Source organism: Amblyomma americanum, chromosome 8, assembly GCF_052857255.1.
Source record: "Amblyomma americanum isolate KBUSLIRL-KWMA chromosome 8, ASM5285725v1, whole genome shotgun sequence".
Lineage (NCBI taxonomy): Eukaryota > Metazoa > Arthropoda > Arachnida > Ixodida > Ixodidae > Amblyomma > Amblyomma americanum.
The window spans coordinates 17,914,653-17,976,947 of record NC_135504.1 but is presented as its reverse complement, the minus strand read 5'-3'; the positions used below and the strand labels follow the sequence as shown (position 1 = coordinate 17,976,947).

Genomic DNA, 62,295 nt, shown 5'->3' with positions numbered 1-62,295 from the left:
CAGCCGCCGCGGTCGGGTTCGAACCCGGGAACTCCGGATCAGTAGCCGAGCGCCCTAACCACTGAGCCACCGCGGCGGGGCATTCTCTATCAGCCAAACAGCGCGCAGATGAAGTTGTAATGTAAAAGCGCGAAACTAAGGGAAGAAAGATGAAGACGATGAAATGGGGCTGCAGCACAAGAGGCAATAAGTTCGAATAAACAACTTCCGGCATGTTAGACTTCGGTGATATATAGCCGGGTGTTTTAAGGCATCCGGAAACAAATACGGGGCCGTATTCTTTAACTAGCCTTTCCGCTTTCGATTTCGGTTGGTCGTGACGTCAATGTGACGAAAGCGAGAGCAGATGGGAAAGCAAACAGCCAATTAAAGACAGTGCCGGGCAGATTGTGGTGCCGCGGCTGGCTAGCCAGTTCTTCGCACAAATGACACAAAATTGATTTGGCGCGGTAGATTAGGAGTAGATTAGATAACTATGTCATCATGTGTCGTCATTAATGATTTGGCCCCTACAAAAAATTTCTTTAGACAGTCTATAGACTTGTAATAAGGGAGCAATTACCCACTGGCATCCACCCAAACGCAGCCATACGGCTACAAAGAAAAGCTACACAGCTTTTTCAGAAACTTCGTAGTCAAAGAAAAATTAGTCCTGGTCCGGGGTCCAGGACGAATTTTTTCTTTAACTATGAAATTTCTGAGAAAACTGTGTAGCTATCCTTTGTAGCCGTATGGCTGCGTATGGGTGGATGCCAATGAGTAATTTACTCCCTTATTACAAATCTACTCCACCTTGGGAGATTCCCCTAAACATTTGACCAAAGTCTATAGACTATCCACAGACTTCTGTCTATAAAGTCTCTAGATACTCTATAAAAACACTAGAGAACAGTCTACAGGCAATACGAATCCCATAGGCAGTGTATAGACGATCCATAGATTTATGGCCATAGAATTTTAGTAGACCTTTGTGTACACACAGTCTATAGACTGTGAATAGACAAAAAGAAATATGTATAGGAAGGCAACAGAGTCTATAAGAAGTCTATAGACAGTCTATAGAACATTTTTATAAGGGGGATCCAGCCCGCCAGTCCAACATGGTCTAAAGACGCGTTTATGCATGTAAGTCACCATGGGTATTTCCCATCGCGACCAGCGTGACGTCTTCTTTGACGCCTTATGTCAATGAGAGCAGCGACTAATGGCAGAGGCCAGCAAGAATGCCCTACTATACCAAATAGAATTGAAAGGAAATGGAACGCTGGTAAAATTGGTTGTTGAGGAAAGAAACTGGCGCAATATCTGTCTTACATCTCGGCGGACACCTGAACCGCGCCGTAAGGGAAGGGATAAAGGAGGAACGAAAGAAAGAACGAGGTGCCGTAGTGGAGGGCTCCGAAAAATTTTGACCACCTAAGGTCTTTAACTTGCACTGACATCGCACAGTAGACGGGACTTCAGCATTACGCCTGCACGGAAATGTGACCGCGGCGGCCAGGATCGAAGTCGCATCTTTGGGAGTCAGCAGCCGAACACCGAAACCACTGAGCCACCACGGCGGTGAATGCACGCCAAGCCGAGGCATGCATATAAGCTGACAAACTTAACTGCATGCATGAGTGGAACTCACCGACTTCCTCGTCATTTCCAAGCGACCAAAGCGACTAGACCTTCTGCACAAAAGACAAAGATTCTGGAGGTAGGTCTTTCGGACGAGGCCCATAATGCAGTAGGTGCAGTGCGGCGTGGGTGGAATGGGAATGCCTCAGGGTGCTAGTACCCTGAGGATTTCCCTTCTCTTGTTCACGTTGTGTGTGTCAGGGTAGTAGTAGTAATATAAGGTATTCGTCCAGCCAAGAATGACACGCCGAACATATAGACCGCCTGGGAAACCAGTGGCAGCTGTCATCTTACCCTTCAGTGTCACGCCTTGTGATGGTGGAAAGAGAAGGGGGTGGTAGGAACCTGATTGCTGAGCAGGTGGGCAGTGGAATAGCCAATGGGATAGATCCGCATAGGTAAAGGGGCAGTTTGGACAAGAGGGGTCGGATCGACAGCCATAAAGTGGCAGGTGGCAGTAATGAGTGCATTCATTTGGATGCACTGTAGAAGGCGAGCATCCGGCGCGCTGAGTGATGGATGAGGGCTAGGGCAGAGAAGTTTGTCGAAACGCAACTGGAGGCAGACTTCCTTGATAGTGCGGCGTAAAGAATGTATCCCACCGCCCTTGGAGGGCTTGGGCTAGGGGATCAACAGTGCCCGGGGAAGAGTGTCGCGGGCGAGCTAATGGGCCAGCTCATTGCCGTGAATCCCTGGACGTCCAGGTACCCAGCGAAGAAAATGGAAGGCTGCAGAGCGGAGACCGCTCGTTCGACCTCCTGTTGGGGTGAAGGAGGTAGGGTGCGGTTATGTATGTGGTGAGTAGCGGCTTGGGAGTCGGTTTATATCGTGTACTCTGGGAGAGAGGGAAGGAGTCCAAATGACTGGAGGGAATGCACAATGGTGAGGACCTCGAGATGCAATGCATCTAGGCTCGAATAACTGTCGCTTTCCGCGAGTGGTAACGGCAGACACAGCGGCTCCTGAAATTTTCGAGGCTGTAATGGGGGCCCAGTGAAGTCGGAACATGGTTGGTGAAGCGAGTCTGCGTGACTTTAACTTTTTCACGTCTTCCCGGGATTATTGCCGCAATGAGAATGCAATTCTGAATCAGTGGAGGACAGCTCATTTTTAAGACATATGGAGCTACGTCTCCCCTAAATGAAGACGATATGCGTAGAACGCACTTTTTATTTTTTATTTGTGACTGGGGATGGGGCGGTAAGAAGAATGTAAACTCATATCGCAAATCATATGCTCTTTGAAGCTTTTAATCGGCTGGAAATTGAGAATGTTTATTACTGTAATGGATGAAAAGGAAGTTCCGGGCGATAACAGAAAACTGCCATGCCATATATTTTGGGCTGTTTAATACCAAGAACTAAGATAAAAATTCTCAACAACTGCAAAAAAAAAAAACGCTAGTGCGGCTGCGAACTTCAGTGGGGGGCATTAAGGTGTCGAAAATGACTTTTTCTCATTGTACGCTTCGTTCACGGTTCAGGAATCGGAAGTTTATTTTCTTGAGCAATGACAACAGGTTGGATAGCTGTTGTGCGCTTACCACTTGACAAAAAATATAGATAGATACCAATCTCAATCCCAGCGTCATACAGCGATAGCGTTATCAGTTCTTAACCCCACTTCCATAAAGAAATCATGCCTATGGGTATAAATCAAACGGCAGGCTACTAGGGGCCAAAAATGAGGGTTTGAGATTCCACATGGGTGACGAAAACAATTAGAAAGCCAAGGAGGTGGAGAAATGGAGATAGGAAGACACTCAGAGTAGGTCGAACTGATAAAATCTATTCGCCATTACAACGTGGGTAACGTTGCTTGTCGTTGCTAATCAAACGATTACGGAATCAACGAAACCATTAGTAAGATAGAGACAGCCTTTCTGCACCCTGTTTTTATGTATCCTTAGCAATCTGCTCCCATAGAGATTAGAAATGTGAAACCATGTAATTGAATTGCCGCTCTTGGATCTGATAAAGAAGTCCTCAGTGTCAAGGCGGCAGTAATGCTGACAGTGGTCCTCATCTGGAATGTGTCCGCACCAGCCTGTATCACGCATATGAATAAGCTTCCGGCGTTAAGGAATCTCCAGCCAATGAGAGGGCTAACTATAAAGAAAAAGCAACAATTTATGAAGAGGGAGAAACGAACTGAGCGGGAGAATATTCTATGCTAGCAGTCTCCGCGTGTCTGGGAGTCTGCTATGCCCTACGTGTTTTTGAGGCGTAGCAGAACGGAGCGAACTTTAGAGACTACTGAAGTTTCGGTGAGTCTTCTCCAGAAAAACTTTCTCCTGTACTTTCTATGCTACCTATAAAATGTTTCTGCACCCATTTTTTTATTCCTTTCTTCGGTGCTTATGCGGTCTTCCTTAACTACACTTTATAAACTGCTTCTTGGGATTTTTGAACTGAGCTGAATTCTTCCGTCGCAGCAAGCGAAAATAAAAGCCTAATATTAGTCAGTAACGTTTAGGTCAATATGCCTAACCCCTGCAGCTAGACGGCGTGCTGTTCATGAGACGTAAAAATGAAGAAAAAATTAATGTTAACTTAATCAAACGTTTATCTGGTCGGCGCTGGTATTGCAGTGACCGAGAATAAGTTGCCCGTATTGGAATATATACTGCAAATATATTGGAGCATGCGTTTTTTTTTACATTTATTTCTAGTTTATTAGGTGTAATGAATTTATTAAGTGTATTGCGAACACCTGAACCGCGCCGTAAGGAAAGGGATAAGGGAGGGACTAAGAGAAGAAAGAAAGAAAGAAATAAAGAAAGAAAGAAAGAAAGAAAGAAAGAAAGAAAGAAAGAAAGAAAGAAAGAAAGAAAGAAAGAAAGAAAGAAAGAAAGAAAGAAAGAAAGAAAGAAAGAAAGAAAGAAAGAGGTGCCGTAGTGGAGGGCTCCGGATTAATTTCGACCACCTGGGGATCTTTAACGTGCACTGACATCGCACAGCACACGGGATGGATGGAAAACTTTATTAAGCAAGCGAGTTTGGACCGTGCAAGGTCTCAGGGCCACCGCACAGCCCTCACATTACGCGCATGTGTCCAGGCCACGTAGGGCCATGGCACTGGCACCCCGGTGCACACAGCGGGCGCCTTAGTGTTTTGCCGCCATAAAGACGCAGCCGCCGCGGTCGGGTTCGAACCCGGGAACTCCGGATCAGTAGCCGAACGCACTAACCACTGAGCTACCGCGGCGGGTCTCATCAGCTCGCTAAATGAACGACGCATCCCAGTTCAAGACGGAGGCAATGCTCCTACTGTAAGCAAGAACGCGCTTTCCAGTCCGGAAGACGCGCTTAGCGATTGAACCCGCTTCGATGTAAGCGGAGAGGGGAGGGAAGGAGGGTGGTGAGGGTCGGCTGTGGTCACTCTGGGTGCGTCACGGCCCATCCACGTGCCTCATTGGAATTCTCGCCCGTCCAGCAGGAGGAGGTACCCCAAGGACGAACAGTGCCCTTCCTCAGTAACACAAGCTGCACTGAACTGGAATAGACGTCACGTTGCCCGGCGGAGCGCTACCACCAGAGCACGTGGACCATGCGACTCCGCAAGTTCGCCGCCCTCTTCTTCGTGGCGACCTGTCTCGTCCTACTGCTGCAGTGTGAGTGGCCGCTGCACTGCGCTCCCCCCCCCCCCCCACCTTTTTTTTTTCTAGGCGCCGGGTTTTGCTTTCGTGGTCAGAATAGGTTTAGTGCTTCCTGAATGAAATAACAAGTCCCGTTTTTTAATGGATATTCGTTCCTCCTATTACTTCTTGCCCTCTATACTTTCGCTGTGCTTACGAACATGTTTGACATCCACAGCGTGCTCAGTAATAGTATGTCGTTCTTAACCTCGGAGTTTTTGTTTCGCTTTGTTGTGAGCATCGCGATGCTTTTGCTTTTTTTTTTTTTACAACTCGGCTGATTTCAGTAAAGAGGCGCGTAAACGTCCCTTTTTGCCGTTTGGTGTTCATAAAGATTTGCAGCTTTGTGGCACCAAAGTTTTATTTATACTGAGGCATTTCTAGCCGCGATGAATTTTTCGGTGCTGCTCTCTTCTGTTTTATTCACTCATATTTTGTCGACGGTGTGTTTTTATTACTAATTACTTTGCTGTTAATTTTATGGTACCCCAAGAAGTCTTTACTTACACCAACTTATTTTAATTAATTTCTCTAACTAGACTTGATTCTTTTCAGCGTGTTCAAGCACATTAAATTGACCAACTTTAACTTACCGGACAAGGTAGTAAAATACAAGTTAAAAATTAGTGCATTAAATGAAGCCTGGATTCAGCCGATAGCAGCTTCTTGCAAGCGCGATTCTTCTGTCTGAAAACAAAGGTAGCAAACTCCAATATTTAAGTATTTAAGCGCTTTGTAAAACTTGGACAATTCTTTAGGGGAACATAAAATGCTTTTTTTGATCGTAAGCAGAGGAATGAAGGCGCAGTGTCTGCCAGCTGATAATGCATAAAGCATTTCATAATTGAGCTACGCATTATCAAAATCCCTCGTCCTCATCTCCTGGTAACATTCACTCTGAAGAGCTTATCACTGTATTGAAATGTATTGCACACGAAAAGTCTCGGGATGTAATGTCGCCTGTTTGTTTTAACAGATCAGTTTAGGCCTCTTAATTAATTAGAGCAAAACAAATTTTGGGTTAACAAACCTAAAGGCCCTTGTGCGTTTTAAAGTGAAACAAGACAATTTAGACGCGCTTCTTCGAATTGATTTCTTCGAAATCAATTCCAATCTGGCGTCGCGCTTTGCCTGCGTTGAGTTCGATTTTTCATTATATTGGGGAGGCTGGAGGCATGCTGGATGTAACAGAAGGCATATATTGACGAGACCAAACAAACAGAACTTAGGCGAGTCGTCAAAAGCTTGCCGCTTCAAATTAGCGACAAAAATTCCGAACTGTGAAACATTGGCAAACCGTAGGCTGTCTTGGTTATTACGAAAAGCCGCTTCAGTCAAGGTCTCTGATAGAATCGAACACATCCTATTTCGCGTGATTGCAGGCGCGTTTGATAAGGTGCGTTTATTTATCTTCTTCTTGCCTTGTCCGTGCGGAACAAGGTAGATTGGTTGTAAAAGTTTTGATGAAACGAAAAAAAAATTCGAGGCAGTTGCGACGCCCTTTTTGGTGATGCATAACGAACTTTTTCATTATACTCCGATGCTCATATGGAGTCAGCCGCGGAAACCAGATAAGTGACAAGGCGCAAACGATAGTACTGAGGTCGCTATTTGTTTAAAAAAAAATTATCAAGGTCGTTTGTAGCCTACAACACCTCTTATACTCCACGGGCTTAGCGGGTCGAATAAATAACATAGCAGGACCTCTTAGTTTGGTTTATGGTTTATGGGGGTTTAACGTCCCAAAGCGACTCAGGCTATGAGACGCCGTAGTGGAGGGCTCCGGGAATTTCGACCACCTGAGGTTCTTTAACGTGCACTGACATCGCACAGTACACGGGCCTCTAGAATTTCGCCTCCATCGAAATTCGACCTCTGCGGCCGGGATCGAACCCGCGTCTTTCGGGCCAGCAGCCGAGCGCCGTAACCACTCAGCCTCCGCCGCGGCTAGCAGGACCTCTTAGGATACGGCTTGCAGAAAGAGAATATGCCAAAATTAGTAATTCTTTGCAATAAAACGCATGGAGAACAGTGATCATTATACTTGTTTTCTGTAAATTCTTCAAACTATACCTTCGCAGCCTCAAATGTACGTTAACTTTCACCAGAAGGTTTCCGCCAATCACTGCACCCGCCTCCCCCCCACCAATAGTAGGCCGGTCAATAACACTCAGGAACACCCGCAACAAAGCGTCTTCCTCTTTTTTTTTTCACGTACTGTGCTGGCAATTTTCCCGACCAAAAAGAGTTAAGGAAAGGGGGGGGGGGGAATCTCCGCTGCAACACCACTGTTCACAAGCTCCCAGACCAACCTTGCGCATTCCTTCCCATTGAGTTTGGATGAATAAAGGCGTTAAATACGCTACACAAAGACCTATTCACACACACATATATATATATATATATATATATATATATATATATATATATATATATATATATATATATATATATATATATATATATATATATATATATATATATATATATATATATATATATATATATATATATATATATATATATATATATATATATACAAAGCTACCGGCCCGGGACACTCCTTCCTAACCCTGGTCTCGGCCATCTGCAACCTCCGGCAAAGTCTAGCATGCTGGACCGATTTATACTCGGCCACCTTCTATGCCCTGAATTCATACAGTACGCCGGCGTTACGAAAGACTCGTGCGGGCGGCCTAGGCAGAATTACGATTGTTTTTAAATTTTACGACAGACTTGCTCTTATTTATCAGTGATGGCAACCTCGCCTGAGCCAGACTCAATTCATGACGATGCAAATGAACGAACGAAAGAAAAGTAAAAATAGCTTTTTGTCGTCTGAAAACGGACGACGAGAAATCGGAGCGGCAGACGGTCGACGCACGCTTAGAGATAATCTAATAACTCCATGACATCGACGATGAGGACTTGTACAACTTGTGAGTAACGAAACTAGAAGCGGAATTTTCTTCACAGGTTAGCAAGGCCACGCGATTACCGTACTGCTTGCGCAACTATTCATATAACAACGCTCTTAAGGTACATTGTTATAGGAAAAAACAACAACGTGTGAATGCACCGGCAAAGTACTTACAACAGAGCAAACGACGTGTTTCAGGGTGCGTGATTGATCTCGGAATAGTTCGCGGCGCCGCCGCAGTGTGGCGTCGATTTCGTAAACAACCCCGCCAGATTTCTCACGTTGCCTCTGTTTACATCCCAGCCACCAATGCCAGCGCCAGCCAACCACCCCGGGCTGCAGCTCCACCCGTAAAACATGACTGCCCCCTCGAAGACAATGGACTAGAGTCCCACAAATCCCACAATCCACGCAGCCACCCATTCAAAGTTGACGCCGCCGTACCAAGTCGGCGTCAACGCCGTAGCGTTGAAGACAATCCGCATTTAGAGACAGCTGTTATAGAAAACGTGGGAGTTCCCCAAGGAGTCAACAAAAGCCACGTTCAAGAACCTGAACCGAGACCGCAGGAAAGTAACAGCGAGGGCGCAGACGACGAGTACGCCAAGCATCTGGAAGTGGTCGCGGACCATCTGGACCTGGACATCGGGCTTCGGTCGGACGACGACTTCGGACCCAGCAGCCTGGAAGTGGCGCTGTCCTCCGACGTCGCAAAGGTGAAGGAGCACGCCGTGATAACCATCGCCGACGTGGAGCGCGTGGCGAGGCTCACTCTGCAACCACAGGCCAAGAGGTATTTCTTTTCTGGGGCGGATCGACAACAGACGCTCAAGGAGAACACGGCGGCTTTCAGAAGGTGAGTGTAAAGGATAGAACGATGTTAGCGTTGTGAGGGTACCATAGCACAAAGTGGGGCCCAATCTGGTTTATCTTTTTCTGCAAAGATATGGTAGGAGCAATTCCTCAGAGCGTCGCCCGGTCACCCTACTCATCAGTGCAAGAGCCGTAGTAAAGTATTGCCGCGCTGCTTGCGGAAGGAAATGTCGTTATCGTCGTCCTGATAAATAAACTCTACATGAAACCGAGGAGTTCTTGAGGATGGCCGATCTCTGGATACAGGAGTTGGGTGGGCGCAGCAAAGCCGAAGAGTGAGGTTGGGGGTGAGTTACGAAAATAATTTTCTTATTGACCGTGTAGAGACAGTGCTAAAAGCCGGCAAGTTTTTTCTCGCAGTTTTCAGAAGAGTCAGAGAAGAAGCATCGTCCCAGTGCGACCCTAGTAAGGAACATTACTGGCTGCCACGGCTGCCCCAGCTATTGACCTTTCAAAGGGCGATTAAAAAATTGCGTGCTGCTGGCCGCATTTACCTCACTGCGAAACACGAAGCGGAGTCGTGAGCTTTTTTTCGCCGGCGGAACATAAAAAAAATATTCTCGAGCGCTGTAGTTTCTTGATGCGGATGTGGATGGGGATGCTGATGCGGGTACGGAAACCCGAAACAGGTAATCATGGAACGCAGCGCGCGCCGGTTTAAGAGCACCTGGTGCGTGTGACGCTGCGCTTTGGATGGCTGCAATCGCCCTCGCGTAGAGCTGGCGCCAAAGAAGAGATGACGGGAACGCAGTGCTCGCTATGGGGAACCTGCGCTGCCAAGGTGGCACTGCAATTGTTCCATTCGGTGACTCAAAACTGCTTTTGCCAGCCGCTTGGGCCGCTGCAAACGCGAGAACACATTCTGCGCGATTAGATACCCGCATTTGGCTGACAGCATTCATTGCCTAGCTTCTCTCGGCGTAGCCCAGATAGCTGACGCACGGCACGTGCGCCTTCGACAGAGCGCGGAGGCTCACGACAATAAGTGCCTGAAGGTGGCGCGGAAAAGTACTAAGAGTACTACCCAAAACTGCTAGCTCTTCCCGCTAGGCAGTGTGTTATGGCGCTGCAATCGGCACCACAAACATCAGCGCAAGTTCCCCATACTGGGCTTTAGAATAGGGTGACCCTATCGATTAGGGATAAGGGAATAGCGAGGCGCCAGTGTGCATCTACTAAACGCTAACGCTGCTTGGGTCTTTGGGTCATACGAAGACAAGTCCTCTTGTCGAAACGTTGGCAAGCACCCTGAGGCTTTCCCCTACCGTGTCTACTTTGTGATTAACGAGAACCATCTGCACACCCTTTCTCTATAATGGACTCGTATTGCAAAATCACGTTTCCCTCCTTGTCTTTTTGCGCATATATCTGATTTTCGCATTTGCTTGCGGCGGTCAGGCCTGCGACGCGCCTGAGGGTGCTTAAAAATGATTTTCAAAGCGCGATTGAAATATTTGTATATACATATCAATTAATACTGAAAAATGATTTGTGCTGCTTTTTCACCTTTAGACTCCGCTTCCGACCTCGGCCCCTGGTGGACGTACAGGAGGTCAACATGACGACCACGGTTTTGGGACACAAGATTTCGATGCCCATTGGTTTCGCACCTGCAGCCATGCATGCGCTGGCCCACCCGCACGGCGAGACCGGGACTGCCTTAGGTATGGATGCTCTAATTCAGGACTGTCAGCATAGCCAGGACTGTCTCATAGCATTTATAATGCTATGAGAAATTGCCGTGTGCATTATTAAACTATCACCAAATGCTTTCTAATGTTGTGACTTTCGCTCAAGCCAAGAGACTCTAGAAAAGCGCTTTTTATTTATTTTATTATTATTTATTATAGATACCTCAAGGGCCCTTGAGGGCTTTACATGAGGGGTGGGCTAACAACCTGGTGTTAATAGAACATAGCTTCGATGGCTTTCTTGAAATGGTCCGAGTTTGTAAGAAGGATGGTACTGGTGGGAAGACTATGTTCTGCGGCTGCCACCACCTGTTGCATGGCGCTAAGCATCCAAAATTAACGCGCAGCCTGTTGAGAAAAAAATGGGTGCCAGTTTAGCATTGCGAATGACAAAATATTGTGCGAAAGCACTTTTTTCTTTTAGGTGGACACCACAGCCACGTAGCTGAAAGCGCGATTGAGGAGTCCCCTCACCCAAGGAGCCAGTTATGCGCGCCTTCAACTTTTTCATTCTCAATGCCAATCTATCTAATGTACACCTACAGCCTACGCTCCAGTGCCGCGCTTCTGCAGCAATGTTGTCAACGCCAACGCGTATTGCTCTTGTGCCGTGTTTCTGCTACCACGCTGTCCACGCCAACGCATGCACCGCACATCTGTCACTGCCGCCACATAGATCAAAGCGCGAATATTAGTTTTATAGTATAGTACTAGTTGATGAAGAAGGAGACGATGTGCAATGCATAGCATGAGAGTGTGTTGCAGTTTAACACGAGGCGTGCAGTGGCCAGCGAAACTGATCTGTTCGCGCTGCCCCGGGTTCGAATGCAAGTCGCGTATATTTAACTGATTTATTTTTATTTATACATTTCACCTGGCACAAACGCACAAATATTGGAAGATCTTGCTCGGGGTTTACCCTTCGGAATAGTGCTTTCGCACCGATGTATTCCATATAGTCACCTGTTCAGCACCTTGGCTTCCGTTATAGAGCTCTCACTGTTCATGTATGAGGCATGCTCACCAGTGCTTTTCTGGTAAAGTATACGCGGCAGAAATCATCGGCTCCTGAACCCTTGAAAATGCGTGGTGGAATTTTGTGACCAAGTACAGGATTACAAAAATTTTACGGGTCGCAAGTGCGCTAAAAAAAAGAAGCGGCGTAGACCCCCCTCCCGTTGACAGCTGATTTCGTACCAGCTGGGGCAGCACGCTTGTCCTCTCATACTTGTAGGCCTGAGTGGAGCAGTTTTCCTGACCGCGCAGAAAAATCTCTTTCTGTGCACCCCATGATTCCATTCCATTATAAAAACAGAGTGCAGCGCAACACAGATTTACGACGGATGAAAGAAGATAGAGACAAGCACAGATGAGGTATCATTTCATGCATCTTGGCCAGTCCCCCGTAGTGGGTATGTGCCATCATAATTTGAGGCCAACGAACCAATTATGTGCTTGTTTAAAAACATCATACATGAATTTTATCTAACAATAACATCCATTGGATAACTTTTCAACAAACTCTTCGGGCTCAACATTAGCCTAACCGTTGTAATTTCTTTTTGTCCGGTAGTCTACAATCATTTCGATGAATGAGCAGAGTGTTCTGCAACTCTTCAGAGATCATATGAATGTCAATAGGCGCCAATATCTCGATTCCTCGTCGCATTTCGACCCGCCGCGGTGGCTCAGTGGTTAGAGCGCTCGGCTACTGATCCGGAGTACCCGGATTCGAACCCGACCGCAGTGGCCGCGTTTCGATGGAGGCGAAACGCAAAGGCGCCCGTGTGCTGTGCGATGTCAGTGCACGTTAAAGATCCCCAGGTGGTCGAAGTTATTCCGGAGCCCTCCACTAGGGCACCTCTTTCTTCCTTTCCTTCTTTCACTCTCTCCTTTATCCCTTCTCTCACGGCGCGGTTCAGGTGTCCGCCGAGATGTGAGACAGCTAAATACTGCGCCATCTCATTTCCCCGAAAATCAATTTTTGATTCTAAACCCGCCGCGGTGGCTCAGTGGTTAGGGAGCTCGACTACTGATCCGGAGTTCCCGGGTTCGAACCCGACCGCGGCGGCTGCGTTTTTATGGAGGAAAAACGCTAAGACGCCCGTGTGCTGTGCGATGTCAGTGCACGTTCAAGATCTCCAGGTGGTCGAAATTATTCCGGAGCCCTCCACTACGGCACCTCTTCTTCCTTTCTTCTTTCATTCCCTCCTTTATCCCTTCCCTTGCGGAGCGGTTCAGGTGTCCGCCGAGATGTGAGACAGCTGAATACTGCGCCATTTCCTTTCCCCCAAAACCAATTTTTAATTCTCCGCTTCTCGCAGCCGCCCAAGAAGCCGAAACGGTGATGATCCTCAGCTCATTCAGCACCACGAAGCTGGAAGACGTGCGCATGCGCGCGCCCCGCTGCCTGCTCTGGTTCCAGACGTACATGTTCCGGGACCGGGCCCTCACCGAGTGGCTCGTCAAGCGGGCCTCGCGGGTCGGCTACTCTGCCATCGTCCTCACGGCAGACTCGCCCGTGGTCGGCCACAAGCTGGAGCCGGTTAGGAACCGCGTCGTTAGCCCGCCGAACACCACGTGAGTCTGCGCCTCAGCTGCACCAGTAACCGCAGCGATGGCCTAGTGGTCTGAACATCCGCCTCGAATGCGGGAGGTGTGCGGTTCGATCCCCAGTGCCGCCGGGTACCCACCGGTGATATAATGGTGTACAAGCTTTCCCCTGGTCTGGTGCTCGGCTTAATTAGGGTGAAATTATTGGAAATTTTCCTTACAGCAATGGTCTATAGACTTCTCATAGACTCTATTTCCTTCCTAAAGATATTTTTTGTGTCTATTCGTAGTCTGTACACTGTCTATAGACAATAGTCTACTAGAAGTGTATGGCCATAAATCTACAGATTGTCTATATTTTTATTGCCTATGGACTGTTCTCCAGGGTTTGTCTATAGAAAGTCTATAGACTTTATAGATAGAAGTCTGTGGGAAGTCTATCGGCTGTTTAAAAAAATTTTTCTAAGGGGTGGGTCTTTGACCCACCTTGAGTAGAAGAAAAAAATACCTTGTGCCATGGCGCTCTTTGCCACAGATGCCCTTGTGCCATAAAACTTCATCATCATCGTCAGTTGCACCAGCGCATATGCTAGCAGCCTTGCAAGACAAAAGGGTCGACCGCTTTAAAAGTATTTGATATAGAAAGCTTGAAGCATGGTTTAAGCAACCATGGAGCGTTAAAGGGTAGAGACACAAAGTTTTTGGGTGTCCGTTTCTTAGCCTTGAAAGAGGACAACGCGCTTAGCATTCATGAAAATGAGCTCAAAACACCAGTGTGCAGCGGTCATAAGTGATCACAAAGATTTTGTACCGGAAGTCTCGGTCTCGCACCTCCCCATTGGCTGCCATTGCCTGCGATATGCAGCCAATGGTGAGGTCCTGTCGCCAGCCACCCAAAGGCCGGGTCTCTTTCCACAGGCGTCTGAAAGACGCGGATATCTGAGTGAGCAATGACAACCCAAGCAGCACAAGTAATTGGCCCAACATTGGAGCCGTATTGGCAAAGGCCGGCCCTACAAAGGGCCAGGATGGGACCATCCTGTTGCAATATTGGGCCGATGGCCTGTGCTGCTTGGGAAGGAGACAAATGGACGCAAAAGGGACAAGGAAAAATGGACAGCTTATAGAATATGGCCCCTGGTGTAGATGCCGGCTCCGTTCAAAGACAGCCACGGTGCTGATGGAGTAGTACAGGATCGTATTACAAGAAAACAAAAAGCCGATGGGCGTAACTTCCGAAAGGCGAAATGATGCTAGGTCCTTCGCAGCAGCAGCATGATGGCTGACGCCCATGTTCTGCGCTACACATTGTTCGGCTAAGCCTTCTAACAAAATGTATTGTCATAATGAGACACATACGCTGACTGGCAGGTGACCGGTATTAAGGGCAAAGCTTTGGAGTCTTCTGGTTTTGGAATAAGAATACACGTGTTAAGAGTGGCTGCGGGCTTCGCAAGTAGGACATCCATCCGGTGAGGCAGTCGACTATAGCTTAAATAACGAACCTGCTCGCGTGATAGCGGTGGCGCCCCGCACTTATGTTGTTATGTTGAACAATCGTGTTCGCAACGACTTCCTCACTGACGGCTAAACGCAGGTTCGCCAACCTCAAAGGCTGGCCGCAGGCGTCTAGCTCCAAGTCGAATTCAGAGTCGACCCACGACAAGCAAGCGGACGAGTTCCTCTCGCGTTCCGTCTCCTGGGACGACATTAGCTGGCTGAAGAGGATCAGCGGACTTCCGATTGTCGTCAAGGGAGTGCTCACAAGTGAGTGTTTCAGAAGACTACACCACACGTTCAGCTACACATCACACCGACGTCCTAGTGGGATGCGGAACGGAAGATAAATTTTCAGTGATTATAGTATCTTGACAAGTGAATTTGTAATTGTAGAATAAGTCATTGATTCCTACGTAGCCACGAACAGCTGCTAGCACAGTTTAAATGTTGGCTGATCGCCAGCGCTGAATGACTTCAATGTAAGAAGTAATCATTTAAAAATGGCACTGCACAACGTACTCAAAAAAGAAAAAAATACGAACGAACTCTGTAGTGTGCTTAATAACTCTAATGCGAAAAAACAATCACTGCACTATCTCTATAGCCTCTTCGCAAACGTGTCAGACTGTCGAGAGAAGTTCTCTTTAAAGCTCTGCTTTTGATTACAGTAAGAATTCAAAGACCTTTGAACTTAGACATCAGTGATTATGAACTCAACAGGTTGCATAAAAAGAAAATGTTAACGCATGATAAGTGGCCCATTTCGAAGGGTCCTTTCGTGTCACCAGTATGACACTCATATGTTTGATGTCTTCACAGATCTCGGTTACGTGAACGCTATTACATCCTATTCTTTCTTCCTATCGATGCCGCCTTTCTTTCTGCCTTCCTGCCCCCTCCCAGTCCTTTTACTCTCGCTAACCGTAGCTCAGGTGCTTCAGGTTTTCATGGCAGATGCAACGGCTAGCAACATCTTTTCCTTCCATTGTTATTTTATTAATAAAGAATTATTAGTAATAATAATATTAATATTAGGCTTCACACCTGCAATTATCTGCATCTATTGTCTGCTTTTATAGGGCCGCCCTTCGAAGCGCAGAAAAAAAAGCGCTGAAAAATGGTAAATGAAAAATATTGACAGTGCAGCTAAACAAGATGAGATAATAAATGTGGCCAGCATGGCTCACACGCAGATTACATTAGTTATATTATCTTGCACTTGAAGAACGGCCTTGCCTATGGTTCTGTAGGTGGCACACGTAGGATGGAGTTCTCTGTGTCACGTACGCAAGAAGTCTTCAACACGTAATTGCTCGACATGCGCCGAAAGAAATTGCTTCTGAAGTTTTTAAGCCGAATATATCCCTCATCTCTTGCTCTTGAATGCGAAATCAATCAATCAATCAATCAACCAATCAATCAATCAATCAATCAATCAATCAATCAATCAATCAATCAATCAATCAATCAATCAATCAATCAATCGGGGCTCCTGTAATGAGAATGACATTGATCTCCAGGCATCATCTTTTTTTTTGTCTTTGCAGGAGAGGCAGCTATCTCGGCCTACCATCATGGAGCAGATGCTATAATAGTGTCCAACCATGGAGGACGACAGCTGGACGGATCTCCGGCCTCCGTGAGTACTGCTCCAATGTAATAGAGGAGTTTCTCAGTACCACCGCGAATGGCTGAGAGGCGCTGCGGTCTTTCACCCACTAAGGCGATGCAGGGAAAGGCGAACTTCGTATTCGGCTTCAAATGTGTTGACGTGGAACGTGAAACTTTTGGAAACGGCCAGATTGAGTTGTAAGAATACGACCGTTCTCGACGCAAGCCTCCTTGAAATGACGTTGACAAAATTAGCTGCAGTTGAGAAACCTGGTGAGAGAGCGAAAGCTGCGGAGTATCGGGCAACTAGACGCGGTTTGGCGCCTGTAACGTTGAGTGCGTTCCGCACACTGGATAGCCAGAGCGCCCACCCTGCCACGCCACCAGGTGGCAGTTAAATCAATGGTTGATCGCGAGAGGTTGCTCAGATCATAGAGTTTCTTACTATTAACTAGAGGGAAAGCTGGCGCCCCGCCTTTAGGAGTTTGCATGCAGCTTCCTCGAGACCACCTGTACCACCATGGGCGCTCTAAGCATCATGGTGCGGAGAGCCACCCACTGCAGAATCACAACTTTTGGCCAAAAAATAACGAAAAAGCAAACGTTGTTCAATAATCAAGAATGTCCTAACATTCAATATCCTGTCTATAAATCGCAACAAACGAGCAGAAAAGCATGTAAATGCAAATTTTGCTCAAAATAAGCGATGGCTTGCTCTCCTATTGGCCAAGCATTGCAGACAACAAAAGCCATCATTTCGCGCTTAACAGGCGCAATTTTAAAAACAAATATGTTCTTGAAAAAAAATGCTGTCGCTTCAACATTTTAAAAGGTTTTTCCACAGCATTTCGGAAAACAAAAAGCTTTTATTGGCGTCGTGTCCTGTTGCGTTTTCGCTACTATGGCTTTTGCGCACTACTTTTACGCCGAGTCGTCTGCGCGCGGAGCGCGCCGTGGATACGGAACGGGACATCTCAGTAACGCCACTCTGTGTTCCTGAAAATAACCTACTGTCCCGCATCAAGCAGCTCATCGCCCCATGATGTTTTGTGCGCACATGGAGGTTCAGGTGCAATGCCGCCAGCTTTCCCTCTAGTTAATAGTAAGAAACTCTATGGCTCAGATAATGAACGCTGCGGCCTATTCTACCGCCCCCTGCCGGCAAATCGAAAGGTCAAGGTCAAAGGTCAAGTGGTGCGGCGCCATGGTGGACCACATAAAGTACACCTGACCCCTTGACACTTGAGCCACACTTGACTTCTGGCTCACTTGGTCACTTTACCTCTGGCTCACTTGGTCAACCGGCAACGTATGCGACATCGGCTTTACCTAGCGTAGTGAAGCTCTCGCTTCAAGAACACTACGCCACACGCACACACAAGAAAAGAAAAGAACTTGTCTACTCTTCTGTGTGCTTGTTTCGTTGTGCTGTTTTATCATTATCGTCGGCCTGACTACACCAATTTTGGGACAAAGGCCTCTCCCGTAACTCTCCAAGTTACTCAGTCTTTTGCCAGCCGCGGCCACGTTATCCTAGCACACTTCTTGCAAATCCAACTTGCCTACCAGTCTCTGCCTCCTTGAAATACTTTGCTTCACATCCGTACGCGCTTAATTTGAAACATTTGCCTGTAATCAATTTCATAAAACAGTTACAGATGTTTCATTACGTCAACTTAATCTCCACACAATGGGGATAAGGCGGCGCAGCCGTGTTTTGGAAGCGTAATTGAGATTTCTGCCGAACACTAGCCAAGCTAAATACGAAGTTAAGCTGCCTGGCATTGCCTTTTGTCCATAAAATGGTTCTTAAGAACCTCGCATAGACAGAGCCTGTTTTCATTCCGGGTATATTTTTGAGTATTCAGATCCGCCCACGATTATATCTCATTCCTTTATTTCGATGCAACGTAATGTAGTTATATATTTCAGTGCCTCTCAATTAGCCCTGTTTGCGGTTGTACTAGCCATTGGGAGCAACGACCTGTCGGGCGGCTGTTCTACCAAGAGTCACACAGCTGACGTTTTTGAGAACGCGCGTTTTGAACCCGACCGCGGCGGCTGCGTTTTTATGGAGGAAAAACGCTAAGGCGCCCGTGTGCTGTGCGATGCGCAGTGCACGTTAAACATCCCCAGGTGGTCGAAATTATTCCGGAGCCCTCCACTACGGCACCGCTCTCTTCCTTTCTTCTTTCACTCCCTCCTTTATCCCTTCCCTTACGGGGCGGTTCAGGTGTCAAACGATATGTGAGACAGATACTGAGCCATTTCCTTTCCTCAAAAACCAATTATTATGAACGCGCGTTGAACTCTCTACTAAGCGGTTGGTGCGACACATCACCACATGACGTGATTGGCGTTGCTACGTCTGTTGTTACTACGCCTAGAGTTTACAAAAATGACGTCCCTACCCCCCCCCCCCCCCTTTTCTACCTATGGGCTGCCTGTGCATCTTCCAGAGGGATCTTTCTTCTTCCATGACTGCCGAGGTGTGCCTCTTAACTCGAACGTGGAAACTGAGTTATTCAGCGGACATAACACCGGCTAAGCCTTCTAACTTTCGGCTTTTTGCTTTGGCGCGGTTTAACGTATCGTAGATGCATACCGCTACCGTTCGCACTACTGCTGGGGATGTTTATATGACGGACATGAGCAACCACCTCTTAGCAGAAAGGGCTACGGTAGCGGCATACCGAGGCAATGGAATGTTATATTCGAACTTTCTTGGCTCATGAATGTGCGCGAGACCTGTCCGCAGGAATCGTCTGCAAGAAGTGTCCGCTCCACCTGTCTCTTAAGCAAAATAAAAAAATAAACAAATAAAAATAAATAAATAAAAACAACAAATAAAAATAAAACAAACTGACAAACAAAAAATGAAATTAGGAAAAATATCAGAAAGAGATAAAATAAAAAAAGGAAAAATAGAGGAAGAAGGAGAGGACAGGGAAAAGGCGTTCGCATTTGCGCTCATAAGCACAATAATAACAATAATAATAATAATAATAATAATAATAATAATAATAATAATAATAATTGTTTTTTTGGGGGAAAGGAAATGGCGCAGTATCTGTCTCCTATATCGTTGGACACCTGAACTGCGCCGTAAGGGAAGGGATAAAGGAGGGAGTGAAAGAAGAAAGGAAGAGAGAGGTGCCGTAGTGGAGGGCTCCGGAATAATTTCGACCACCTGGGGATCTTTAACGTGCACTGACATCGCACAGCACAAGGGCGCCTTAGCGTTTTACCTCCATAAAAACGCAGCCGCCGCGGTCGGGTTCGAACCCGGGAACTCCGGATCAGTAGTCGAGCGCCGTAACCACTGAGCCACCGCGGCGGGGCAAAGCACAATAAGTGCAAATGAATTTTTTGATGACTTGGAAGTTCGAAAAAAGGTGGCGAAGGAGATTGAATGCACGCGCACAGACGTAAGACTGCAGCGGCTGCGGTGTTACAGCGACAGCTGTTACTTGCTCTTATTCCCCGGGCCCCTCTCCCAGATTGAAGCCCTTCCCGAGATAGCGTCGGCGGTGGGTGGCCGCCTGGAGATCTACCTGGACAGCGGCGTCCGCAGCGGTGCCGATGTGGCCAAGGCGCTGAGCCTGGGTGCTCGGGCGGTGTTCGTGGGGAGACCGATCGTCTGGGGACTGGCCTACGACGTGAGACTGCGGCTTTCTCTCCTCTCATTCGTGCTTGCATAAGCGCGAAAAAAAATAATATAGAGTTTTAGTTTCACGTACTTAGAGGCTTCACGTACGTAGAGCTCTTACGGGTGACCAGTGCGCATGCGCAGAACGCAAAGGGTATGCGCGAGTCTCACGTACGTACGCGAGATTCGGATTTTAACCTTGCCGTCTTTGCGTTGCTTGCGTACGTAGCGTTGACAAATTTGGCGGCGCCCTGCCCGCCGCTTCACAGCGAGAACAGCTTCGTCGCTAATCCCTCGAGGCGATGTCGTGTTCTAAGCTGTTGTATTCGCCTTCGATTTGCCCATTCTTACACTCGCATAAGGTTTCAAGCGACAAATGGCTTTTATTTTTCAGACAGAAGGGCGATTTTTCAGCTGTTAAGCCTGACGAAGTAGCGTTGGTCGTCGTCATAGCAACCTTCTCGCTATGGATGGCTTGGCTTAAATACTTGTCTTGGATGATTTACGCTATAACTAGTGTCTGTGTTTCTTAGTAGATGGCGCTAGGCGTAACGCGCGGCGTGTTTCGCGTACGTGTAACTATAAGGGTTTCAAACGATCTGCGTGCAGGCTACGTAGACTTCTCACGTTTGCGTACGTAAACCCTCTACGTACGTGAAACTAAGACACTCTAATAAATTCGCGTCCGGCAAGCCAGCGCAAGAGAACGAGGTCATCTTTGACCGTTCCTTGATTACGAACGTTCGCAATGTTTTGCACCAAATAGGCCAAGTGTATAATTGGTTGTTTTGTTGTTGTATTCAAGTGTTTAGCGAGCTATAATAGACTTAGACACACGTCATGAACCGTTTTTCTCGTTTCGAGTTGAGCTTTCTCGGGAAAAAAAAATTGAAAACTGGAAAAACTGTAAGACACTGTTATGACAATATTGAAGGTAATGGTCCATTATTCTGATAATTAGCAAAATCTTTCTTTTAAAGTGTTGCCGGCATCGATTGCATCGGACAGTTAAGACTCCCGTAGAAACCGAATGAGGAACGCTTTTCACGAGAGCAAAAACGTGAATAGAAAAAAAAATGCAAGGCTGCCGTCAGGTGACGTGCAGGTATATTGACTGTTACAGTGAAATCTTACATTATATGAAAAAATTCCGCTCATCAACGGTTTCCCGCTCAAAAATGTTTTTGTCCAGAATTGCTGGGTATGCTTGCGATAACAATGGCTTATAATTCTCAACTAGAAATTGGACTTCGGTCCAGTTCGTTAGATGTCTGGAGTTCAGTGAAATTTGGGATATCATGTGCTATTTTAGCCTGTTCCTGCGTTGTGGTCACAGTGCGTTGGATTCAATTGCAAATGTGCAAAATCGCTTAACACTGGAGTGCGTGGTGTTGGTACGAAATAAAAATGAGTTACTGAGCTTTAGATTTTGCCTCTGCTTATAGCTTCCCCGTAAAGTCGTTAACGTAACATTGCGAGACTAATAACTTCAATAAGTTTCCATGCAGCCAATAACTGCCGACTTCGAACCGCGTCATGCTAGCCACTGAAAAGAAATGGTACTCCCTACGGCTTAAATTTCAGACTGCGGCAGTTCAGTAGGTGCACGAATGTCTATTTATTTCTTAAAAATAGCTAGAAATAAATTTTATTTAAACAAGAAGGTCAATGACTGTGGTAATTAGTTATGATCTAATCCCCAATTCTAGTGCCAATGCGTGTGCTGGCGGGAAATAATGTATTTTCTTCTCGATTGTACTGGACATTACTGCGCTGCTAAGGGTAAATCGGTAGAAGCTGTGATAGTTAGACGCTGATAATAATTTTCCTAAGCCTACAATGCTTAAAGTAATAAAAATATGCGTGCATCTCAAACTAGTACGCTCCGCAGATTAGGCGTCACTGCAGTTTGCTTTGTCCGTAGTCCGAGAATTCGACTCATGCCTTCCTGTTGCTAAAAGCAGCAATTATTATTATTATTATTATTATTATTATTATTATTATTATTATTATTATTATTATTATTATTATTATTATTATTATTATTATTATTATTGCAGGGCAAAGAGGGAGTCGACAGGATTCTCGAAATCCTGAGGAGTGAATTTCAACGCACCTTGCAGCTGCTGGGTAAGTTGGTGAAAATTGGTTCCGGCCAATCCAGCGTTATGTCCTTAAAAACAGTCTATAGACTGTCCATAGACTTTTGTCCATTAGGTCTATAGACTCTCTATAGACAAACCTCAGAGAAGTCTCTAGGCAATATAAATCCTATAGGCAGTCTATAGACAATCTATAGATACACTTTTAGTAGACTTGTCTATAGACAGTCCATAGACTATGACTGGACAAAAATATCAATAGGAAGGCAATAGAGTCTATAAGAAGCCTACAGACTGTCTATAGACCATTTTTGTAAGGGCCGCGTTTAGTACACTTTAAAGATGTCTCAATCAGGCATAATTTTGTACCTCGATGGTCGTGCTTGTCAGGCTAAAAATTCGACAGATCACACAAGATATTTTTGTTACAGAGACGATGAAAAGGGCTCGTGAAAATCTGGATTCGTCACTTGGTTCTCGGTAACTAATGTACGCGTCTTGAGCTAAAACAGAAAAAACAGCGGGTAGTTGGGGGGGAGGGGGGTGGGAAAAGCTTCGTGAGAACTGAACTGCATGCTTTGGTGGGCTTGTTGGTTCATCCTTCAGAAAAAAAATGCACGTTCAAGCCGACTTGCGGCTGCAACTCTATGATGGGCAAGTCAAGTATTTACTTCCTAGGGAAAGGGTTCCGCGAGCCGTGGCCTCTCCCGAAGATCGAGTGACTCATCCGCAAGCAGTACTGAAGCAAAGACTTATTCCGAAACAACAAAAAATCTCATCGCGCATCATAAAATGTAGCGGCGACACAGACCGTTCCAAACGCTCACGAGAACGCAACGCTGCCTTGGCAACGAAAAACAAGGCCTCAGCATCTGGGTGCTAAAAAATCACAAAACCTGCCCGACAGGAATAGAAGGACGCGACACGCATATGCGTTCGATGCGGCAAAGGAAAACGGGCCGCAGTCCTTGCTAGCAGCTCACTACAGAAGACCGCTTCCATCTGCGACTGACAGCGATTACGCCGTCGCTCGCTTATTTTGAATGGCTTAGAGAAAATGACAAACTGTCATAGATCCCCAGTACACACATTATAGAAGTCTTTCCCGTGGTTTGCAAGCGCGGTTGCATTACGAGCCCAATTACAGAAATAAAGGCTACATAGCTTCTTGTAAAACAAAAGGAACGCAAGAGCAATGCTTGTAATAGTTGGGATCACGCAATCGAAACAGAAAAGACAAACAATTAACACAGCGATGCAGCTCACGCGCTCGAAACCAATATAAAAACAATTTAAGTAAACGACGAATAAATGCTACAGATTGCTTGTGTAGGTTGTCAATCTGATATTGTACATTTTTAAAAGCGAAAGCTTTCCTAGCCGGCGCCGATTTCGATGGGTCTGCACGAATGACCTTGAATAGGAGGAGCGAAGCTGCGTAAATAGCCACGTGACTGCCCACGTGACTCGCAGCAGCTTCAGCCGCGCCCTCCGCCGTCGCTGCCTATCGAGTGTCTCGCTATAGACGAAGCAAGTCAGCCGGAGTCGACGACCTCGAGAGTGGGCACTCACAGACGTCGGGCCGAGTCTGATCATCCGGTCGGCATAGCCAACCGTGGAAGGGATTTAGCAGTCGATAGGGACCGTAAGTGCCCTAAACTGGCAGCCGAAACCCATGAAGAGCGGGAGCTTCGCCTGGCTCACGGAGTGAAACTCCCGTCACCGTGAGCGAGCGCAGACAACCAGATAGTCACAATTGTACTACGCGCTCCATGGTACGCGCCGACGGGGTAGCATGCAGTGGCGGCGCCATGCGGCGCCTCGTAGAAGCAGCAGAGAAAAAAAAATGCAGCGCCCGGGCAAGCGGCTCTGGCGCGCGCTCAAAGCAGACGACACGGGTGCTTGCTTCAGCGGGCACGCCGTGACGTTGTATTTAAGTAGTTTCTTTCCACGCCGCCAGGCGCCGCCAGCATGACAGTGGCGCCGCGGGCTTGTGACCTTTTCTGGTCGCCGCAGACGGGGGAGTTTCCACTCCTATAGTCTTCCTACGTGGCCCGGCTCAACGACATAGGTCTGCATGTGTGCATGTCTAGCCAGGCCTAACCATAGATAAAGCGAGGCTTAACCAAGGGTTACCAAACCTTTCGCTTGCATAACCAGGGTTAGTGTAGCTAAGTCGCAGTCATTTTTTATTCCATTTTTTTTGCCCGACTACGACATGGTGCGTTGAGTTTCTTTCCTGCACCCTAAAAACGTGTGCTGTTTACCTGCCACGCAGGGTGCCGGAATTCCAGCAACCTGAACTCGGGCTTCGTGACTCACCAGTCCCGTTACGCGCAGACGAAGTGGAGGAACTTCCCCCGGCAAGAATTGTGAACGGCATGAAAAGCCACTTCTGCTCAGAAGACTTCGAGTTCAGTGCAGCCCACAGCAACTGCGCTGGGAAGTAATCGACGAAACAAGAGAAAAAAAATGGATCTGAACCATATGTTCAATGTGTATTGAGCCCATAGCGGGTTGCATTAACGTTTCAGAGGAAATATTTGTAGAATAAAAGCGACTCGAACTCTGCATAATTTTTTTTGACCGCGGCGGAATGAAAAAAAAAGTATAAACATTCCGAGTTTTCGTTTCTTAACACGCATCAGAGAGACATACTAACGAACCTATCACCTTCCTGATAATTATAGGCTCGAAAGATATCGGCTCAAATCTCGTAACCATCTCCCTGTTATTTTTGGATTGTGGTTCCTTTTTTCTTCAATTGTACAATTTCCGCCTGAATGCATGGCAAACACGATGCACTAGATGTAGAGACACTCTGCTCTTGATTTTGGAAGCATAGATTATGTCGTTAGTTGAGTCATTAGTTATTTGATGAAATGCACAGCGAACGATTGATTCTACATATTGTCCTCAGGAAGAGCGCCAGATGAACTAAGACAGCGACTGGGAATACGCCCAATTCACAATTCGAATTCTTATTTTGCCTCTGTCTTCAGAAAAACGATCAGCAGGTTCGCAACTGCTTGAGCTTGTCGGAATAAATAAACGTCATCTATAAACCGAATGCCTCGAGACTGTTCTTTGAAGTCAAATGTACAGTTATCTTTGTTCACATTTATAATCTTCGCCGTTATATAACTGAGCCTTAGGCGTTCTTATCTTTAATTGTGAAATATTTGTTTTGTTATTTTTATCCTGTAGGCCTGGAGCATGAAAAGAAAGAATGGACTATAACAAAGTGATAGGAGAGAAAATGAGTAATGCTAGTAAAGGAATTTCACTTTATCCACTCTCTATAATGTCAGCCTGTGAAAGTAATTACCTAAAACGCATAGCAGTCTGACGTCATTGCCTCCCGTGTCTTTTCTTTTTTTGGAATTCTAACTAATACTTGCATCTCGCTTAAAAGCAACAGTTTTGTTCGGCTTTGTCTTTTCGGTGTTGCTATAATCAGGCTCTCTCTCCGTAGTGGGCAGTAACTGTACATCAAATTTCCGGCAGTAACAATTCTCACTCAACAACCGGTCAGCAGGCCTCTGTTCACCGGGTCACGAATTCACTTACCGAAACTCTCCTTGACACTTGAACCAGTCGGGAGAAGGAACGAATTCCCAGAAGGACGCGGTAACTCTTTGAGCACGCAGCAGGCATCGTACCTGGCCCTTCACGAAAGCTACTCCCGTCGTAACTCAGCGTTTAGTCTGCATAGCAGCTTCGGTTCGTTAAGGCCGCATCGTCGCTATTAATTTTTTGTTTTACTCTACACTGGCCCCCTCTACGAAGCGACCAACAAACAGCAGCAATTGGGCCTCGAATGCTATTTATATGACGCGATTGGTTTCACAACGACGGCGGAAAGCGTTGGCCCTATTCAGGCCTTCCGCAGCGCCGACACATCAGAATGTTATGAAAACACTACCCAGACGGCTCTCCTGTTCTGGAGATGACAGGAATATCAAACCTGCGGAGTTGTTCAGGGTACGACCGAGGCTTTTCTAGGCAGCAAGCTCCAAGTGGCCAGCATTATCGAAGATGTCAAGAGCAGCAACAATGGGCACGCAGTTGGTGTGTTGTGCTTCTATTGCTTTCAGCTCATACTTCCGGATTGCGTGCTGATGCTGTGTGAAGGACAGGAGGCCACATCGCGCGTCTAACGAAGCGCCCGGTAAGGATAATCATTTTTGAATGCTCTGGCTCCGAGCTGTAACAAGTACCAAAAATACAATTTTCATATCTTTTTTTTTCGTCCTATAAGTGCCTCGCGATTACAGTCGTGGAAATGGAAATTATATTGTTTCATGCAATGTATATTGTACCACCTTCAGTCATTGATTATAATCAAATCGGAGAAAAAAAAAATTCAACCTTTAAGATATTCGTAAGCAACATACTTAACTGCATGGAAGAATTTTCAACCGTTTCTGGTGATTCTCTATGCAATTTCTGTCGGGTCCTGATATCTCCATGTCAGGACGCTGCTCTGTCTTCTGGGTTTAGATTGAACTTCTTTTAACTCAGTTCTGTATTAAAAAGTAATTCTGCAAAAGACTGACGTTTTCGTAGGAGTTTTCAAAACTATGGTCTGCGTAAAACAAGCGAACAAATTCACATACTTTACAGAGCCGCAACAGCTCTTAGGTGAAGCGCGACGTGATGTCACGTTCTAAAAGCAGTTTTCTGCGTTAGTTTGGAATTGTATTCGCTTGAAATGGGCCTACGTGGTTTGTCTAAAAGGGTTAAAAAAACTGAGCTCCAGCCACTCGCGTTACATTCCAGCCCTGCAGTAACAGAAGGCGACACAAAACAAGTTGCGTACACACATGTGCATACCAGCTGAAGTGGCTGACTAGCTTTGGCGTTCATCTGCTGATCACAAGGTCGTGGGTTCGACCCCGGCCGTGGCAGCTTTATATTTATGGATGCGAAATACAATAACTTGCAACAGGGCAGAAAGTTGAGCTAGTTGGTACACGTTCATTATGAAAAAAACTGGCGCTATCAAACGACGACACAGAGGGGACACAGCGCTTCTCGCAACTACAATAACACCCGCGTGCTGTGTGATGTCACCTCATGATAAAGAACCACAGGTGGTCTAAATTAATCCAAAGCACTCCGCTACGGCGTCCACATAGCATAACACAAGCAACCAAAGTGCCACCGATAGCAACACCTGCCATCGAACCTACCTTGTGCCAATGCGCTTTTGCTCACCTGCCCACCGGGTGGCTTACTTGTCACGGTGTTGCCGGTGGGCAGGTGAACAGTGGCGCAGGGGCACTAGGCAGGTGCTATGGCAGGTGCTGCCATGTCCGCTTTCCATTTTGCATGAAAGGACGTACTTAGCAACGACCACCTTAACCTAGCAGAGCAGTGCTGCACCGAAAGACATCATGCTAGTGCACATATCCGCATTTGGCCTAATTGCCCAAATCTTCCGACATTATTTTTTTAGTTGCATTCTAGTATACGAGCGGGAACAGCTGGTGAATACGTAGGAAAGCCCACTTAAGGAGGATGTGGACAATCGTTATTTAAAGCATGCACCAAGGCCCAGTGAAAAAGAGCGCTTTTTCCGCTAAGGCCCTGTGTTCATCTTGAGAGCCCTAGGGAAACCAGGCACTAAGCAACGAACTGAACACTCGTGGAAGCTGTTTGCAATGGCGCACGCACTTTCTACTCCGCTGTGGAAATGTGGTAACGGGAAGCATGAATCACGGGTGATTTAGTTCACAGCGAAACGGGTCTCCGGGCAGGTCATTCTGTTGTTGCTTCGCGCTCCCAGGCAGATGCAATGCCTGCGATGGGGGCCGCTCCCCGCAGAGGAGAAATTGTATCGTCACGACTAAACGGCAGCTTGGCGTCGGGATGGGCAGGATATATTCGTGAGCGCGAAAAAACATCCCCGCGACCGGCCCCAAAGGTTGCAGGCAGCAGCACTCTATTCGGGTAAGGCACCTATCTTACATGGAAATAAGAATTCGCGAATACAGATAGGTAAATTAGTTTAATTAGTTACAGCGTGATTCTGCAGTGAGATAAGGCCAGGCAGCAATCAGGTGGGTTATTACGCGACAGCGTATACAGCTCGTTTGGTCGAAAAGCCGTCGGCGTAGTACTATTCGGCATCGCGTGTCCGAAGTAATCGGGGGCTGCGTGAAAAAAAATCGTGTCGTGGTAATTTGTGACGCTAGTGATTGATGATTTATTGATGTGTGATAGGCGATGAGGAGTAAATGAAATCTTTTTAATTAATTCATTATTTAAAGAAATAAAAAGATTGGAAAAAGAGGTTTGAAAGGTGCCAAAATGCTCAGAATGAAAAATCGAATGCTTGATGATGGTAATTAAGAAAATTCAGAGTGCGTAATTGATCAATTAATCGTAACGATTGAAAAAAATGAAAAATATTCTCAAAGCAGGTTCCAACGGGCAAGGCGTCGCGCCGAACTGCCGATAGCGTTCCGTGGACTCCCTGGCAGCGCTACAACACGCTGTCGCGTTCCATTCTTAAAGGCGAAGCTTAAGCATCCTCCAGATTTTTTGCCTTATTAATGAACTTCTCATCGGCATGACAACCTCTGCAGTACTCGATATTGCTAATGATCAGTGTTTTCTTACTGAACAGTGTTGCAAACAAGGTTGTCGAACCCATTAAAAAATTTCACCGTACTTTTCTGCTTTTATTTTAGCGGAAGCGGAAATTTGTGACAGTGGCCTAGTTAACCTGTTTTTCCACTACGTAGCGCATAGCGAGTTTAAATGTTTTGACACTACTCGTTGAGAACATCACAGAATGCTGTTCTTTTTTCTTTGTCCTGATATCAGCGCAACGGCGACATGAAAACATTCGCTGCTTTCTTCATGTCTGCCGCTACATTACTACGTAAGTACATCCTCCACGCACTTATGCTTAAGCTGTACATCCCAAAGAGAAAAAAAAATTCTAAGGATGATCACAATACCATGTAATGCGAAATTTGAGCGCAGCTCCGTTGGTGTCTCAAGCTCTGTATGCTAATTGTTTTGCCTTGCTGGGTCGTCGGCTCGTCTGGCGACGATATTAGTTAGATAGTAGTTTTATTTGAAGACGCCCACGATGTGCAGTGCACTGCGCACAGAAATGTGTATATTAGTCCGAAAGCAGTATTAGCTGAAGAAAAGGACGCTTTGCAATGCACACCGTGACAGTGTATTGCAGTTCAACACGAGGCGTGATTGGCTGCGGCGACAGCATACAGGAGTGCCCTCGTGCGGTGTCCAGCGAAGGTGATCTCTTCGCGCCGCCGCGGGTTCGAATCCCAGCCGCGCCAACGTTTGTTTTTGTTTATTCATGGTTTGGCTCGGTTACACGGACAGAGGAGACGATGCTCGACCCATGAAAGGGCGATTATGAGCTGTGCTCTAACAGCTGGCAGGCTTCTTCGTCACGCCTCGATTATCCTGCTGTTTGAAACGAAAAAAGGGTATTTTTCCTGGCAGTATTCGCCTTTTCACTGCTCTTGCCCCAACGAAGTTCCCGTAGAGACCCGTGTATTCCTCGGGGCTATCACATACGCTTGTAAATACAGGAGTACTCCTGTGTTATCAATGTGGCCTCCTCTAACCAAAAAAAGTATTTTTTTTAAATTTCAGAACACATTAGATGAAATACCTGGTATTAGAGAAGTTGACCCGTTTCATGATGTCCGACGTCTGCAAGGTTGTACAGAATGAAAACGGGTGCGGAGAGAGGCATATTGAGCTTTGCATAGATGCGCCTGTGTGGACGGACAGATGCATGGGCACACCGAGAAAAAGTTCGGTTTTGGTTTCATCAACCGAGCGATCTCTGTTTATTTATTTGTTTATTTATCGTACCCCTCAGGGCCAGAGGCACTGCAGAGGGGTAGTAGAAAAAAACAAGAATAACATTTCAAAAATACACCAGAGGGACAAATTTAAATATCACTTGAGTGTACAATGCTCTCTATGGCTTTTCGGAACATCTCGTAACTATTAAGGGCGGCAATATCTGCGGGAAGGTGATTCCAGTCGCGTGAGGTACGCGGCAGGAATGAATGAGAAAAATATTTTGTATTACAAGAATCAAAACAGTCTTTATGAGAATGAACAGTACGATGGGGTACATTAAATGGCTGTGGGATAAGGAACGAATCAGAAAAATATTTGGTATTACAAGAATCAAAATCTACTTTATGAGGATAATAAGTACGATGGGGTACATTAAATGGCTGTGGGATAAGGGACGAATCAGAAAAATATTTGGTATTACAAGAATCAAAATCTACTTTATGAGGATAATAAGTACGATGGGGTACATTAAATGGCTGTGGGATAAGGGACGAATCAGAAAAATATTTGGTATTACAAGAATCAAAATCTACTTTATGAGGATAATAAGTACGATGGGGTACATTAAATGGCTGTGGGATAAGGAACGAATCAGAAAAATATTTGGTATTACAAGAATCAAAATCTACTTTATGAGGATAATAAGTACGATGGGATACATTAAATGGCTATGGGATAAGGAACGAATCAGAAAAATCTTTGGTATTACAAGAATCAAAACCGTCTTTATGAGGATCACAAGTACGATGGGATACATAAAATGGCTGTGGGATAAGGAACGAATCAGAAAAATATTTGGTATTACAAGAATCAAAATCTACTTTATGAGAATCATAAGTACGATGGGATACATTAAATGGCTATTGGATAAGGCGACCTCGCAGTATGGGGTGATGGTGAAAATTGTGAAACAAGGCGATTCGAGACACTTTTCGACGAAGTGAGAGCAATGGAAGACGAAGAATGACGTGTAATTGAACTTTAGGTCACGTGAGACACAAGAAAACGGGAACGTAACTGCTGATTCGTCATTTGTTGCAGTTCTAGCTCTCGAAGCAGGCTGGTTTACGTGCTGTAGTGAGTTATAGCTGCATATCAGCGTTCATATTGCAATTTTTCCGCGCCTCACGTGACCTAAGTCGCAGCCATCGTTCGATTAATGAAACTGAAGCAGCATGAGAGAAGAAATTCAATTACAAATTGTTTAGCGGTTGCAGGCGAATACCACGCGGTGTTCCATGTAACATTACAATGTTAACGCGTCATTTTAACGAAGAAAACGTGCAGTTAGATAAGGTGTCTGTAGTCCTTTAAGTGGGTGAAATGCTAAAGCCGGAGCAGTGAATGCACGAAATTAAAAAAAAGAGAGAAATTGAATCGGTATTTACGCTTTGAGTATGCCCGGCCGTGAAAACGCACGCGCTGAAATTATTATGCACGCCCGTGTTTCAGATTCGGCCATAGGCGACAGCGATTACGCACAAGGAGGCTTCAACAAGGGCCATGTTGTCGTGTACAAACCGGACGAGGCGGAGCTTACGTACAAGATACCCTCGCAGGTGCGCAGGGTGCGCCCTCTGTGGGCCACGAACGGAAGACGACGGCAACGTAAGTCTAGAAACGTATTAAAAGGACTGGGAGCGAATTGCACTTAGTCTGTATTGAAGAATTTCTAACTTCTTAATGAGAAATAGTGCGCGTACAAAGAAAGCATGCCTCACAAAAGCAGGAAACTAAAGATAAAGGACATATGTCCCCACGGCAGCTCGCTTAGCAAGTGCGCTGCGTTTGCAGGAGGGCAATTTCTTGAATAGCACTAAACGCAAAGAATCACGCTTCTAGGCATTCACCACCACCATCATCGGCCTGACTACACCCACCGCAAGGCAAAGTCCTCTCCCATGAATCTCCAATTAACCCTGTCCTTTGCCAGCTGCGCCCACCCTATGCCCGCAAACTTCTTAATCCCATCAACCAAGCACATTAGGGTAACTTTATCACCTCTAGCGTAAAAGGCGGGAAATAGAGCGAACAAACAGGACAAATGGGGAAGCGACAACGCAGCCCTTTCTGTACTTTCTCATATTCAAACATCTATGCTGCAAGGTCTGTTACTCCAGTCGCTGCAAGGGCCATATTCCTGACAAGCCTCATTCTTTAGCGTTTCAACACGCTAATATTGTAATTTAATTGGTCACATGCTGGTTGCGGGATCGCAGAAAAACAGATGAATCCCCACCACGACAATAACGACGCTGTAAACGCCGCAAACGTAATCTGATATGTCGATCACTGCAAAATTATTTGTGGGACCCATGCGGCGTTGACTACACTGACTATGCGCTTGAGAACCGCACGAGAAGGTTTGTATTCGCAGGTTTGGTGATACCGCTGTTGTCAACTTCCTAGTGCAAAGATGGACTTTTTTATGTTACTCGGTAGTGTAGTTATTCAGAATGTTCAACCCGCTTTTGCCATCGACTCGACATCCCTCTTTCACAAGGGCTTTGTAAAGCAGAATTCATAATGGACAGAATAATGTGTCATTGTAAATAATAGTAACAATTGTAAATCAAGAAGCGGCCAATGTAAACCCCGCACGTTCGTTCTCCATGCGCAGGTCTACTCAAAAACACTGTTCCAAGCAGCCCTGTGGTCAACAGGTCCCCAAGAGAGTAAGCATGAGCAATTATGTCAATTGAAGTGTTGCCATCTGCAGCGAATTCCGTGATTTTAATATCTGGCAAAAGCCTACCAGAGCATTGTCGTAAAGTTTTGCGGGCTCAGTGATGGCTAGTGTTAGTGCCTACTGTGCAGGAAGGACGAGTTAGCTGCTTTATTCTATCGTCTCCCAGCTGAGCACACGTTGCACCTGAAAAGAATTTTATTCATTTAATTATATTACGCAAACGAGTGGCGAAGCCAACGCCTTGCCGCCCGGGATCTCTGTACCGTTAGAAGTCTCCGAAAGAGGCTATTTATTGCTTCGCTGGTCCCTGAAATCGACCTATGTAGGTAATGGCGTCATGAAATTGGTTCCGTATGGCCAGAATCACGTCTTTTCTGAGACATTACGTCACTGGGAGCAGCACCCAATGGAAGATGACAAAATGTAATGGATTGGAAATGAATGGTTTCAGAACACGGCCCGAGAACTCTGTTGACCGTCTGGTGACCTTTAACGTGCACTGACATCGCACAGCACACGGGCGCCTGTTGCGTTTCTCCTACATGGAAACACGGCCGCCGCGGCCGGGTTCGAGCTCGGGTACTCCGACTCAGTTACGCTCTCTTTTAGGTGTAAACAGTGTCTTTGTGTGGTGGAATGGCGTTCATGAAAGCTGAAGAGCAGCTAATAACTGGTTTATGGGTGTTTAACGTCCCAAAGCAACTCAGGCTATGAGGGACGCCGTAGTGAAGGGCTCCGGAAATTTCGACCACCTGGGGTTCTTTAACGTGCACTGACATCGCACACTACACGGGCCTCTAGAATTTCACCTCCATCGAAATTCGGCCACCACGGCCGGGATCGAACCAGCGTCTTTCGGGCCAGCAGCCGAGTGCCATAACCACTCAGCCACCGCGGCGGCTGCAGCTGATAACTGGGAAACGATTCTTGATTCCGTATTCGACGCCAATATGCAAAAGCATGTTGCTAAACAGCGGCTAAAATCACGTTTGTTGCCCATACATCTCATTCCTAAATATATACGGCACACACAAAAAGCTCTTTGTCTTTATATAATATTCGATGAAATTGAGTGCTTGCATTTCATCCTTCTGTCTGTCATCGAAGTATTTTTTTTCACGGTGTGGCTAGGAGGCATTTTGTAGGTCGGTGGCGAAGGTTGACGAGCCATGCGCATTACATTGTTAATTGAGTGACAACACTGCGCAGAGACCTGGCCGCGATGAGCATATCGGACATCCATCGAATCGCCAAAGACAAGCTAGAACCAGCGGTCAGGCAGTATTACGAGAGTGGTGCTGACCAGGAACAGACGCTCAAGGAGAACAGGGAGGCCTTCAACAGGTGGGTGTTCCCGTCAACCTGCTGGAAGCCGATGACTGCCTGGCTAATTCCTCCTCAATTACGAAGGCAACCTTGGCCAGGGGGCGCTGTGCCACCCTTGCACCTACAAGAGGAAGCTGTACTGGAGCACCCTACGTGCACCTAGATTTACTCTATAGGCTCCCGATGGGAATAATAATAATAATAATAATAATAATAATAATAATAATAATAATAATAATAATAATAATATATTAATAATAATAATAATAATAATAATAATAATATAATAATAATAATAATAATAATAATAATAATTATAATTGGTTTTGGGGGAAAGGAAATGACGCAGTATCTGTCTCATATATCGTTGGACACCTGAACCGCGCCGTAAAGGATGGGATAAAGGAGGGGGTGAAAGAAGAAAGGAAGAAAGAGGTGCCGTAGTGGAAGGTCCGGAATTATTTCGACCTCCTGGGGATCTTAGTTTCGAGTTTGCTTTCCCTGTGCTCCCCGCTACCACGTGACTCCAAATCATTCCTGCAATGCAGAGAAGCTAACATTCCTGCAACATTTGTCGTTAGACGGCTGCCGTAAACTCATTGGTTTGCACACCATGGTCACGCTTTGTGAACTTTTTGGTTTTCCGCATGCACGTATTCCTTTTGCTTACGAAGATTCTTTCGTATCTAGAACGCGCAATTTTACCAGCAGTCTCACCTTATGTTAATTCATTCATATATCTTTATTGAGAAGGATGGGCTGAGGCCGAGATAGGGCAAGTGGAAGCGCTCTGCTGGACTTCGTTACGGAGTCCAGCTTACTAAACCTCGTATCCTATACTGAACAGCGTTTGTGGCTCCTGCCGTTTACAGCAGATGGCGCCACCCTTCTACGCGCCAGCTGTTTCGGTTATTTTTTGAGATAAGTCTTTGTGCATCCCGCTTACGACTAGGAAGTTGCCTCATCACACTAGAACACAATTCTTTTCAAAATAAAGCGTATAGGAGAGGCAAACGATGAAAAAAAAAGAAAATTGGTTTTTGAGGAAGGAAATGACGCAGTAACTGTCTCGGATATCTCGATGGACACCACAACCACGCCGTAAGGGAAGGGATAAAGGAGGGATTGAGAGAAGAAATGAAGAAAGAGGTGTCATAGTGAAGGTCTCCGGAATATAATTTCGATCCTCTGGAGATCTTTAACGTGCACTGACATCGCACAGCACACGGGCGCCTTAGCTTTTCGCCTCCATCGAAACGCGGCCGCCGCGGTCGGGTTCGAACCCGGGAACCACGGATCCGTAGCCGAACGCCTTAACCACTGAGCCACCGCGGTGGGACAAAAGATGAGTGGCATGATCGAAATACCGCCGAAAGTGCCTCATTGATGCTACAGTTGCGCCTTTCCCTCATAACTTGGATGTTCTCGCTGGTACCTCGGCGGACGTACGCGTAACTCTGGCCCCCGCAGGCAGCCTGTACAGTAACTACACGTGCACTAGTGCCCTCTGTGGACATGACTGAATTGCAGCGCAGCTGCTGAGCAGATCGCAGCGGGGTCGTCGTTTCGTTCCGTTTTTTGTTTTATGTGCGCGTTGCGTATTCGTCTCTCTTTCTCCCGGCGTCCTAGATTCTTTGTAACGGATTCATTGTAAGCCCAGGATTAAGAAAAACCAAATATCATAAACTTCTTTGGCGAAACACGCCGCTATTGGGCGTCTGTTTCCTTAGCCGCGAGCGCGCGCTGCTCCGACTCTGCCGTCAGCCATTACGTTCGCCTAGTGCCGCGTCTTTCCGCTAGAGGAGGAAACCGGCGATAGCGTCGCGGAGGAAAACTCAAGCTTGGGACCTCTATACTGTGTCTAAAAACCCGGCCGACTATAAAGAGACACCCTGAGACAACTGCGACTTTAAAAGGAAACTAATTCGCTGCTTCACGCGCTGAAGCGTCACGATTGGTTTTTTTGAACGATTCGGTTTGTTTTCGCTTAATTCGTGCCTCTCCTATTGGTCGCTGCATTTTGATGACAGATACTGTTCGGGATGACGTCACGATGGTCGTGTCAGGAATGCAGCCGATAATCCAGTTACCTACCGGTGCCGACGCCGCGGAATGACGGAACACGACCACATGTTTGCTTCAGACCAGCTTTATCAGAGCTGCACACGTCAAGCCAAGAAAAACTGCGCGCTGATTGTGCGACGAACTAGTCGATCATGGTCTGCGTGACTAGGGCGGAATGGATGCTGTGGCAGCGGGGAGGCTGAAGCAGCTGCTGTGACCAAACCAACCGCAGCTAGGATTTGTCGTTTCTACCCTCCTCCTGTTGCTTGCATCACGGCTGACGTCACTACCAAATAAATGGAACACTGAAAAATACGCCACCCGAATAAACTGGCCACGTGCAGGCTTCGCTTCCGGCCGAAGTTGCTGGTGGACGTGTCGCACATCAACACGGCGACGACCCTGCTGGGAAGGCCGGTGTCGATGCCGGTGGGTTTCTCGCCTTCAGCAATGCACCAGCTGGCGCACCCCGACGGTGAAATAGGAACTGCGCAAGGTACAATAGTTCGGATTTGTTTTCGCAGTGTTGTATATTGTTGAGTAACAGTATTGTTTAAAGGTTTAAGGGAAAGAGCTATGTGAATACAGTGCGCGGCCATTGTATTCGAAGGCAGCTGAAAACGCGAACTGCCATTTTCATGAACGAGGTTTGAAAGTGCCGGTGTCGCAGATATATTAAGTTCAATTTGAACTTCTGTTTCTTTCATGTACCACGAGGATGTAGCTGTTACAAAAAAAAGCTTTGAAAGCATTGTTTTTGAGAATAGAATGCGATAGCACTACCGGGTCCTGTTAGCTTCGCCTACTCACTGCTCACACATGGACCTAATTCCTAATTAGCATACTCATAATCAGCCAGACACGCATCAGTGGACGCATCTAAGACATTGCACTGAGTCAAAGACCACGACGCATTCACTATATAGGTACACCCTTGTTCAGATTGAGCCAATGAGCCTTCGTGGCCATGGGTATAGCGTGCATGCCTCGCGATCCGGAGGTCCTGGGTACCATTCCCACCCAAACCCAAATGAACCAAAATCTCTTTACAGCTCAATTCCCTTTCACTACAGGAACCGCCCTGAGAAATCTGGCGTCAATTCGAACATTCTTGGAGCTGTTCTATAATTTTATTAATTCTTAGTTTCCACAGGGATCTTTCGATAACTGCCAAGGATGCTGACAACGACACTTACGGCGACGACGCTGGCTTTTTTGCTACACGGGGGCTTTAAAGCTGCCACGTCAATATTTCATAAAAAGGGGTCACGGATGGTAGCCACATAGGGTTTCGGGTGCCTATACGAGTCGTGAGTGCATTATGTTAATACCCAGAACTAGGCCATGAATGGTTGGCCTCAGTTCATTTTAGAGTAGGCCTATATCTTAAGCGATGCTACGATGGAGAAGGTGGCGGCAGTAGAAAACAGACAGTGCCTACAAAAGCTAGCAACAACAAAAACCTCGCCCTCGTAACGTAACGACCGGACATCATACACACTTCGACAGTGCAATTCCACACCATCGCAGCACCGTTTGCAATTTAAGATTACAAGAGTGCTTTGATCCACAGATTGCCGGAAATCGACCTTATAAAAATGGTGTATAGAGAGTCTATAGACTTCTTATAGACGCTATTGTCTTCCCATAGATATTTCTTTTTGTCTACTCATAGTCTATAGACTGTCAATAGACAAAAGTCTAGGAAAAGTGTATGGCCATAAATCTATAGATTGTCTATAGACTGTCTACAGGGTTTGTATTGCCTGTAGACTGTTGTCTAGGATTTGTCTATAGACTTAATAGACAGAAGTCTATGGGCAGTCTATAGACTGTCTAAAGAAATTTTTGTAAGGGGTAGCATCCGCCTCCCATTTCAGCTGCCGAGGCAGCGGGGACAGTGATGATCCTGAGCACGCTGAGCACCGTGGCGCTGGAGGACATACGCCGCAGCGCACCCAACTGCACCCTGTGGCTGCAGACGTACCTCTACAAGAATCGGGCGCTCACCGAGGCACTGGTGAAGCGGGCCGTGAACGCCGGCTTCTCGGCCATCGTGCTCACCTCCGACTCGCCCGTGTTCGGGCACAAGATGAAACCCGCAAAGTACCGCTTCTCCCTGCCTAGGCACTTGAGGTACGAGCCACGCCTGACCGCGAGCCACCCTTGCACGCATCATTACATGGCATGGACATCTACGGCTGTAAAGACAGAGGGAAGCTGGGATTGTTGAGGGCACAAAAATAATAAGGGGAGACAGGAAACCCTCAGGCCCATTTCACATGCTGAGACTAGAACGATAACAGTCAGCCTAGTCGGTGATGCCGCAGTGCGATTTTCGGTCAGTGCTTTCACATGCAACGCATACCCAACAAATTCAGTCGTGTGGACACGCAAGGTTGCTTGATGTTCGCATAGGACGCCCATGATTGAACGCGACAGAAGCGCTACACGGAATGTATTGATGATGTTATGACCAGCGTACACGTTTAGATGGTGGTGGTGGTGGTAGTGGTTTTTTTTTATTAAAATGATAGCAAGAAGGAAGGAAAAGATTTTTGCTTTCCTCCATAAAAAACGCAGCCGCCGCGGTCGGGTTCGAACCCGGGAACTCCGGCTCGACTACTGATCCGGAGTTCCCGGGTTCGAACCCGACCGCGGCGGCTGCGTTTTTTATGGAGGAAAAACGCTAAGGCGCCCGTGTGCTGTGCGATGTCAGTGCACGTTAAAGATCCCCAGGTGGTCGAAATTATTCCGGAGCCCTCCACTACGGCACCTCTTCTTCCTTTCTTCTTTCACTCCCTCCTTTATCCCTTCCCTTACGGCGCGGTTCAGGTGTCCAACGATATATGAGACAGATACTGCGCCATTTCCTTTAGCCAAAAACCAATTATTATTACTAGCCCCGGCATCTGCCATCGATACTGAAGCACCTGAGCTGGGGCGGCGGAATTAAAGGATAGCTGGCAGAATGGAGAAATGAAGTGAAAGAGGTGTATGCGTTTAGGTGGAAGGCAATATTTCTTATGTTTTGATTAGAATAAACATTTATGCTTTCGCCGCGGTAACAGCTCCCACGTGACCGCACGTCGCACGCAGTCTCGGCGCTCCCCATTGGTCAGTCGTAGAACGTACACATCGACGCTGCGATTGAATGCCAACCGGGCGGAACTCGATCGCAAGCCGTCTGCGGCTAGACCGACGACCCTCCCCAGTCGCAGACAGACAGAATTCGCAGCGTCCCACGCGAAAACCGCATGCATGTGACACGGGCATCAGATGATTAGCAATCGTTTCGACGAAAGTGACGTATCGACAAAGTCCTTCTTTCGAAACATTGGCCAGTGTACAAAGGCCCACCGCTCACTCCTTGCTCATTTAGTGATGGCATGGGCATGTAATGATCTTTTCAAAAGCTTGGGTGTCAGGGTTTGCTAATGGGCACAACGGTGCTTCTAGCAGGGTATTTCAAGATCTCCAAATCTCCTAGCAATTAGACAATATGGTTTTATAAGATCATATACAACACCAAGATCTACTAAGAAAAAGTTTTTTCACCGAAAAGAAAGCCCCTAGTGAGAAAAAAAAAGTTATAAGCTTGAGCGTTACCGTGCTCATTCTGTCTACCTGGGCGTCCCGCAAACGCGCAGCTTCATTCAGCGCCGCATGTCTAAATCTTACAATTATGAGTTCAGAGTTACAACACGTACCTTAGAAACTTCTCAGGAATGTGATGCGATGAACGTGAGAACAGTCATTTGAACGCTTCAGGGCCGTCACTGTTAAAAGCTGAAATTTTATTGACGGTGCTAATGATTTTTTAATCCTCATTTCGTAAATCGCAGAGTGCGTTGCCTTTTGCACGTGTTACTAAGTGTGTGTATCTGTCTCTGTTGCACAGCTGCCTGCTGACAGTTCGTGTCGTCATTGAATAGCTCGTGTACGCTTCAACTTTTACTTCAGAAAATCTAGCTTTAGAATTATGAGAATGTGCTTTTATTGATGCTTTGTTTTCACATACACGTGTCGACATTGAATAGCTCGTGTACGCTTCAACTTTTACTTCAGAAAATCTAGCTTTAGAATTATGAGAATGTGCTTTTATTGATGCTTTGTTTTCACATACAAAAAAAACATCTACAGGAGAGACCTTGGTCAGTGGGTTTTTTTAGAAATTATTTTAGAAACAAATGACCTGTGTTCAAACCCGGTTGCAGCCGCTGCTGTGCAATGTAAACGAAACCCAAAAGACTCCCGTGTACTGTGCGATGTCAGCGTTGGTTTAAAAGCCCTAGATGTCTAAATTAATTCGCAGTCCATCTTTTACATTTTTTCTTCAAATAAACACCAGCAGTTAGCCTTTTATGGTATTTCCTTGTTGGCTGTCACTCTATATCTGCTAGGCATCAGTTAGACCAGAAACAGATTCTTGTGTAGTTAGGGCACACAGCCTTGGAGCGCAAAATCTTCAGTGATATATCTGCCAGTGCAAGTGTTTGGCTCTTCTGACAGCTGCTTTAATGTGTTATTTATGTTATATTTCGAAAGCACCAATTACAAACCTGTTCTGAGCTTTTACGGTCGGACTAGTCTAGTTCTAAAGCAAGCACGCACGTTCTCAACACCACTTGACGGATGTCACCCTTCCTATCTCTCTCCCAAGCCAACGTAGCAGCACCGAACAAACTTTCTCTTCCTTCTCGCCACCTCTTACATGATCGCAACTAAGAGATGAAAGCCAAGAACTTCGGATAGGATTTCACGACTAGATTGAGGGAACTAATCTAGCTGTATCATACCCAACAATTCTGGACAAAAGCATTTTTGAACAGCAACCAGTTTATGAACGCTATTTTTTTTTCATTTATTGTAACGTTTCACTATAACAACCCATATATACGCAATTCTCTCGTCGGCAGGCTTGAATATTTTTGCTAGTAATGTTTTTGCTGTCGTCAAGCGCGTTCCCCATTGGTTTTCTGCGGCATTCTTCACTGCTCGGTGCGAGCGATGGGTACTCTAACAGAAAAAAAATTTACAGCACAGCGGAAGAACGGAACATTGTCTTCAATATTTCCACAACAATACCTTACAATATTTCAATATTAAAAATTTTTGTTCAAGAATGTTGGACATTAGCCTGCATGCGTTTCGTTAGTCAATTACTCATCGAAGTACTCGCTCTGACATATAATCAACGCAGTTAGGCGCGTCGTTAAGGCTTTTCAGTGAGTGAACGTACCAGCTGTCACAGGGAAATGATGGAAAGCGCGCCGTTTCTCACATCGCCGCGCAGGCTGGACAACCTAGCGCGCTCGATGGCCGAGGCGAACGCCGCGGCGCGCACGGCCTTCGACTCGTTCATGGACGACCTGATCTCGCCGAGCGTGGTCTGGTCCGACATATCCTGGCTGCGGAGGGTCTCCGGTGTGCCGGTCGTCGTGAAGGGAGTGCTGACGCGTGAGTGCACGAGCGTTTTACAAGTCTGCGCACCGGGGTGCCACTTTAATGATGGCCTCCTAAGCCATCAACCTAAATATTAATTTTTTCACTCATTCGTCAGTTTCGTTGATCAATAAGGACCTGTCAGGGAAATAATTTGAGACTCAGGAACAACTTGTGCATGCCATAAATGCTCTGAGATTTAAATTTATTTGTTCATTTACTTATTTCTTTATTACGGCGAAGGCCTTCCCGTACGAGAATATCTTTAGACAGTCCATAGACTGTCTAGGGACTTTAGTCTATGAAGTCTATAGAGCTTTTATAGACAAATCCTATAGACCATTCTATAGACAATCTGTAAATTTATGGCCATTAATCTATAGATTATCTATGGACTATCTACAGACAAGGAAATTAACGCGGTTATAGACTTCAGTCTATAGATAGTCCATAGACCATCTATAGATAGTCCATACACCATCTATTAAGATTAAGGCGGTTATAGACTTTAGTCTACAGATTTCTATAGAATGGCTATGGACAAAAAGCAAAGTCCAAAGGACGACTATAGAATCTATAAAAAGTGTATGTACAGTCTATAGACCATTTTCATAAGGTTTTAATGGCTCATACTCGCGGTGACCGTCCGTCCGTTACATTGCCACTTAGGTCACGTGATCTTGTCACGTGATGACAACCTGCCAACTGCACTGTGAGCAAACTGCCCACTGGCTTTCGCCTTCCCGCAGTTAAAAGATATATAAGTGGCTCCATTTTTTGTTTACTTATTACAAATACCTACAGCGCCCGTTGGGCATTATGTAGTGGGGTTGCTTGCAATCACAAGGCTAAAAATACAAGCACGAACAAAAGCAACGAATCAGTTATGAAACGAAAATACAAACAGCTATTAACTAAAAATGGAAGACGACACATTGAACAAGAAGCATGGTATGCAATCACAAAAGCTGTTACAGAATTGGAAAAGCAGAACAGTATGAAATAAGCCAGACTGATGTGATGCTCTCTATGACAGATGAAAAATGGGGTGCCGGCACTGTAGTATCCGGGAGCGAAGTCCATTATTCCATTGTTCGTGGAAAGAATGAAAACTTCAACACATTTATGCGACTTTGATATGAGCTGATCTTTTGTTACTGTCTCGTCTCTTGGCCTGATAATGAGGTTGTTGTAAAGGTGTGCTTTTGTCGATTCCTGTGTTATCGCTGTTAACATTATGTAAAAGCGATGCATAATGTCTGGCAGTCATAGGCGGAGATCCCAGTTGTCAAGGGCGATATGCTTTTTATATAAACTAGGATTCTACGTTTTCTGTTGATTTTGTGCTGGTTTTTTTAGCAACTTGATCGGATAGCAGGTGAGGTAGACGGCATTTGGTCGCGGCACTAATTACTGTACAGGAGGCCAACAATAGGCAGTTTTAGAATACTGTATGCACGCTTACGTAAGCTAAGCGCAAGCGTTCTGTGAGGCTCCCTCCCTCTTCACCCCTCCTTCATGCACTCCTTAACGGCGCGGTTTACGTGTCCAGGGAGTAGTGACACAGTTGGTGTGCCTTTCCTTTCCTCTGAAACATACTTTTACAGCGACAGCTGTTACGCGCCCGTCGCTGGCTTTCTCGCCACCGTCGGCGTAACGTGTGTGCGTTAATGTCATGGTCACGTGACATTCATTAACGTGACCTTATGTCACGGTCAACGTGGGTCGCATAGGCCTACGGGCGGCTCTGTTTGCAACAGCAACCAACAAGTGCTGGGGTGAATCACTTGGCCACTACAGCAGTGCGCCAGGAATATATCACCAAAACAAAACGCCTAGACAGCTATCACTGAACATCGCGTTACACAGTTGTAACTGTCCTGTGAGTTTTTTTTTTAATTCAAGTTCAAAGTAAAGCCTGTTGTGAGTTGAGGGGCTTTTGTGGTGGATATCACAACAGAAACTAAATGCATAATTTCCACACACTTTATAGACAACTAAATGCGCGGTGTACAAACAACTAGTGGTCACCTCTTTCTGCGACCTAATTGTGATGCGCCGTCACGCTCCAGCGGAAGCCGCTGTGAACGCCCTCAGGAGCGGAGCGGCGGCTATCATCGTGTCCAACCACGGAGGACGCCAGCTGGACGGGACGCCGGCATCGGTACGTCCAGTCTCGTAATTAGCTTGTTTGTTTATGGGGGTTTAACGTCCCAAAGCGACTCGGGCTATGAGAGACACCGTAGTGGAGGGCTCCGGAAATTTCGACCCCGTGGGGTTCTTTAACGTGCCCTGACGTCGCACAGTACACGGGTCTCTAGAATTTCGCCTCTATCAAAAATTCGACCGCCGCCACCGGGATCGAACCCGCGTCTTTCGGGCCAGCAGCCGAGCGCCATAACCACTGTTTATGAACTGATTTCCCTCTATCCGAGCATCACCAGGTATCCAACGCAAGCTGACTTTAATGTTCGGATTCTGTTATAGAAATCTATTCGAACGTCATGCAGATGGGTTCCAAGTAGTAGGCGTTATATATTGGGAATGGTTTTGCTGTAGTTGGTATAGATGTCGATGTTTGTAGTTTAGTGTTTAGTAAATCGTATACATAATATCGCGTGAATTTCTAGAGTGGTTGGGACGGTTGGAAAATAGCTCAACTGTGTGGGTGATTCGTTCTGTCCGCTCGGGTGCATATATTGCATACGAGCATGACCCTATATCAGAGCGTGTGGCGCCCGTGTATTTCGTTATACATGTCCTGTCTCTGCGGTGATGGTTTGCTTGGGCTTGACGCTGACCGTCATGGAGGTATGGCATCATGTTTTTTGGTATAGTTAGAAACGCAATTTTTTCCTGGTAGCATGAGTTTTTGGCAAACCAGTGCCAGGTTGACGGGGGTGATTCTTGCTCGTTCCAGGGTGTAGCATCCCTGCTCCGTACCAGACAAGCGCGCTAATGGATCGTTATCAATTCGCCCAACTCACTCTACTGCTAATTGCTTGTATCTGTGCTGCTGTGTTAGCACAAGATGTCCGTGTAATGGAAATTATCCCGGAGCCCTCCAGCACGGAATTTCACTCTCTTCTTCCCATGACGACGTGGTTAAGCTGTCCACCGAAAAGTACGACAACTAAGGCTCCGTCCCTTCCATTATATCTAATAACCGTGCATCGCAGATCGACGCCCTGCCTGCCATTGCGGCCGCGGTCGGCAAGCGCCTGGAGGTTTATCTGGACAGCGGCGTCCGCACGGGAGCCGACGTCGCCAAGGCGTTAGCCTTGGGAGCCCGGGCGGTTTTCGTCGGAAGGCCCGTGCTCTGGGGTCTGGCATACAACGTGAGCGAGCAGTTTTACCTCCTTCATCATCATCATCATCATCATCAGCCTTACTACACCTACTGCAGGGCAAAGGCCTCTCCCATGTCTCTCCAATTAACCCTATCCTTTGCCAGCTGCATCCACCCTTTGCCTGCAAACTTCTTAATCTCATCCGCCCACCTAACCTTCTGCCGCCCCCTGCTCCGCTTACTTTCTCTTGGAATCCACTCCGTTACCCTTAAGGACCAGCGGTTATCTTGCCTTCGCATTACATGCCCTGCCCAAGCCCATTTCTTTCTCTTGATTTCGACTAGGATGTCATTAACCCGTGTTAGTTCCCTCACCCACTCTGCCCGCTTCCGGTCTCTTAACGTTACACCTATCATTTTTCTTTACATGGCTCGTTGCGTTGTCCTTAACTTAAACTGAACCCTTTACGTAGGCCTCCATGTTTCGGCCCCGTAGGTAAGTACCGGTAGGATACAGCTGTTGTACACTTCCCTCTTGAGGGAAACTGGTAAACAGCCATTGATGATCTGAGAGAACCTGCCATATGTGTTCGACGCGCCATTCTAATTCTAGTTATTTTCCTCCTGTGATCTTATGATTGCAGAATTTTAATCCGATAGTCTTACCAGGAGCTTTGTGGATGGGGTTTGTCGTCGGTGTTGTGGTATGTAAAAACTGAAGCCTCCCATATACTCCCTGTCGCGAAAGGCTTATGGTTTATGGGGGTCTAACGTCCCAAAGCGACTCAGACTATAAGGGACTCCGTAGTGAAGGGCTCCGGAAATTTCGAGACCCCCTGGGGTTCTTTAACGTGCACTGACATCGCACAGTACACGGGCCTCTAGAATTTTGCCTCCATCAAAATTCGACCACCGCGGCCAGGATCGAACCAGCGTCTTTCTGGTCAGCAGCCGAACGCGCTAACCACTCAGCCACCGTGGCGGCGTGCTCTCGCGAAAGGGGGAGCGACTAAAATGGACCATGTGCGCGAGTTACAGAGGAGCATAATAATAATAATTGTTTTTTTGGGGAAAGGAAATGGCGCAGTATCTGTCTCATATCGTTGGACACCTGAACCGCGCCGTAAGGGAAGGGATAAGGGAGGGAGTGAAAAAGAAAGGAAGAAATTAATGCCGTAATGGAGAGCTCCGGAATAATTTCGACCACCTGGGGATCTTTAACGTGCGCTGACATCGCACAGCACTCTCGAAATCCAGCAAATGAAGTGGAGCAGTTGTAGAGTCGAGTTGAGCTGACTGCAATGGCAACGGCATCTGTTGCGGGCTCTCGTAACGCCTGTGACAAAAGGATAATGAAAAATGCATGTGTCATTTAGACGTACGGTTTATTCTGTACATCTAGGAAATTAAGCGGAAATGTCGTTTCGTTTCGACGGCACTAGTAACTGAAATTGAATTGTTCAAATCGTTATCAGAGAACTCGCCTTCACGTCGAATATTTGCCCCACCAACATTATAAAAAAGAACAGGTTATTGACCTATTCCTATCCTAAATAATTGGTGTTTGCATGTATTTATATACGTGAATTTAGTGGCTTGCGTCAACAAGACCAGGCAAGGAATTTTTTACGTTGTTGTGTGTGCACGACAATATGTATAGGTTTAATGCGTTGTAAATATGTTATATGTTAAATTTTTGTCTTGACAGGACTTATGCGTTTTTATTATCAGCGAATCATAACGCTATACTTCGCAGGAAATGTTAATAATCATACAGTCGCACTGTAAAGTAAATTAGTGTCTTGGACGATGTAAAAGTGGCAGAAGCACATTCCGCTTCAGGAAAGCCTCTGCCGGCCGACTAACAGCGTATTCTGCGCGAATGAACTCAAGAATCATTTGCATATAGGCGATCAGCATTCCTTCCATTAAAATAAAATTCGGCAAAGGCACCAGAAGCGTGCAAAGTCAAGTGACCTGCTCCAAATGCATGCACCGCTTGTCTTCCGCTTATAGGGCAGGGCAGGCGTCTGCACTGTGCTTGACATATTCAGGACTGAACTGGAGAGGACCCTAAAGCTCCTGGGTAAGTGCCTTCCTGGCAAGAAATTCCGACCTGTTCTTAACAGCCTGCTGTTTCAAGCAGGCAGCACAAAGGAAATTCGTCCTCTTCCAGGTTTTTGTGCTGTGTCCCGCCTATCCGCACAGTCATATGAAAAGTTTGCGGGATGCAGATTCGGGGGAAAAATAATATTTCTGAATTTCCTCGACATAAGGTCAGCTGAAATTCGTCTAAGGAGCTCGAGCAGGCATTTACCGGCATGTTTACATAGCTTTTTTTTCACTTGCATTGATTTCATGATAATTGGTTTTGGGGGAAAGGAAATGGCGCAGTATCTGTCTCGTATATCGTTGGACACCTGAACCGCGCCGTAAGGGAAGGGACAAGAGAGGGAGTGAAAGAAGAAGGGAAGAACGAGGTGCCGTAGTGGAGGGCTCCGGAATAATTTCGACCACCTGGGGATCTTTAACGTGCACTGACATCGCACAGCACACGGGCGCCTTAGCGTTTTTCCTCCATAAAAACGCAGCCTCCGCGGTCGGGTTCGAACCCGGGAATTCCGGATCAGTAGTCGAGCGCCCTAACCACTGAGCCACCGCGGTGGGTATTGATTTCATGGTCCGAAATCATTATTTCCCGCCAATCAGCATCCCGGAAACTTTTGTATACGACTGCACTTCTTGTTTTTGCTGCTTTAAATATTCTGCCTAAGTGTCCATCTCTTGCGTCATCCATATTTTATTTCATCGTCACATCTTTTTTGAAGCCCATTTTTGGGACGCGGGTGATTTTTGGTTTCGGCAGAAAGTGCGTACAGTAGTCCGAAGACTTAACTAGCGCGCTCGAGAGGTTCGCTCTGTTGTGCATTTTTGACAATCCTCGCTGCTTGCGCTACATCGCTTTTACATACATTAGGATGTTAGCACAATACATGGGAATATTCGCGCAAGGTCACGTGAGGCTTACAATCTCAGGCAAGTTTTAAATAACAGATGTGTAATCTTTGGTGCCCCGCTCCAGGGCTGTAGAAAGGTGTGTCGAAGTAAATGAAACTCTGCAGACTATGACCGATGGCGTGCTACATCTTTTTGAGTAATTGCAGAGATGTAGTGTTTAAACACTGCCTAACCTTCAGGGGTGTTTAATGGTAAATGAAAGTTCACTGAGCAGCACCGGACAAATAGCTTTCGGAGCATACGACTTGCATGGACAATACGCTACCAAACACATTGGAAGGTGCTCCTCACGATCTGTTTATGTTGGGTTTAATGGCACATAGGCAGCTAAGGCCACCATGTGCCAAGCATGAGATATATAAAAGTCATCTGCACAATTTTATATAAAAAAAACTAAAAAGTGATCGGTGGAGTAGACGGGCTAAAATGTGAATTTTACTGCCTAGTGATGCCGAAAAAAAAAGACATTTTAAAAATGAACATTAGTAAAAATTTTAAAAAAAGTCGGGTAACCTCTGCAATCATCCTTGCCTGCGCAAGGATGGCGAGGCTCCAAACCAATGGAATAAAGACCCCAGCCTTCTTCTCAGGAATGAGAAATTGGCTGAGGTGCGGCTAAAGATGCCTATTGTTATAAAATTACTATACATTATCAGACCTACAATTTGTTTAAGGCACCCGCTCTCTTTAAAAACCTAAAAAACCTGTGAAATGTGAACAAGCGCCACTTCATCTAAGAGAAATGTTGGGTGGAATGGTACGTGTTCGTTGTAAAAAACTGCAAAATGTTTTTTCCTCAGTGTTTCGAGTTTTATGCATGAAAATAAATATGGTTTATTGTTAGCTCATCTTCGCATAGTTCACATTGGGGCTTCTCTTGTCGTGTCAGTAGAACATTATGTGTGAGGTACTCCCCGCGATCTGTATTACATCATTAAAGATGGAGATAATGAGTTTCTTGCTGATTTTTGCGTGATGAAAGCCAATATTTTATTCTTACAAACTGACAAATGGTTCTTCCTGTCTGCGCAGGATGCCCGGATATCTCGGTACTGAGCCAGGAATACGTTGTGCACAAGAATTACTACTCCTCCTATCATTATTTTCAACTCAACAATGGACATCAAGCACTTCCGCTGATAGGAAGCAGCTAACGACGAATAGAGACTTCGCTCCAAGTTTGAAGAAATGAGCATCCACAATATTGATTTTTACTGACAACGCCCGGCGAAAAACGTTAATAAAGACGTGATAATATTAATAAAAATAAAAACACTTGTAAACCAATATCACAAGACAATTAGCTGTATACCAAGCATGCCAAACGTGCTAGGGCACTTGAGCTGCTCCGATCGGGAAAAAACTGGCAGTGGCTTAACTTGGCTAACCCTGGAATTCAGCGAAAAGCAAGCACGCTTGCTAAGCGTCTGAGGCTCGTCCATGGCAGTTCCCCTGCATGCTCGCCACAGCCGTTCTATATATACCCACACGACCACGTGACTATGACGTGGTATCACATGGTGTTACGCCACCCCCTACGGATGTCATCATGTGGCTTCACATCACCCCACCGGATGTCCGTAAGGTCAAACCAAAGGTCATCCAAGGTCAAAGGTCAACTGAAAATCGTGGGTCAAGGTCAGGGGTCAGGAATTCGACACCATAACTGCATCACATATGGTCATACACGGCTATACTTGGTTGGGCTGAATGTCGTTGAAGGTCATTCTTTACTTAGCGAAGTGAAGCTTTTCGGTTCAAAAAGCGCATGCTGGTGCTGAACATTCATCCGGATTAATTCCGGGATACGTAGCTCCACGGCTTCATTTAGCCACGTCACCTTACTACGGAAGACACTGGGATCGATAATGTCACTCCGACAATAACAATGGCTGTTTTGATGATGGTGAACTTTCATGGTTCAAGAGCAGCTTTTGGCCAAACAGCGCCATGGGACAAGGTAGTTTTCATTTCACAAGGCGGGGTCAAATACCCATTTCCCAAGTATTCCCCCTAAAGAAGCCGAGCACCAGGCAGGAGAAAGTTGTACCCATTGTATCATCCTTAGGTGCCCGGTGGCACTGGGGATCGAACCCCGCACCTCCCGCATGGGAGGCGGATGCTCAACCACTAAGCCACCGCTGCGGTGCCAACGGCTGTTTTAAACCTCAAATGCTTTCAGCTCCAATTCTCTGCAAATTGAGGAGCACATCGTCCGGAATGTGCGGTGACTCGAAGCAGAATATAAAGTCCAACTTATCCGGAAGTTTCCGAAATTTTCCGCTGGAACTGTCATCGGCAGGAAAAACCATGAGCCCCGAGCAGGATTCAATCCGCCGCCTATGACGATTCTAAGCAGGTATGTCGTAAAAACTACGTCATCACAGCTGCCATGTGGGTGCTTTCATGTGAGGTAACACAAAGAGGGCTTAAAGGTTTCTCTACTTGCGCGTGGATGAGATCAAAGCATGCTTTCTTGCAGTTCGATTATCCAAGCATAGCACGGATTAGGCCGCGAATTTCTGTCTTCAGATGAAATTCGTTTTCTACTGTCCGGTTGTGATCCTAATGTTCTTTACAATTCGTTGTAATATGACCCAGAAATATGCAGTTGATTACACAGGCCACCTGCCACGGTGCCCAGTTTGCTCATTATACGGTGGGCAGGTTGTGATGACGCCGCAAGGTCACGTGGCCTAGATGGACCACCTTCCTCCTATAGGTGGCTCTCCGGGGAACATTTGCCAGAGCCATGCTTGTGACCCTTCGCCCACAACGCCGACTCCGCGGATTTTCTGGAGAGCGCGGCCTTTAACGCTATCGGGTTAAAATAACTTGGCATGAGAGTGGTTTGCAAATAAATTACATTTGAGAAGCGTAAAGGATTGGGCAAGTTGGTCAGACATGCTTAACGAAATAATGGCGCAGATCAAGTGACAGGACAGCAGGAGAGCACAAACACGTCAATTGGCAATTGAAGGCCGGACACTGCAGGTTCTGCAAGTGCAGGGCGCTACTGAAGAAATGCTCTGTTATTTACAAGCACAAAGATCAGCTTACCCGCGAAATTGTAGAAGCGCAAGAAATAGCACGAGCTGAGAAGACTTGTATCAGCGCGGCATCAATCTGCCTAACGGAAAAAGAACTAACCTTCCTCACCGAACGAGAGCGCTCTGGAGGTGGCAGACCTAATTGAAGGGTTTTGATTTTGTTGTCCTTTACCCGCCATACGGGGCCCCGAGGTCGTGTCAGCATGCTTAGTGTGGGTTTTTTGCGCTTTTACACCGGGCTCCTTGTTATTCACTTTCATCGAATTTAGCCGTGTTTTTGTTGGCTTTTTGTGTTGTTTTATGCGTCTTGTTTTACACTGAGTCTTTGCCGTGTTCTGTTGACGGTTCAGGTTTCATTCTCATGTTTTTAGCCCTTTTAGTCCTCCTTTGTCATTTCCCTGGTTTTGTGACGTGGCCTTCCGTCATAATTTTTCTTCGGTGATATGTTCGTGATTAGTTTATGTTTTAGCTTGTGTCGTCCCGTCTTTTACCTCTTGTTTTTGCCAGTTAGTCATCTGAGACAGGGATTTTCCACGTGCTGCGGTAGAGCTTAGTGCACTCGTCATGTTGTTTGCCTTGTGCGATATCATGATTTGCCACTTCGCACATCGCGTCCATGTGCGTCACTGCTTGATTATTGTTCACAGTTTGGGCGTGTTGCTTGGTATAAATTCGGCATATTGGCAGCCAAACAATAAAGTTGTAAGTTGGCGCTTGTGTGTGTGTGTGCTCTCCTGCTGTCCTGTCACTTGATCTGCGCCATTATTCCGTTAAACATACATTTGAGACACAAGACTGCATGGATATTCAGACTGTTTCTCACGTGCAAAGCGTCTGAAAAGCAATATGCACTTATTTTCCGACTTACAGCACAAATAAATTAATTGTAGGCGCACGTGAATATAGCTACCCGAATAGAATGCAGTAAGACGGCAGACGTGAAATTTATACAGAAATAAGACGTCACCCTTATAAAAAAGCGGCTGTGAAAACACTGTTCTCCTGAAGTGCCACTCCTTTCAGCTGTCAGATCTGTCATGAAATCGAGACTTACAGACATGCTGCCGATTTGTATTTCTTCGATCATTCTTTCTAAACAGACGCCAGCACTTGCAAATTTAATCCGTAACTAAAGCCCGATACGGTGCAATGTCTTGAAAAGGTAATCCAGCGCAACATCTTAGGACGAGAACACAGAAAGAACTTGACGGGCTCTTATTGTTTTGTTTTCAAGAAAACAATGCATCACCGCCTAGCCCCGCAACGTCTTTTGTTGAGTGGAATCACCTAGCTCTAAACTCACTGAATTCTAACTTCATTCGAAGCAACGCCTTGGTTCGGTGAACGTGAGCTGCATTAAAGTCAAAACCCTCTAAAACGGAACAAATTTTCGGTACCTTTCGAATGAAAACTACCGAGATTCAACCTTAGCTTTTTCACTGATTTTCGTTAAATCCCAACAATGTTTGCCAGTCGATCAGGGCCTCCCCAGCGCCTTTAGCATCGGGTTGGCTTGTTTGCGAACTTAACTCGCGTAAAAAACACGCACAGATGCAGGGAGCCGGAAGCAGCGGCAGAATTTTTGTCTTTGTTTATCATTTCGGAGGAAAGAGAAAGGACGTGGCGTCAACACCACGCCCGAACGGAAGCGCGCCATCACATGACTGTCACGGAAAGACCTAAGTTAGCGTGCGCGCATCGCCGTCGTCGTGAGCATGCAGCCGCGTGTGTGTTAACATTCTCCGCTGGGCTCCTTCCAAAGTTTTCGTTCGTGCATCACGGCCGGCCGATGAACAGATACCACGTGAACTGCGCAGCAACTTTCCTCTCCGAATCACATCCTCTCTTCCCTGCGCGGACGGGTGGTTCGACCTCATCGGCCTATTTTATGTCTCCGTCATGGGCAACAAAACCAGCTGTGAGTTTATGTATTTTCGCTCCAACACCGTCCTGTTCTGTAGTAGCGACTTCCGAGTGAGGATCTTTTCCTCCAGAGAAAGGAGAGCGGCTTATTCAAACGGTATTTCTACCGTCTTGTATTAGCAAAGGCGATGTCATCCGCGAGTCCGTGGCTTCTTGCTGTCGACGCCGCTTCCTGCCCGTCACGGAGTGCCCGCCGTAGCTAGCTTTTCACGTGTACTGAAGGCCGCTCATGTTACAGCGCTCAAGGCCCTAGAAAGGGCTAATACCTGGCATCAAAGAAACGACAGCTACTTGACCGAAAAGACTTGGAAATGTTCGATGCAGTCACACGTTCGCTGCAAATACAAACACGCGGGAATAAGCGGCGCAGAAGGCGAATGTCGCTGCCCGCTACCAGCAAGGGGCCTAGCGTCATCTGGCGGGAGCCTCAGTAACGAGGCCGACAAAGCAGGAGGAGCGTTTGGCCGCGTAACTTGAAGTGCTACAGGAGATGTCATTACGCATCGGTCAGGAATAGGCTGTGATCGGTATTAAATTTTACTTTACATGTCGCAAAGTAAGCGTATTAAGTACTATGGGTTTCCTCAAAGAAAGCACTTTATTTTAGTTCTACGTTGTCACAAATAACTGGACTCCTTTATCGCGACCCCGAAATGTTACCGTCTCGTGTAATCTTGTTACGTTATTATTCTTTATTTCATTCTCGTCTTAGATACTGTTGCCAGTTATCTGGGCAACTACAGCACAGGAAAAGCTCAACAAATTACTTTTAGTACAAAATGAAGTTTTATGAATTGTTAATAGACTAGCTAGGTTGCATCACAAGAAGAAAATATTTTCAGAAAACGAAATTATTTAGGCAATAAAAATCTATCCGCATCGTCTCCGCCGAACTTTTAAACACGAACGCTTGAATAAAGCATCGTTTGCGAAAATCTTTTAGGCTTGACAAAGCTCGAAGAAAGCCACAGAACAAGAAATAAGTACATGTGGTAAATTAAAACGTTTTGGTAAACATATCGTCTGCAAACTTTAGAAAACCGGCTTCCACAACTTCTTAATGATCTATTAAGAGAGGATATAACACACCAACGTGTCACATTTCAGAGACAGTTAGCTTACTTTCTATCTTAAACTTTTCTTGGTTATTCAACGAAAACCCAATCGCATTGCATAATGGGGGAATTATTCGACGTTATTTATACATATTTCTTTTAAAGGGTCTTTGCCCTGTCTTTGCAAGGTGTGAATTATCAAAGTGATCTTTATGCTTTGCAATGTGTTTATGGTTTTATTCTTTTTGTTGAAACTTATGCGCCAAGTGCGATATTTATATCACATCTTTATATACGGTAATGTAGTGTAATGTTCTCGAAGCGTGCAGTGTTTCTTTTTTTTGAGCGAATTATCTTGTCAGCTGTCGAGAGGCAGCTTCTACTTCTGTTTCCCTGCATCATCACATATGACAAGATGGTGACACAAAATTATCAATCTGGAGCGCTGAGCATTGCTGCGTTGATGATGTAGTGTGTTTGTACTTTGCACTAATCAGTAACATTGTCCATCAATAAATGATCAATTGTGGTTTTTATCTGGCTGGGGAAAACATAATTTTATTCGCTGGAAATAATGAAAGCATTCCGTGAGAAATATCATGCGGCGCTCAAGACTTAAAACAAAGCACGTGAATGCCCGCTTATGAATTCGGTAAAATGCTTTCAGCTGTGCCCTAACTCTGGAGACTTGTTACTAGCACGGAAAAGAGCACACGTAGACACAGCAGAAAGACCGTAAATCATCAGCGGCGCATATTGCAACTTGAAGTTTTACGTAGACCTTTAAAAAATGGTACTCGGAACTTAATGTGCGCGACCGTATTTGGTCTTTCTACCAGCAGAAAATAATGATTAAATATAATTACCTGACTTCTGCAGTGGAGTGCTGTAGTCGAAATACAGTCCTATAGTGCATATATGCCCGTCTATTACGCACGATTCATACAAGCCTTGGTTACCCGATACCTAAATTATATCTATGTTACGTTCTTTCCACGTTAAAGGAACAGCCTAATGTCGGAGGCATATAAAATTTCTAGCACACGGTAGATCACATTAGCGCGTATATTGTCTCCATTCTCTTGTGTGTTCCGTCTAGTTCGCGCTGTTTTTAGCCACTGCTAGATCTCTCCATATGGTTGAGATAACAAGGGCATAACGTAGTCAAGGGTTCGACAGAATATTGTCTGGCGAGGGAAAGCACAGTGGATGAAAAAAAAAAACAACAACACTCGCCAAAAAGGTTTTTAAAACGTTTCGGGAGCCCTTATGGGTCCCTCGTTCACAATGACGATGGACGGAATGGGCCGCCTTTTATACGCGCACTCGACAGCCCAGTGAATGGCCGTAGTTGTCCGTGAATGTAAACACATTCGTCCTGTTAATGACGCTCTCAGTAGTCTGTATATAAATATATTCTAAAAGCAGTCGTGACGATAAAGGTTTCATTGTATCTAAGATTGTGGTGTTTTCCCAGTCAGTGGTGTGCTTCTTTTCTTGAACATGCTCTGCCAGTGGGTTCGATGACGTGCGACATTTGTTGACGTCGTTCTTGTGTGCTCTTAATCTTCTCTTAAAATCGCCTGAATCGTCAATGTGTAATGCATCGCAGTTTTTGCAGGGGATTTTGCACACAACTCCAGAGTAACGTGGGCGCTCTAGACGACCGTTAACGTGACAGAACTGGCGTGTCAGCTTGCTGGACGGCACGTGGGCATTGCGCACGTCGTAGTTTTCAACGACAAGGCAATAAGGCTTGGTTTAGGTGGTAATTTATATTTTAAGTTGGTAATGAAAGCCACGTCAGAGACTCGACGTCTAAGTGGATGGTACCACCGCGCCTCGCTCTCTAGTTGAAGCTATTATAAGGCAGACGCGTGGAGGGCATATCCTGCATTTCATGCGATTTCATGACCACGCCCCAGCGTCACAGGCAGTTACTTTTGTTCATATCAACTAAAGGCAGCCTGTTTTTCGTTATTTCTACAGGTCACAGCTGTTTTTACTCCTGGACTTTGCTTAATCATCTGTAAAAATGTTTTCGAAAACTAAACCACACAATCTATGCCGCCGCTATACTTGAAAGGGGGCTTCCGTCGGCAGCGCTGCCACCAGCGAAACCAGTGTTTGGCACCTGTGATAGATATACCCTCTTGAAAAATAAACCAGCCAAAATACGAGGACGGAGCAGAGACGAGGCACGCGCGCCAGCCGGAACTAATGACTATGTTGTATTGAGAAGAGCACGTCTACAAGGAAAACTAGTAGAACATGCGACAAACACAAAAACTGCGATCCTTGCGTGATAAGGCGCTAGTGCTGGTGGGAAATGAAACTTATTTCCTTTAAGTTTCCTTTGCCTTCTTAGCGACATTACGCTAGCGAATAGAAATAATGCAAATAAGATGCAGAAAGCGTGTTGTAGAGCATTGATAGCCTCTAGTGGACTGGCTAAAAGGGCTGGTTAAAAGTTTCTGTTCTGTTTGTCCAGATCGATGCCATCTGAGGGCTGCTGACAATGCCACAAAGTGGACTCCGTCAACATCGACGCATGCGGAAGCACAGGCTGTCATCGAGAAAAGGATCGCGACTCTTCCACATCGTCTTCGGCTTTCGTGCACTCGGAGCCGGGAGAGACCGGTCTGTCAGTTACTGGGGCACCTGGACGCCTGCAACGATCTCCTCTGGCACTTGGGGCTCCAGTTGAGAGAAGACGAGAGGGATGACCTCGGAGACTTGCGGCTCGTGGTGCCGAGCACGTTCACGAGAATGTGGGTGCAGGAGTCCGCGTGCCTTGCCATCAACCTGCTTACGCTGCTGTTTACGCAACACCGATGCCTCGTCCACGTCGAGCTAACCGAGGACATCGTCAAACGCCGTTTCCTGAGGCAGTACTTGACCAGCAGCCCCGGTGTGAGGAGGGTGCACGTGTGTTGCTACGGTCGGATGACCAGATTGGTAGAAAGAATCGACGAACTTGTTTTCGAGCTAATACCAGCAGTAGAACAGTTGGAAGAGCTCGTCTTTCGTCCAAGAGGCATCATCATACCTTACCCTGTGACGACGGATATGTTGTGTCTCGATTGGCCTGATAAGCTTACAACCATCGACATTGCAGAGCTAAAACTGAACGGGCCAACAGCCACCAGGTTCATCACACGCCTCAAAGAGATCAATACCTTGACCAGACTTGCTGTTGGGCATGAAGTAAAAAGTCTCCCGAGTTTCACCTGGTACCTGACCAAAAAGAACTCGACGCTCAAGGTACTTGCTCTCAGATCAGTGCATACTTGTGATCTCGCAATAACCAAACGCCTAGTAAGTGCCATTTCCACGATGACAACGCTAGAGGAGCTGATTCAAGTGTCCGTAGAGTTCCCGAGCCCCCAGAAGATGGCTATGTTCGCTGAGGTGGTTGCCCGGAACCGAACCGTGCGCAGCATGACCTTCACAGATCCGTGGACGTTGTGCGAGCGGGGAATGCTGGACTATCTCTGCCGACCTAAAACCAATTGTCAGGGAACAGGCGAAGTGCGGCTCCCCGCCTTGAAACAATATTGTGTCCAGAGATCGATGACCATAGACTTTTATAACTTACAAGAATCAGACTGCCACTCTTTCTTCCGCGCACTGGCGGCAGACAAGACCCTCATGAAAGTCACCGTTTTCAATCTTGCGACGGAAGGTGACCTGAGAGAAACCTGCCGCATTATTCGTGATTGTGGTCTCGAGCGTAGGGTGCTAATCAAGAGCATTTATGTGGATTCAACCTCAGTGCCGGAACTCGCGGACTGCCCTGAGGTGTCAGCCGTTTCTCTGAGCGCGTGTACACGGGACATGGACCTTTCAAAGGCGATGGGTGTCCTCGGCTCATGCGTGCATCTTACCTCCGTCTGCTTGGATATGGACGAGAGATTCTTCGACGGCACTTTTCATGGCTCACTGTCCGAGTTCATAGAAGGGGCTGCCAACCTCAGAGAACTGCGGCTTACACTTGACGCCAGATTTTCCGCAGAAATTCACCTAGGTCATCGCGTTGCCCAAAGCACGCTGGTCAAAGCGATTTCTTCTAACACCAACCTTACCACGGTCACGCTCAGAGGTTTCTACCTGGCGGAAAGCGACTGCAGAATGCTCGCTGAAGCCGCTGTGCGCGGACCGTTTTTACACCACTTGGAAGTTGATTGCCACAAGGGTAACCTACTCTTCCTGCGACACCTGGCGCGAGCGGTCAATTGTAGTTACAATCTTCTGCATGTCCAGGTGCCCTACTGCAATGAGGCCGACCAAGAACATTTCGCAGTTCAGGAGGCAACGAGGCGCAACTCGAGTCTGGTCATCCGGGCTGCTCGCTTTGTGATGGGAGATGAAACGAGGTATTCCGTGCGGGCTCTGGAGTTCGTGCGGCGACATCCGAAGCTCGCTGAAATGGTTGAAGACAGAGCGGCCGTTAGTAGCAGTGAAGCGAAGGAGATGATAAGACGAGCACTGTCCAGCATCTACGATGTGAACGGGTTCATGAGGGCGGCTGGCGTCATTAAAGAAAGGGTCGAGTGCTACACCAGGAACGACGGCGAAAAGCAGTTGGATGAACTGGACGACGATTGCTGGTCTCATCTGAGGAAGTACCTCAAAGTGGCGGACGTCTTGGAACCTCCGCTGTGAATTCTTATGTGGGAGCTGAGATGAACAAGAAACAAGTATTGAGTTTCTTTGCTGTGACCTATTTTTTCGTTGTTTATTCACAAAGATTAAGCGTGCCAATTTCGCCGCCTGCAGTGCTATTTGCGCAATAAAGATTGCATTTCTGCTCAACAGTATGGTGACTGTATACGAAGAGACGAAGAACGAGAAGCTCAAACTCGTGGTAAGTTTCGAGACAGCGGCCAGTGAGTGCCACTGGACTCGTGTGCTTGTGCAAATACTGCTGTAGTTTTAAATTTCACTAACATGAATCCATATGTTGCGGCGATGGATTCCCAGGAGTGTGAAGCCTGGAACGTACGCCGATATTCAAACGGGCCCAATCCATGAACCCGCCGCGGTGGCTCAGTGGTTAGGGCGCTCGGCTACTGACCCGGAGTTCCCGGGTTCGAACCCGACCGCGGCGGCTGCGTTTTTATGGAGGAAAAACGCTAAGGCGCCCGTGTGCTGTGCGATGTCAGTGCACGTCAAAGATCCCCAGGTGGTCGAAATTATCCCGGAGCCCTCCACTACGGCACCTCTTCATTTCTTTCACTCCCTCTCCCTGCCCTTATGGCGCGGTTCAGGTGTCCAATGATATATGAGACATACTGCGCCATTTCCTTTCCCCAAAAAACCGATTATTATTATTGTTAATCCATGCAAACCCTATCAGACAGACGCGAGCTATCGCTTACCACAGCTTTTGCGCTCATAACTTGGACCACAAATAGGCAACAGCATTATCATGCATCAGCGTGCGCTCTTAGAAACAAGCTGGCTGCTGCGCTTCCATGTCATGCGCATTTCGAGAAAAACTCGAACAGCATGCATAGTGGCTGCAGCTGCTGCTGCTGTTGCTGCCAGCAAGAAATGAAGGAAAGTGCACGGGCTTGCCTACTGGCTGAAGCCGAGCCACGCTCGATGCCGCATGCTGAAAGTAGGAGAGTTAAAGGATAGGAGAGGAAAGATAGAAAGAAAAGGCACCGCGCGCTAATAGGCCCACAGGCCCCGGGCCGATCCCAGAGGCAGTGCAATACCGGGCCGACCCGTGCCAGAGTGCATCAAGCCGAGAACTCCACCATATTCCAAAAACAAGTTTAATATCTTGGGTCCAAGGACCAGCAGCAGTTACTAAATATGGTATCAGGCTGCAGTTGCGCCGTTTCAAAAACAGGCGTGGGCTTGAGACAACATACGCATTACTTTCACGATGAAATACCGCCCCAAATTCGCTTAATAATAATAAAATAATAATTGGTTTTTGGGGAAAGGAATTGGCGCAGTATCTGTCTCATATATCGTTGGACACTTTCGCTTAGTTTCTCCTTCAAGTGCAGCTGGAACAGCGCAGTAAAGAGGCAGTTCTCGCATGCAGGTACCCTAACCTAACGCTGCTATAGAAAAATCAACGAAAGCAACGAACGCTGTCAAAATAGGAACGATTTCAATGAAATGATTAGCCTCTTCAACCGCAGGTGCAGCCATAACACAGCGCGAGCTGAATTGCATTCGTTTGCGCAAAAAAAGCCGCAAGTTACATTGGCGTTTTCGTGATGTATACAGTCTGAAATCGGACGCATACTCTGCCTCTCGCACAAATGATGTTGGAGAAATTTGTGCACGCGTGAGTGGGGTTCATGAACGAGCCGAGGCGACCTTTACTCAGCCTTCAAAACGAAGTGCCCGCAGGCCAGCGGCGGCGGCCAGCGGCTCGGTTAACAGGGACAGAAGAATCCATGCGTGTGCAATGTCAAATGAGACGCGGTGCAGCTTGTGCGTTCTTCGCGGTATTTCTACGCGAATGACCTTTATTCAACCATCACACTATTAGCATTCCTCCGGTGCCGCTTGACGAACTTTGACAAACGTCCCGTGCTACAGTGTATAGCGTTACAAAACATCTTTGCTGAAGCGTCGCCGTCCATGACGCGTGTCGAGCGAGCGTCTACACGTAACAAGCAATGCGCACCTATCAATGAACAGCACACCACGGCCCGGACAGGCGATAGCACAAAGATTAAAAATTAAATGTAATCCACCGCAGACCATGAGTGTGCGTTACCGGAGGAGCCAAGTAAATCGAGCTTGCAGGGTGCTAACTAACCCATGTTTCCATTCGACCGTCATTCAAGGGATAAGCGATATCTCTGGCCGCCCATCTACCTTGGAAGACGAAAAAGCCAGTAGACAGCTCACGAGGAGCAGCTTGCCACCACGGGTTTTGCACCGACTGCGTTTCCGCGCGCCAGGAACAGCATAGGGGCTCAGACATAAGCGGCATTAGTCGAGAGCGCGATGGTTTCTGCTACTTATAACGCAGCCTACAAGAGAGGATAGGTAGTTTGTCGCTGCGCAGATAAGACTGTTTGCACGCACAGCTCTGCTTAGAGTGGTTTAGGAGACCAAGTTAATTAATCATAATCGCGTAGACTTACCGTGAGTGGGCGATTAAGTTGGATTTTGTTGAAAACGTAGTCCACGAGATAACACGCCGACTTCGCCGGCAACACCATGGGCAACACTGATATCTGTGCACACAGTTGTCTGCGGTAATGATTTTCCGCCGTCTCGCGGTAAAATTAGTAAAATGTGAAACAGAAACGCATTTCACGGTCCGATCTTCACTATTCGCACTCTTGCTGTGTGTCTATAGCTTGATCTGGTATCCAGGACCACAGAGAGTAATTGGTTTATAAACTTCAATTCTTTACTCACTCTTCAAAAACCGCCTTACTTTCGCGAAAAGAAAACCGAACCCTTACTGCTTTATCCATCCGCGCAGTGTCTTCTACCGAAAAGTATGTGGCACACTTTTCGAATATTAACTAGAAAAAAGCATGGCGCAGTCTTTTTTGTGTTTGTGTTTACAAAATTGGCATATGGGCGACATCAGAGCGTCATGGGCTCCGGAGCAACAGGTATACGGGGAGGAACGAAAAAATTCTCGCTTTAGATTGTCGCGTCGCAGCACTGTTTCACGTGAATGCAAACGGCAAAGGTATAAATGGCAGATGGAAATCGCGCAGAGGATCATGCTCTTTGGAACTGTCATAACGGTGTTTTTAAGAGATGAGCGTATCCTTGAATTTTCACACCTGTCTTTTTCCTTTTATTTTCCGGAACTTTTAAAGAGAACTGTGGAATCGCTGATGTATATAATTATAATTGTTTTTTTGGGGGAAAAGAAATGGCACAGTATCTGTCTCATATATTGTTGGACACCTGAACCGCGCCGTAAGGAAAGGGTAAAGGAGGGAGTGAAAGAAGAAAGGAAGAGAGAGGTGCCGTAGTGGAGGGCCCCGGAATAATTTCGACCTCCTGGGGATCTTAGTTTAAATAAATAAATAATTGGTTTGGAGGGAAAGGAAATGGCGCAGTATCTGTCTCATATATCGTTGGACACCTGAACCGCGCCGTAAGGGAAGGGTAAAGGAGGGAGTGAAAGAAGAAAGGAAGGAGAGGTGCCGTAGTGGAGGGCTCCGGAATAATTTCGACCACCTGGGGATCTTTAACGTGCACTGACATCATACAGCATACGGGCGCCTTAGCGTTTTTCCTCCATAAAAACGCAGGAATCGCTGATGAAACGTTTCTAAATTATTCGCGTTGGACAGTAACGATCGAAAGAGGGAATGGAATTGTGCAGAGCGATTCCTTTTAGAGGGACCGTGTTCGTTTGATGTAGTACAGTTTGCGGGCACCCTTACTTCAGGGGTGGCTACCTTTCCTTG

General features: G+C 46.5%; 3 protein-coding genes across 3 annotated transcripts; all 3 read left to right on the top strand.

Annotated features, from left to right (window-relative positions):
• Positions 1-5,172: 5,172 nt before the first annotated feature.
• On the top strand, positions 5,173-24,609 carry LOC144102184 (uncharacterized). The gene is made up of 9 exons (XM_077635497.1): positions 5,173-5,236; positions 8,484-9,036; positions 10,566-10,717; positions 13,069-13,324; positions 14,895-15,064; positions 16,345-16,436; positions 19,909-20,067; positions 22,118-22,187; positions 24,438-24,609. The coding sequence occupies exons 1-9, from the start codon at positions 5,173-5,175 to the stop codon at positions 24,533-24,535; spliced, it is 1,614 nt and encodes a 537-aa protein (XP_077491623.1). The 3' UTR covers positions 24,536-24,609.
• A 3,456-nt stretch (positions 24,610-28,065) lies between these two features.
• Positions 28,066-49,004, top strand: LOC144102183 (uncharacterized). The gene is made up of 12 exons (XM_077635496.1): positions 28,066-28,114; positions 28,994-29,051; positions 31,472-31,627; positions 32,640-32,694; positions 33,918-34,052; positions 36,443-36,594; positions 37,979-38,234; positions 41,395-41,558; positions 43,616-43,707; positions 44,723-44,881; positions 46,849-46,918; positions 48,883-49,004. The coding sequence occupies exons 2-12, from the start codon at positions 29,006-29,008 to the stop codon at positions 49,002-49,004; spliced, it is 1,407 nt and encodes a 468-aa protein (XP_077491622.1). The 5' UTR covers positions 28,066-28,114; positions 28,994-29,005.
• A 3,572-nt stretch (positions 49,005-52,576) lies between these two features.
• Positions 52,577-58,689, top strand: LOC144101006 (uncharacterized). Its single transcript, XM_077633982.1, has 2 exons — positions 52,577-52,818; positions 56,370-58,689. Exons 1-2 carry the CDS (start codon positions 52,800-52,802, stop codon positions 58,541-58,543), a joined length of 2,193 nt encoding a protein of 730 aa, XP_077490108.1. The 5' UTR covers positions 52,577-52,799; the 3' UTR covers positions 58,544-58,689.
• The last annotated feature ends 3,606 nt before the right edge of the window (positions 58,690-62,295 follow it).

Excerpts from the sequence above, each read along its gene's own strand:
- LOC144102184 (XM_077635497.1), top strand. The coding sequence starts at position 5,173 with ATGCGACTCCGCAAGTTCGCCGCCCTCTTCTTCGTGGCGACCTGTCTC. Across the intron at positions 10,718-13,068 it reads CGAGACCGGGACTGCCTTAG|CCGCCCAAGAAGCCGAAACG; the intron begins GTATGGATGCTC and ends CGCTTCTCGCAG. Across the intron at positions 22,188-24,437 it reads ACGCACCTTGCAGCTGCTGG|GGTGCCGGAATTCCAGCAAC; the intron begins GTAAGTTGGTGA and ends CCTGCCACGCAG.
- LOC144102183 (XM_077635496.1), top strand. The coding sequence starts at position 29,006 with ATGAAAACATTCGCTGCTTTCTTCATGTCTGCCGCTACATTACTAC. Across the intron at positions 31,628-32,639 it reads GAACGGAAGACGACGGCAAC|GTCTACTCAAAAACACTGTT; the intron begins GTAAGTCTAGAA and ends CTCCATGCGCAG. Across the intron at positions 32,695-33,917 it reads GTCAACAGGTCCCCAAGAGA|AGACCTGGCCGCGATGAGCA; the intron begins GTAAGCATGAGC and ends AACACTGCGCAG.